The sequence below is a fragment of the Procambarus clarkii genome, chromosome 3, assembly GCF_040958095.1.
Source record: "Procambarus clarkii isolate CNS0578487 chromosome 3, FALCON_Pclarkii_2.0, whole genome shotgun sequence".
Taxonomy (NCBI): Eukaryota; Metazoa; Arthropoda; class Malacostraca; order Decapoda; family Cambaridae; genus Procambarus; species Procambarus clarkii.
Window position 1 is genome coordinate 6,149,294 of NC_091152.1, and position 72,089 is coordinate 6,221,382.

At 40.0% G+C, this 72,089-nt stretch overlaps 1 protein-coding gene across 1 annotated transcript; it reads right to left on the reverse strand.

The window, feature by feature from the left end:
* Positions 1-10,408: 10,408 nt before the first annotated feature.
* Positions 10,409-22,908, reverse strand: LOC123766957 (uncharacterized). The gene is made up of 6 exons (XM_069330669.1): positions 22,811-22,908; positions 22,060-22,262; positions 21,392-21,533; positions 20,436-20,603; positions 16,117-16,239; positions 10,409-10,699 (listed from the first exon to the last, which is right to left on the reverse strand). Exons 2-6 carry the CDS (start codon positions 22,120-22,122, stop codon positions 10,542-10,544), a joined length of 654 nt encoding a protein of 217 aa, XP_069186770.1. The 5' UTR covers positions 22,123-22,262; positions 22,811-22,908; the 3' UTR covers positions 10,409-10,541.
* Positions 22,909-72,089: the final 49,181 nt, after the last annotated feature.

Here is a 72,089-nt window from a genome sequence, read left to right on the forward strand (position 1 = left end):
ACAACTGACTAACACCCAGGTACCTATTTTACTGCTAGGTAACAGGGGCATAGGGTGAAAGAAACTCTGCCCAGTGTTTCTCGCCGGCGCCTGGGATCGAACCCAGGACCACAGGATCACAAGTCCAGTGTGCTGTCCGCTCGGCCGACCGGCTCTTCCAATACAGTTTCTGTGTGCTTTTCTCCTACCACCCCCCTTCCTTTCTTATTTTTTGTGCTTTATTATGTATATATAAAAACATTTATTATGTATATATATATATATATATATATATATATATATATATATATATTTATATATATATATATATATATATATATATATATATATATATATATATATATATATATATATATATAAAATAATGGAAGGGAGTACCACCTCTAGATGGAAGAAGGGGGACCCATAGCCTCGGAGGAAACCACGCATAACGCATTAGAGGGAATGTTTAGATCCCCTCCAATAAAGTTTCTGTGTGCTTTTCTCCTACCACCCACTTCCTTTCTTATTTTTTGTGCTTTATTATGTATATATAAATATATATATATATATATATATATATATATATATATATATATATATATATATGCAACAATGATCACAAAAACACTGATCCAAGTATGCAGAATAACCACATATGAAAAATAGAAAATGCTTAACGCGTTTTCGGCTAATTCGCCTTCATCAGAGCAAAGTAGAATCTACTTTGAATCTAGAATCTACTACTACAATTCAAAGTAGAATTGATTCTACTTTGCTCTGATGAAGGCGAATTAGCCGAAAACGCGTTAAGCATTTTCTATTTTTCATATGTGGTTATTCTGCATATATATATATATATATATATATATATATATATATATATATATATATATATATATATATATATATATATATATATATATATATACACATATGTTGTACCTAGTAGCCAGAACGTCGTACTCGGCCTACTATGCAAGGCCCGATTTGCCTAATAAGCCAAGTTTTCCTGAATTAATATATATTCTCTAATTTTTTTCTTAAGAAATGATAAAGCTACCCATTTCATTATGTATGAGGTCAATTTTTTTTTATTGGAGTAAAAATTAACGTAGATATTTGACCGAACCTAACCAACCCTACCTAACCTAACCTAACCTATCTTTATAGGTTAGGTTAGGTAGTCGAAAAACAATTCATGAAAACTTGGCTTATTAGGCAAATCAGGCCTTGCATAGTAGGCTGAGAAGTGTGTTCTGGCTACTAGGTACGACATATATATATATATATATATATATATATATATATATATATATATATATATATATATATATATATATATATATATATATATATTATTAAATATGACCGAAAAAGTAAGATTAATAATTCTAACACGAATTTTCTCAATCTTTCGTACATTTCTTTTCACTGTTGGAGGTAAATCAAAAATCAATTCTCCAAAATTCATTTTTATTTCTAGTCTGACGCGACACGAGCGCGTTTCGTAAAACTTATTACATTTTCAAAGACTTTAGTTCACAAATACACAACTGAATAGAACTTACGCATCTCCGATTTTATATCTACATTTGAGTGAGGTGGAAGGGGTGATGTGGCATTAACACAAGACAGAACAAGATGTGGCATTAATAGGGTATTAATTTCATCAACACAAGACAGAACAAGAGTATTAATAGGGTATTAATTTCATCAACACAAGACAGAACACGAAACAATGGATATTGAATAGAAGTGTTTGTAGAAAGCCTATTGGTCCATATTTCTTGATGCTTCTATATTGGAGCGGAGTCTTGAGGTGGGTAGAATATAGTTGTGCAATAATTGGCTGTTGATTGCTGGTGTTGACTTCTTGATGTGTAGTGCCTCGCAAACGTCAAGCCGCCTGCTATCGCTGTATCTATCGATGATTTCTGTGTTGTTTACTAGGATTTCTCAGGCGATGGTTTGGTTGTGGGAAGAGATTATATGTTCCTTAATGGAGCCCTGTTGCTTATGCATCGTTAAACGCCTAGAAAGAGATGTTGTTGTCTTGCCTATATACTGGGTTTTTTTGAGCTTACAGTCCCCAAGAGGGCATTTCAAGGCATAGACGACGTTAGTCTCTTTTAAAGCGTTTTGTTTTGTGTCTGAAGAGTTTCTCATGAGTAGGCTGGCCGTTTTTCTGGTTTTATAGTAAATCGTCAGTTGTATCCTCTGATTTTTGTCTGTAGGGATAACGTTTCTATTAACAATATCTTTCAGGACCCTTTCCTCCGTTTTATGAGCTGTGGAAAAGAAGTTCCTGTAAAATAGTCTAATAGGGGGTATAGGTGTTGTGTTAGTTGTCTCTTCAGAGGTTGCATGGCTTTTCACTTTCCTTCTTATGATGTCTTCGACGAAACCATTGGAGAAGCCGTTATTGACTAGGACCTGCCTTACCCTACAGAGTTCTTCGTCGACTTGCTTCCATTGTGAGCTGTGGCTGAGAGCACGGTCGACATATGCGTTAACAACACTCCTCTTGTACCTGTCTGGGAAGTCGCTGTTGGCATTTAGGCACATTCCTATGTTTGTTTCCTTAGTGTAGACTGCAGTGTAGAAACCTCCGCCCTTTTCCATGACTGTTACATCTAGAAAGGGCAGCTTCCCATCCTTTTCCATCTCGTAAGTGAAACGCAGCATGGAACTCTGCTCAAATGCCTCCTTCAGCTCCTGCAGATGTCTGACATCAGGTACCTGTGTAAAAATGTCGTCAACATACCTGCAGTATATGGCCGGTTTCAAGTTCATGTCGACTAAGACTTTTTGCTCGATGGCAAAAATCGAGGGTGTATAGATAGGCTGTCAAGGGTGTATAGATAGATGAATAAATATGATTGTAGATAAATGGATAAAGGGGTAATATTAAAAACACATTTGTAAAAATATTTTTATATTTAATAACACATTTGTTATTACACATTTTACAAACACATTTTACAAACACATTTGTAAAAATATTTTTATAAATTATAAATACTGTATATATATATATATATATATATATATATATATATATATATATATATATATATATATATATATATATATATATATATATATGAATATATATATATATATTCATATATATTCTTGAATATGCGGTCATATTCAATGAAACATGTTTGAAAGAAAACCTGCTGCCAGTATACACCAATATATATATATATATATATATATATATATATATATATATATATATATATATATATATATATATATATATATATATATTTTAATATATATATATATATATATATATATATATATATATATATATATATATTTATATATATATATATATATATATATATATATATATATATATATATATATATATATATATATATATATATATTTATATTTATATATATATATATATATATATATATATATATATATATATATATATTTATTTATACATATATATATATATATATATATATATATATATATATATATATATATATATATTTATATATATTATATATATATACATATATATATATATATATATATATATATTATATATATGTATATATATATTAGTATATTTTGGTAACAGTCTTTCCTGTAGACATATATTATTAAATATGACCGAAAAAGTAAGATTAATAATTCTAACACAAATTTTCTCAATCTTTCGTACATTTCTTTTCACTGTTGGAGGTAATTCAAAAATCAATTCTCCAAAATTCATTTTTATTTCTAGTCTGACGCGACACTTGAGCGCGTTTCGTAAAACTTATTACATTTTCAAAGACTTTACACATACACAACTGAATAGAACTTACATATCTCCGATTTGTTTATATCTACTTTTGAGTGAGGTGGATGGGGTGAGGTGGTATTTAATAGGGTATTAATTTCATCAACACAAGACAGAACACGAAACAATGTGTATTTAAAATGGAAGTGATTGTAGAAAGCCTATTGGTCCATATTTCTTGATGCTTCTATATTGGAGCGGAGTCTTGAGGTGGGTAGAATATAGTTGTGCATTAATTGGCTGTTGATTGCTGGTGTTGACTTCTTAATGTGCACGAAACATAGGAACATAGTGCCTAAATGCCAACAGTGACTGCCCAGACAGGTACAAGAGGAGTGTTGTTAACGCATATGTCGACCGTGCTCTAAGCCACAGCTCAGAATGGAAGCAAGTCGACGAAGAACTCTGTAGGGTAAGGCAGGTCCTAGTCAACAACGGCTTCTCCAATGGTATCGTCGAAGACATCATGAGAAGGAAAGTGAAACGCCATACAACCTCTGAAGAGACAACTAACACAACACCTATACCCCCTATTAGACTATTTTACAGGAACTTCTTTTCCACAGCTCATAAAACAGAGGAAAGGGTCCTGAAAGATATTGTTAATAGAAACGTTATCCCTACAGACAAAAATCAGAGGATACAACTGACGATTTACTATAAAACTAGAAAAACGGCCAGCCTACTCATGAGAAACTCTCCAGATACAAAGCAGAACGCTTTAAAAGAGACCAACGTCGTCTATGCCTTTAAATGCCCACTTGGGGACTGTAAGCTCCAAAAAACCCAGTATATAGGCAAGACAACAACATCTCTTTCTAGGCGTTTAACGATGCATAAACAACAGGGCTCCATTAAGGAACATATGATCTCATCCCACAACCAAACCATCGCCAGAGAAATCCTAGTAAACAACACAGAAATCATCGATAGATACAGCGATAGCAGGCGGCTTGACGTTTGCGAGGCACTACACATTAAGAAGTCAACACCAGCAATGAACAGCCAATTAATGCACAACTATATTCTACCCACCTCAAGACTCCGCTCCAATATAGAAGCATCAAGAAATATGGACCAATAGGCTTTCTACAATCACTTCCATTTCAATACCCATTGTTTTGTGTTCTGTCTTGTGTTGATGAAATTATTACCCTATTAATGCCACCTCTTGTTCTGTCTTGTGTTGATGAAATTAATACCCTATTAATGCCACCTCACCCCATCCACCTCACTCAAATGTAGATATAAACAAAAATCGGAGATGTGTAAGTTCTATTCAGTTGTGTATTTGCAATCTAAAGTCTTTGAAAATGTAATAAGTTTTACGAAACGCGCTCGTGTCGCGTCAGACTCGAAATAAAAATGAATTTTGGAGAATTGATTTTTGATTTACCTCCAACAGGTAAAAGAAATATACGAAAGATTGAGAAAATTCGTGTTAGAATTATTAATCTTACTTTTTCGGTCATATATAATAATATATATATATATATATATATATATATATATATATATATATATATATATATATATATATATATATAGGGGGGTACCACCACTGGTGCAATTATAGGGACCCACAGCCTCAGAGAAGGGAACACAGAGCACTCAGGGAAAAACTTGACATTTAACTCTGAATACGAAAGAGTGTTCACTTCTCCTACCACCCCCTTTTTTTTTTTATTATGATGTACACTTTATTATGCAAGGTTATACAGTTACATATCTGATTTTATACAAAAAATAAACATTAAGAGGACACAAGAAAAAGTTCGCTTCCTAGAGGCTGTAGATTTCCTCGAACTCCTCCGACGCCGGGCAGGAACCGAGGATGTAGCGAGCATTCCCCCTCTGGATCGCGACACTGAGGCGCTGAAAGAGAAAACTTGCTGCTCTAGGGTCTCTTGTGGTGTCAATGAGCTTGGAACCAAGATCCTTAAGAAACCTTCTTGCACTCTCACCCCATGGGCCTAGGGTCTCAGACCCTATTGGAACGAAATTGTACCTTTGATCTAATTGCCTGTACTTGACTGACTTTTGTTTTTCTCTGTGTGTCGCTGCGGCTCCTGCCGTGCCGGCAGAGAGGGTGATGTATGTCGTTGCCAGGGTGGATACGCAAGTATAGTCCCATGCTAACTGCCTGCCACCCTTCCACGGACGCAGTGTGATTCCGTCTGGTCGGCCGGCAAAGCTAACAGAGTCACGGTTCAGTAGGTTGCGGGGCTCTCTCTCCGCTGGACACTGAGCAGAGGCAAGGCTTCTTTTAATGATGTCGTTGACTTCGTCGTGTCTAGTGTGCCAACCACCCGATTTTCCACAGTGCAGGCCATGCAATCCATATTCGTCAGCATCTGCCTCGCCGCAAATACACCTGTGAACAGTGTGGATAGGGGCAGCAAGGCGGAGAGCGACTGCAATACGGAGCTCCTGCGGATCAAGACGTGTGCCTGTCGCAGACATAGGGACTGCCAGAAGGAAGTCCCCTGCATGGGGAGCCTGCACAGCTGTGAGGCGTGCACGATCACTGGGGGTTGTTGCTGCCTCCAGCAAAGCTGTGGCTTCTTTGTCTACAATGGGGCTGTCCCAACTGGATTGTTTCTTGGCTTTCGGCATGGCTGGTCTGAGTGCTGGGTTTGTCATGGCACCCCATTTCGTGTCGCATTCCGTGTAGTGGGGGTCCTGTATCCCCGCTACATCACTCAGGGTGTCAGGTAGAATTTCCTTAACCAGGTCATCTGATGCTGAGGAGGAAGAAAGGAAGGCTGGGACAGCAATTTGGGTGGCGGTGCGGACACCCAAGCCACCGAGCCTGACAGGAAGAGTGGCTTGTTTCCACTGGCATTCGTTGAGAGAGAGGTTAACAACTTTTTCCAGCATGGTCTTCAGTAGGAGGTCATACTCGTCAAGCTTATATATATATATATATATATATATATATATATATATATATATATATATATATATATATATATATATATATATCTATATATATATATATATATATATATATATATTAGTATATTTTGGTAGCAGTCTTTCCTGTAGACATATATTATTAAATATGACCGAAAAAGTAAGATTAATAATTCTAACACGAATTTTCTCAATCTTTCGTACATTACGCTTCACTGTTGGAGGTAAATCAAAAATTAATTCTCCAAAATTCATTTTTATTTCTAGTCTGACGCGACACGGGCGCGTTTCGTAAAACTTATTACATTTTTAAAGACTTTAGTTCACAAATACACAACTGAATAGAACTTACGTATCTCCGATTTTATATCTACATTTGAGTGAGGTGGGAGGGGTGATGTGGCATTAACACAAGACAGAACAAGAGGGGATATTAATAGGGTATTAAAAGTATCAACACAAGACAGAACAGAAACAATGGGTATTGAATAGAAGTGTTTGTAGAAAGCCTATTGGTCCATATTTCTTGATGCTTCTATATTGGAGCGGAGTCTTGAGGTGGGTAGAATATAGTTGTGCAATAATTGGCTGTTGATTGCTGGTGTTGACTTCTTGATGTGTAGTGCCTCGCAAACGTCAAGCCGCCTGCTATCGCTGTATCTATCGATGATTTCTGTGTTGTTTACTAGGATTTCTCTGGGGATGGTTTGGTTGTGGGAAGAGATTATATGTTCCTTAATGGAGCCCTGTTGCTTATGCATCGTTAAACGCCTAGAAAGAGATGTTGTTGTCTTGCCTATATACTGTTTTTTTTTGGAGCTTACAGTCCCCAAGTGGGCATTTGAAGGCATAGACGACGTTAGTCTCTTTTAAAGCGTTCTGTTTTGTGTCTGGAGAGTTTCTCATGAGTAGGCTGGCCGTTTTTCTGGTTTTATAGTAAATCGTCAGTTGTATCCTCTGATTTTTGTCTGTAGGGATAACGTTTCTATTAACAATATCTTTCAGGACCCTTTCCTCCGTTTTATGAGCTGTGGAAAAGAAGTTCCTGTAAAATAGTCTAATAGGGGGTATAGGTGTTGTGTTAGTTGTCTCTTCAGAGGTTGCATGGCTTTTCACTTTCCTTCTTATGATGTCTTCGACGAAACCATTGGAGAAGCCGTTATTGACTAGGACCTGCCTTACCCTACAGAGTTCTTCGTCGACTTGCTTCCATTCTGAGCTGTGGCTGAGAGCACGGTCGACATATGCGTTAACAACACTCCTCTTGTACCTGTCAGGGCAGTCGCTGTTGGCATTTAGGCACATTCCTATGTTTGTTTCCTTAGTGTAGACTGCAGTGTGGAAACCTCCACCCTTTTCCATGACTGTTATATCTAGAAAGGGCAGCTTCCCATCCTTTTCCATCTCGTAAGTGAAACGCAGCACGGAACTCTGCTCAAATGCCTCCTTCAGCTCCTGCAGATGTCTGACATCAGGTACCTGTGTAAAAATGTCGTCAACATACCTGCAGTATATGGCCGGTTTCAAGTTCATGTCGACTAAGACTTTTTGCTCGATGGTACCCATGTAGAAGTTTGCAAACAGGACACCTAGGGGAGAACCCATGGCGACCCCATCTACTTGCTTATACATGTGCCCATCCGGGCTCAAGAAGGGTGCCTCTTTAGTACAAGCTTGGAGTAGTTTCCTCAGAATATTTTCTGGTATGTCAAGAGGAGTACAGGCTGGATCACGATACACTCTGTCGGCTATCATTCCGATTGTCTCGTCCACAGGTACGTTGGTAAACAGCGATTCTACGTCCAACGAGGCTCTTATCCCTGTGGCCCGTGTGCCCCGCAGTAAGTCAACAAATTCCTTTGGAGACTTCAGGCTGAAGGCGCAAGGAACATAAGGAGTCAGCAGGCCGTTGAGTCGCTTCGCCAGTCTGTACGTGGGTGTGGGTATCTGGCTAATGATTGGCCGAAGTGGGTTTCCAGGCTTGTGTGTCTTGACATTTCCATACACATATCCAGGTTTATATTCCCCAATGATCTTTGGCAGGTGGAGTGCGGATTTCTTGGCGTTCACAGTTTCGATCAGTTTGTTGACTTTTGCTTTTAATTCGGCTGTAGTGTCCTTCGTTACCCTTTGGAACTTAGTTTGGTCAGAGAGTATGATGTTCATTTTCGCCAGATATTCGTCTTTTTTAAGAATGACATATATTGGCGACTTGTCACCTCTCCTGACAACTATCTCCTTGTTCTCACGAAGGCTTTTAGCTGCCGCTTTAAGCTCGGGGGACAGTATGGTGCTTCTGTAGTTGCCTCGATTCTTTCCTCCTTCTGCAATAAGTTCTGCTTGTAAGGTATCTTTGGTAGTGACCTTCTTTTGTGTCTCGAGGTCGAATATGTCGTCCAACAGAATTTCCAACTCTACTTTCCGGGCCATCTCACTCGGTCTGGACATAACATGACAGTTTATGCCCAGATTTAGGAGAGTGACTTGGTCCTCAGTGAGGTTAATTCCTGCAAGGTTCAGGAAGCCATCTCTTGGTCGTGGAATTGCCATAGGTCCTCCATATAATGTTGTAAGTTTTACGAAACGCGCCCGTGTCGCGTCAGACTAGAAATAAAAATTAATTTTGGAGAATTAATTTTTGATTTACCTCCAACAGTGAAGCGTAATGTACGAAAGATTGAGAAAATTCGTGTTAGAATTATTAATCTTACTTTTTCGGTCATATTTAATAAAATATATATATATATATATATATATATATATATATATATATATATATATATATATATATATATATATATATATATATATATATATATATATATATATATATATATATATATATTGGTGTATACTGGCAGCAGGTTTTCTTTCAAACATGTTTCATTGAATATGACCGCATATTCTGTATTTTTTATTTTCTGGAGAACTCCTATTTCAATTAAGCCCTGATGCTAAGAAAATAGTTAGAGGGATAGAAGCCCTAAACCAGAAAATAATAAATACAGAATATGCGGTCATATTCAATGAAACATATATATATATATATATATATATATATATATATATATATATATATATATATATATATATATATATATATATATATATATATATATATATATATATATTTATATATATATAACTGTGCTTGGAGACCCACCACCCTTAATTACCCCCTACTCCAAATTAATCAACAAAAATCTGAAATTACAACCATCACATAGAAATAACCTGCACACATAAATAACATCACATGAAACAAGAAGGTATGACAGGATGTGCAGAATACCCCCATTGAATAGCAGAGGTGCAACAGGAACTTCTGAGAGAAGTTCTGGATCAGCCAGGCTGTGGTACTGCACATACTGCACAAGGATGGATTGATAAATTAATATATGGACTACTGACTTTAAACACAAGTTTATTGATTTTATTAAAAAAATATATCATATATGTTACATAAATACTTAGGAATTTTTTCTTAGAAATTATATTGTTCTCTAAAGGAAGTAATATTGATGGGAGTCACCTCTGACTTAATTACATAAAGTTTATTGATTTTATTACAAAAATAAATCATATTTTACATATAATTTTTTTTAGTAATTATATTGTTCTGTAAAGGAAGTAAGATTGATGGGAATCACCTCTGACTTAATTACATTAATTACATAAAGTTTATTGATTTTATTACAAAAATAAATCATATTTTACATAAATAATTTTTTTAGTAATTATATTGTTCTGTAAAGGAAGTAAGATTGATGGGAATCACCTTTGACTTAATTACATAAAGTTTATTGATTTTATTACAAAAATAAATCATATTTTACACATACTTTTTTTTAGTAATTATATTTTTCTGTAAAGGAAGTAAGATTGATGAAGATGGCTTCAAAATAATGGACGTCTTCGACCCTTCTAAGATATGATCTTTGGGAACCCTGATGAAGGTACTTGCTTCAGCAGTAAGTAGACACTGATGTGCTGAAAATGTGGAAAACATAACATATATAATAAATATATATTTCTTGCAAAAAACAAAACACCAAAATCACAGAAATTTGGAACCATAGTAGTCTGTAGACAGAGGCCACCAGGCATTACAACAATCGGTAGACAGAGACCAAGAAGGGCAATTGTGGTGCCACAATGGTTTCCAAGAATCCTAGCATAGATTATTTGAGTTAAAATTGGTTTACTTTTACCAAGGGGCCATTTGGAGGTAGGCCCACCCCAGTACCCACTGTGTGTGTATTCTTCCAAATAGTGTAGAGGTGCCATAGGCACAATCAGAGCACTGTATAAACATCAGAGGTCCGCGGTTGTTCAACGTCCTCCCAGCGACTATCAGAAATATTGCCGGAACAACCGTGGACATCTTCAAGAGAAAACTGGACTGTTTCCTAAGAGAAGTTCCAGATCAGCCGAGCTGTGGTGGGTATGTGGCCCTGCGGGCCGCTCCAAGCAACAGCCTGGTGGACCAAACACTCACAAGTTGAGCCTGGCCACGGGCTGGGCTTGGGAAGTAGAAGAACTCCCAGAACCCCATCAAGCAGGTGTAATGTACTCAGGTAACTAGTGCCCAGACACAGAAACTAGACACCTCTACTGTAAGATAACTAGTGGGAAAATGCAAGTAATGCAATCTAACAAGTGAACAAAACAAATTAAGAGTGCAACACGTGGTAGCAACACTGCCACTATGAAAACACCCACTACTACATCGACCGGGATAATTTTTTAGCAAGAGGAGGAGGAGAAGAATGGCTAAAAATGACCAGATTCTACCACCAACTCGGTCAAATGCTAGAGAGGACGCAAACACAGTGGCCTCCTTACCAAAGCCTCAGATATTATCACGAAGTAAGGCATCCAGCACTTCCACTAACACGATACCATCATTTATATTTGCCAACATCCAGGGTATAAAAACACGCAAATCCAACAAAGTTCACTTTATAGATGGTCTCCTTCATGAGGCAAATGCAGTGTTTGCAGCCCTAACAGAAACCAACACAAAGGACTACCATGATGGTGAAATATGGATCTCAGAGTACAATCTTTTCATATGTGATAGGAAACACCGGCTTTAGGGTGGGGTCAGCCTCTACATCAAAGACACACTCATCTGTACTGAGCTGCTAAACACCTCAAATGATATGGTGGAAGTGCTGATAATCAAAATAGAGATCCTAAATGTACTTATTGTCCTTGTATATAAGTCACCGGAGGCAAACCCTCAGCAGTTTAAAGACCAACTAATGAAAATAGAACACTGCTTGGAAAACCTCACAAATCCAGCTCCGAACATCATCCTGCTTGGGGACTTCAACCTACGGCACCTGAAATGGAAGCACCTGGCTAATACAGTAATATCAGAAAGAATACCAGGAAGCAGCCTAAATGAACAGGCACATGCAAATGACCTGCTACGGATGTGCGACAGGTTTGCCTTAAACCAGCAAATAGTAGAATCAACTAGGAAGGAGAACACGCTGGACCTCATTCTTACTAATAATGATGAATTGATCAGGAACATAATGATTACAAATACCTGTTACTCAGATCACAACTTAATTGAAGTTATGACAACCATGGGGAATAGACCTTCAAAACCAGTCCAGATTCCCGGTGGAGGAGATTTCAGCAAATTCAACTTCAATAATAAACAGATAAACTGGGAGCAAATAAACAAGGACTTCACAGAAATAAACTGGGAAGAACAGCTAGAAAATGCAAATCTGAACCAGTGCCTGGAAAAAATAAGCTCAGTAGCACTAAAAATATGTTCACACAGCATACCCCTAAGAAAAAAGAGGAAGAGATGCAGATTGGAACGAGAACGTCGTTCCCTATATAGGCAAAAAAAAACAATCGCGGAACAACTTGAGAGTCGCACCCTATCTCAAGAACGGCGAAGAAGGTTAGGTAGAGAAATAGAAACAATTGAACTCAAGCTACAAGAATCATACAAAACCCAGGAGAGGCAAAGAGAGCAAAAGGCCATCAGTGAAATAGAGAGAAATCCGAAATATTTTTTCTCCTATGCAAAATCAAGATCAAAAACCACATCTAGTATCGGGCCCCTGCGAAAGGGAGATGGAACTTTCACCGATGACAACAAAGAAATGAGCGAGCTACTGAGGAAGCAATACGACTGTTTTCTGCGAGCCATTAAACTCACTAAAGATTTCTAACCAAAATGAGTTTTTCATGGATATGATACCAACATCAAATCATATATCAGACGTCACCCTATCCCCACTGCATTTTGAAGAAGCCATAAACAGTATGCCTATGCACTCTGCACCAGGCCCGGATTCTTGGAACTCCATATTCATCAAGAACTGTAAAAAACCACTATCGCAGGCCCTCCACATTATGTGGAGACAAAGCCTAGATACTGGCGTTATCCCTGATATACTAAAAACAGCAGAGATAGCACCACTTCATAAAGGAGGAAATAAGGCAGAGGCAAAAAATTAGACCGATAGCACTAATATCGCACATCATAAAAATTTTTGAGAGAGTGTTAAGAAGTAAGATCACAAAATACATGGAATCACAGCATCTGCATAACCCCGGACAACATGGTTTCAGAACAGGGCGCTCTTGCCTGTCGCAGTTGTTGGACCACTATGATATGGCATTAGATGCTATGGAAGACAAACAAAATGCTGATGTAATTTACAAAGATTTCGCAAAAGCTTTTGATAAATGACCATGGTGTTATTGCACATAAAATGTGTTCAAAAGGAATTACCGGAAAAATAGGCAGATGGATCTACAATTTCCTGACTAACAGAACACAATGTGTAATCGTCAACAAAATAAAATCCAGCCCATCAACCGTGAAGAGCTCAGTCCCCCAGGGTACTGTGTTTGCTCCAGTACTTTTTCTCATCCTGATATCGGACATAGACAAGAACACAACCTATAGCACTGTATCATCCTTTGCAGATGACACTAGGATCTTCATGAGAGTAGGCAACATAGAGGACACGGCAAACCTCCAGTCAGATGTAGATCAGGTCTTTCTATGGGCTACAGAAAATAATATGGTGTTTAACGAAGATTAGTTCCAGCTCATGCGCTATGGACAAAATGAAAATATAAAAACGGCAACCACGTAAAAAACTCAGGCAAATCATAACATAGAACGAAAACGCAATGTAAAGGATCTGGGTGTACTCATGTCTGAAGACTTTACCTTTAAAGAACACAATAAAGTAGCCGTCACAACTGCAAGAAAAATGACAGGTTGGATAACAAGAACTTTTCACACTAGAGATCCTATACCGATGGTGATACTTTTCAAAACGCTTGTGCTCTCTAGAGTGGAGTACTGCTGCACAATGACAGCCCCTTTCAAAGCTGGAGAAATTGCTGACCTGAAGAGCGTGCAGAGAACCTTTACTGCTAGAATCCACTCAGCAAAAATTATTACTCAGTAAAAAAAGTAAAACATCTAAACTATTGGGACCGACTAAAGAGCCTAAATCTGTACTCCCTTGAGCGCAGGCGGGAGAGATACATAATAATTTACACGTGGAAAACATTAGAGGGGCTGGTCCCAAACCTGCACACAGAAATGACATCACATGAGACCAGAAGACATGGCAGGATTTGCAGAATACCCCCATTGAAAAGCAGAAGTGCAACAGGTACTCTGAGAGAGAACTCTATCAACATCAGAGGCGCGAGACTGTTCAACACGCTTCCGCTACACATAAGGGGCATAACTGGCAAACCCCTCAGAGTGTTCAAGAGAACTGGATAAGCACCTCCAAAGGATACCTGATCAACCAGGCTGTGACTCATACATCAGACTGCGAGCAGCCGCATCCAACAGTTGATCAGTCCAGCAACCAGGAGGCCTGGTCGACGACCGAGCCGCGGGGACGCTAAGCCCCGGAAGCACCTCAAGGTACTTGCCCTACCATCTACATGATTTGATGCTCTGCAAATACAGCACACATCAATTCATTGCACACTTATATAATAATTATTTGAGAATATATAACAAGTACTTTATATTTAAAAATTATTTTTTTTATATTTGTAGCTATACAATATTTGTATCCCTGGTTTCCATACAGTATATTCTAAACAAAATATATATTAACAAAACACATCACAACAAATAGTTGACAGCTGTTAGACTGCCAAATAACAAAAAGAGCTTTGAATATATGATCAGATATTCTTGAGATGGGACAGGAACCAAAGACTCGCCAGGTCCAAAAAGCGCACTTGAAGCCTCCCCAAAACCTCCATTCATTCATTCACAAACTTCTCCCAAGACCATCGTGAATTAATGAATGAATGCATGATGGTCTTTCCCCCAAGACCAAATGATCCAAGGTATGATCCAAATATTGAAATATATTCCCCCAAAGATCAAAATATCCAAGATATGATCAAAATATTCAATCAAAACTAGTGACATCAAATCAGCTTATAGAATGGGTATCAAATCAACAGGAGGGTATAAATAACAGGAGAATTTGAGTTAAACTAGATAGCTGCTTCCGCAAGTCAGACCTTTTCAAATCTGCAGTCTCTAGTAAATCAAATGTTTATGTGAATAAATGTCTGACCAGGTTCAGACAAAATCTCTTATTTAAACTGTGGGGTTTCTGGAAAAATTCCCCTGTAATTAAACATTGTTTTGTGGGAGACAATACAATTATAGCTAGGGGGACTGACACTGGAAAAACCTATTTTATAACAACTGAAGCTCACCTCAATTCTCCTGAATGACTGTGGGATAGCTGCTGAATAACCAGAGTTCAAATTATAACCTCATTTAACTACCAATGTGTACTTTAGCTGTGCCTTTCCTTCCAAAAGGTTTTAAGTTAAAAAAAAAAAATGGGTCTTCTTTATTATTGTCTCTTTTTTTTCTTTTTTTACTTCCTTGTTCCATAGTACACTGGCTTTGCCTGTGTCCTCTAGTATAAATTTTATCATCCAGTGTACCTGAGTGTATCTCAATTTAATCTACCTCATTTTGTTTTAGTGTTTTAGTGTAACTTTAATATTAAAATATAGTGTTCTTATTATATTATAGTAAGTAAGCTATTTGTTTTATAGATTTCATAATTGCTTTTTGACTTTTATTGGTCATCCATTGTTATTAATTATTCTAGTTCATTTTTACTTTAAGTTCCAATAAGTTTTCATTACTTAAATTACTATTAAGTTTATATTACTTTACAATTTTTAAATCTTTAAAATTTATAACTAAAACTGGACAAACTGGAGGAATGGCCTAAGAATATATACACCAGTTGATTGACAGTTGAAACACGAGACCATAGAGCCAATCCTCAACCCCTGCAAACACAACTAGGTGAGTACAAGTTTTGCTTAGAAATCGAAGAATGAGTTTTGATTACTTGTCACAGTTGTATCTTGAGAAAGTCGGTGTTTCTTCATTTTTTTCGAGGACTTATCATCTTGCTCTACATTCTTGTCTTTTGCTTCCCTGATCTTTCTATTTTGATTTTCCTGAATGTGAACTGAAAATAAGGAAAACATGAATAAAATATATATCCTCATTAAACAAAAATTGTGTTTCTCTACAGCTGCAGCTACAGATAACACACAGCCACTCTACTTGAACTAATGCACATGCTACACACACAAACACAATACTTCAAATCTACAAAAGTGACAGCAGAGAAGACCCACTCAATTATAGACCTGTATCATTGACAAGTGTAATAGTCAAAATATTGGTAAAAATAACAAAAACTAAATGGGTAGAACACTGGGAGAGAAATTATATAATATCAGACAGACAGTATGGTTTTTGATCTAGAAGATCCGGTGTATCGAATTTACTCAGTTTCTATGATCGAGCAACAGAGATTTTACAGAAAAGAGATGGTTGGGTTGACTGCATCTATCTGTACCTAAAAAACACTTTTGATAGAGTTCCACATAAAGAGGTTGTTCCGGAAACTGGAAAATATTAGAGGGGTGACAGGTAAGCTTCTAACATGGATGAAAACTTTTCTGACTTATAGGAAAATGAGGGCAGTAATCAGAGGCAATGTATCAGACGGGAGAAATGTTACAAGTGGAGTACCACAGGGCTCAGATCTTGCACCAAGGATGTTCATTGTCTACATAAACAATCTACCAGATGAAATACAGAATTATATGAACATGTTTGCTGATGATGCTAAGATAATAGGAAGAACAAGAAACTTGGATGATTAGCATGCCCTTCAAGATGACCTGGACAAAATAAGTGTATGGAGCACCACTTGGCAAATGGAATTTAATGTGAATAAATGTCATGTTATGGAATGTGGAATAGGAGAACATAGACCCCACACAACCTATAAATTATGTGAGAAATCCTTAAAAAATTCTGATAAAAAAAAGAGATCTAGGGATGGTTCTAGATAGAAAAGTATCACCTGAGGACCACATAAAGAATGTTGTGCGAGGAGCCTATGCTACACTTTCTAACTTCAGAATTGCTTTTAAATACATGGATGGTAAAATACTAAAGAAATTGTTCTACATAAATGTACAAAAAAATATTTCTTAATGTTAAAGTGGATCTGAAATTCTTCCTGGCCATGTAATAGAACCCCAATAAATCAATATATGAAAATATATTTAAAAATTCTTTGATAAACGGATGAGACTTTGTTGGGTAAAGAAGGCATGAACTTCAAGTTGTTTTTTTTTATATATATTTTATATATATATATATATATATATATATATATATATATATATATATATATATATATATATATATATATATATATATATATATTTAAATATATATATATATATATATATATATATATATATATATATATATATATATATATAAATATATATATATATATATATATATATATATATATATATATATATATATATATATATATATATATATATATATATAAACGGACCCAGTCCATGGAACTCACTCCCTATTGAATTTAAAAGCTGTCCAACTTTTGCGTCATTCATAAACAATACAAAAATGTACCTAATTTCATCTTCATAGTTTTTTACCTTTTGCTTTAAAATTGCACTGTATCTATTGCTACCCAATCTCCAAATTTTTATGTACCCGATCCGAACATCTTTACCATTGTTATCATTGCTGTCTTCTTATATGTGCTGTCAATCTGCTGTATGGTGTCTATTAATCTTGTTTAAATTACCAATCAAGCTGTCAGTGTAATCAATCAGAGCTTTAATATACCAATGTGCTTTAATATACCTACTATTCTCTCTCATCTCATTTTTTTTCTTGCAATGTATTTGTTATTTTATTAATTCTGCTAGAATTTACCTAATTAAAATTATCTATTAGATAAAGGACCTGCCTGAAATGCTGTGCATACTAGTGGCTTTACAAAATTGTAAATACTATGCTATGTATTCTCACAAACCCAATGTACCTTCTTGTATATAAATAAATAAATAAATAAATGAAATACACTATATATATATATATATATATATATATATATATATATATATATATATATATATATATATATATATATATATATATATATATGCAACAATGATCACAAAAACACTGATCCAAGTATGCAGAAAAACCACATGTGAAAAATAGAGCATTTTAAGCATTTTCTATTTTTCACATGTGGTTATTCTGCATATATATATATATATATATATATATATATATATATATATATATATATATATATATATATATATATATATATATATATATATATATATATATATATATATATATATATATATTTATATATATATGTCATACCTAGTAGCCAGAACACACTTCTCAGCCTACTATGCAAGGCCCGATTTGCCTAATAAGCCAAGTTTTCCTGAATTAATATATTTTCTCTCTTTTTTTTCTTATGAAATGATAAAGCTACCCATTTCATTATGTGTGAGGTCAATTTTTTTTTATTGGAGTCAAAATTAACGTAGATATATGACTAAACCTAACCAACCCTACCTAACCTAACCTAACCTATCTTTATAGGTTAGGTTAGGTAAGGTAGCCAAAAAAGTTAGGTTGGGTAGGTTAGGTAGTCTAAAAACAATTCATTCATGAAAACTTGGCTTATTAGGCAAATCGGGCCTAGCATAGTAGGCTGAGAAGTGCGTTCTGGCTACTAGGTATGACATATATATATATATATATATATATATATATATATATATATATATATATATATATATATATGTCGTACCTAGTAGCCAGAACGCACTTCTCAGCCTATTATGCAAGGCCCGATTTGCCTAATAAGCCAAGTTTTCATGAAATAATTGTTTTTCGACAACCTAACCTACCTAACCTAACCTAACCTAACTTTTTCGGCTACCTAACCTAATCTAACTTATAAAGATAGGTTAGGTTAGGTTAGGTAGGGTTGGTTAGGTTCGGCCATATATCTACGTTAATTTTAAGTCCAATAAAAAAAATTGACCTCATACATAATGAAATGGGTAGCTTTATCATTTCATATGAAAAAAATTAGAGCAAATATATTAATTCAGGAAAACTTGGCTTATTAGGCAAATCGGGCCTTGCATAGTAAGCTGAGAAGTGCATTCTGGCTACTAGGTACGACATATATATATATATATATATATATATGTTGTACCTAGTAGCCAGAACGTCATACTCGGCCTACTATGCAAGGCCCGATTTGCCTAATAAGCCAAATTTGTCTGAATTTATGTATTTTTCTCATTTTTTTCTTATGAAATGATATATCATTCCATTTCATTATTTATAAGTTAATTTGTTGAAATATGAGTTAAAACTAACGTAGATATATGACCGAACCTAACCAACCTTACCTAACCTATCTAAACGTAACCTATACTCACACAACTAAGTCAATAATTTATGTTCCTAATATAATATAATAATAATAATTCAAATAAACTAATTGGAAACAATTTATTGAAAATAAAGTAAATCACTCGGCCTATTAGGCAAATCGGCGATTGTATAGTAGGGCAAGAAGTGAGTTCTGGTTACTAGGTACGACATATATATATATGTGTATGTATATATATATATATATATATATATATATATATATATATATATATATATATATATATATATATATATATATATATATATATATATATATATATATATAAAAGATTTCTTACATTCTTGAACAGACACTAGCATGCATAGCTTTTTGGGCAAGTCCTTAATCCTAATTTTAACACTCACATTCCCAGTAAGCAGCCCATATCAGCTGTAACTCCCAAGTACCTATTTACTGTTAGGTGAATAGGTACATCAGGGCAAAAGAAACTGTCCATTTGTTTCAGCATCTAATAGGGATAGAACCTTGACCCTTAGGATTACAAACCCAGAGCACTGTCCACTGAGCCGTCAGGCTCTGATGTTAATTTTAATATTACTGTGAACTGGAATACATGAAATAAACTATATCAGCAGTCAAGTATAATACAACTAACAATTGAATTAATAGTGGTCCAGAACGGACCGAAACGTCTTTGTATTTTCATCATTTTTTGTGTGGTTAGGACAACATTCTTCAGCAACATTATTGTGACTCATCAGCTGTATAAAATACAACTTCTTTATACAACAAATCAGTAATGTAATTGTGGAACCTAAAAACTTGTCTAAAATATATACAAGTTTTGCTTTGAATTTAAAAAACGAAGAATGAGTTTTAATTACCTTTAATAGTTGAATCTTCAGACAGTCTTCGTTTTTTCTTCATTTTCTTTAACTTAAGCTCTTGCTCCCCATTCTTTTCTTTTGCCTCACTGATGTTGATATCTTCTTGGGCATCTATATTATTTGTTGGTATCTTGTTGACACTTGATCCATTGTCCTGCATGTATGCTGAAAATAAAGAAACATGCGTAAAATTAATATGGTTTCATCATTACAAAATATGTGCTCCAAAAAACTTTAATTGAAAGAAACACTGTAATGTGAAATTTGGCAGCAATGAGGAACTATGTCATTATGGGAATTTTGGTACCCATATGTAAAGGAAGTCTCATTATCTGCTGATATAGACCTGATGCAAAGTAAAGTGTGTCAAAATTATTTGCACACCCTACTCCACTATGTGATGGAGTGAAAAAAGATATGTGAATTCAGATAATTCTATAACAAATGTTCAAGATATGAGTAAATATTTCATTCAAAATGATCTGCTGCCAGAAATCTTGGTAAATATCACCAGTTTGCTAACTGTATGTAGTAACTAAGTGATTGTAACCTATCCATCGCTGTCCACTGGATGGAGGCAGTGTGCAAGATAAACATATCAATTGTGACACTAGCTCTCCACACATGTCAGGTGCTTAATTTAAAATCTGTACTCATGGTCGGTCTCGAGCCCCTTGTCAATGTGGTGATGTGCATGGAATTATGTAATTAGGTCATCAAGATTGAAACTTGCTTAGCTAAAATGAATTGCTTGGTTCAGTCCCGGAGCCAATTAATTATGTGCCTCTGCAACCATTTCCACTACCGCTAACAACATGGATATGGGATGTATAATATATGAACTAAACTACTGTACTATGTAAATGCTTTTCATTATTGCCAACACAAAGGAACATGCAGGTGTTTATGATTTTTATTGTTAGCTTATGCAAAATAATAATAATAATAATTACCAAGATAAAACAATTCGGTGAGATTATTAACATTTTTGCTTGACAGACCACTTCCTGGTAGCATGCCCTTTGTGGTATTTCTATTGCCGACCTTAAAATAGATGACAGCAACTTGATAACCACCACCTTGTAGCTTAGAGACCTGCAATACAACATAATATTTACAAATATAACTAAAATATTTTTAGTGTTAATTTGAACACAGTTTTCAAGAGATATGGCTTCAATTATAAAAAAAGAGATTAACTTATGATTACAGAATATAAGATGGGATAACCATAAGCTTCTGAAACAGACAGCATCCCTCCCTCATACAGCATTGGGTACATCTGCAAAAGTGCAGAAGTACCGAAGTAGCTTAAGATGTACTTTTCTTACCTAGTTTAAGAGACCTACTGATAGTTATATCATTAAAGTATAATTACATAACTAATGGAAATAAAAAAAAATATAAAATAACACAAAAATACTTATATAATGCACATTACTTTATTATTAACATCAATAAGTACAGTATTCACCAAAATTGAAAATGTTAATACTAATTAATTATCAAATGGCTTAAAATCTGTTTATTTGTGGGACAATTTAAAACCTAACAGAATGGATATTAATACAATATGATACAATTCTAATTGAAGAAATAACAGAATGCATGAAATACTTACAGATTTTTTCATGGCTTTAAATGATCTGCAAAGGTTTTGATGCTTAGCAGCTCTTCGACCCATTTCCTTATATTTCTCCTCCCGCTCTACATCACCCTTACGCTTTTCATCTATAAAGCTGTGTCCACAGTTGCAGAAATGTCGACGAACACTAATGACATTACTTCAGATGGGACAACACCGCTGGAAAGGTTTCTTCTGGCCTGTAAATAAAGATAATCTGGGCAATCATAAAAAGAGTAAAATGTTTAAAATGTAATACAGTGGTACAAAAAACACAGTAGCAGCCTAATGAAAGAGCACAAAGAAGTACAGTGCTACAGAAGACTGAGCGGAGAATTGTGATTGTATTATTGAGAACCTGTACAGCACCAGATTTTATTAATTACACAAGTAAACCAAATTAAATATATTTAAATATGCGAAGAATATACTGGAATTTTCAATATAAATCAAAATTGCAATTTGTGAACTGCAAATAATTGAATTGTGACTCAAATACTTATTTGACTAAGTTTTTTGATCTTCCAATAATATTAAATTAATATTCAACTTAGCTAACATTTTGTGGTATTAATAAAGTTTGAAATAGATCTGCAATTTTAACAGACAAAATTGATAAAACAAAATTAAGATTTTATACTCTATATCTAATGATAATGTGAACTTACACCCAAATAAAATTAATAACCTACAAAAATAAAATTTAAAGTATATATTATATACAAATCACAATTATAATGTAACTTACTTGAATTAATGGAAGCCATTGCTGTAATGTTCTCTCAGAGAGAATTGTTGACAATGTTGTAATGTTGCAATTGATAATGTCTGATTTAAATTTTACCTAAAAAAAAAAAAATATTTTAATAACAGGTATACAATAGCATCTGTTTAGATTAATTATAAAAAAACAAAAATGCACATTTTTCATATATATTTTTTCATGCATATTTTTCTACCTTGCATATAAATGCAAGGTAGAATGCATATATGCACCACTAAGATGGTGGTGCATGTATTTTATAACACATTTGAACAATGAAACTCTACAGATGATACAGAAGACACAAGAAAATTGGCACTGTAGGAGACATTGAAAAAACAGAAATAACATGATATTTAACAGTGATAAGTTACAGGTGCTGAAGTATGGTAGAAATGAGGAAATTAAATGAAACAAGGAACACAGGACACAATCAGACCTACTCTAAGAAGGAAAAAACATGCAAGAGATCTGAGAATTACGATGTCTGACGACCTCACACTTTGTGAACATAACCGAGCAAATATAGTGGCGGACAGAAAAATAATGGGATGGTTTATGAGAATGTTAAAATTCAAAGACCCCACCCAAAGTAATGCTAATACTATTCAAATAACTGGTGCTGTCCCATCTTGAGTATTGCTCGGTACTGACTCCCCCTTTCTGAACAGGAGAAATCTCTGAATTAGAGGAAATAAAGAGACCATAAACAGCAAACATATAAATGATAAAACATCTAAATAATTGAGACCGTCTCAAAGCTCTCAAAATGTACTCTCTGGACAGGAGACAAGAATGGTATTAAATAATACATATATGTAAGATACTAGAGGGCCAGGTCCCAAATTTGCACAGCATAATATAACAACATACTGGAGCTAAAGATACAGAAGGAAATTAATAATAGGTGTCATAGGTACAATCAGAGAGCAGAGTCTTAACAGTAGGGGTTCAAGGGCTGTTTGCTAGGCTAGGCAAGGGTAGACTAGGCTTGGCTAGTGTTGGCTAGGTTATGCTAGGAAGAAGTAGGCTAGACTGATTTACTCCACCAGTAATTGGCGGTCTGTCTAAATACAAGCTACCACAAGCTACACAAGCTTCACATAGCTTCCTGGCAATACGTTAGTAATGAATAAATAAGATATATTTACTAATTATAATGTTGGTACTGAATGTGAGAGTTGTAACTTGTGAGAAGTTTTGGAATAAATTGTAATTGGTATATAGAATTGAGCTCGGAAAATTACTAAGAATTTTCTTTATTCTTTAACCTTTATTCCTGTCGTGATATTCAATTAGGTCGCCTGAGGAAGGACTTGCTTAGCTAACACACCAGTGTAGTAAACAGCTCCTTCCTCACTTTGGGACCATGTATGAACAATTGACTAGGCGCGAGCAAACGCCGAGACCCCAATGAAAATTGAAATCCCCTCCACTAGGCCGCCGACCTTCGCCATTCGCCGAAGCGAATCTAACGAGTAGGTCAAGGGCTCTCACAACAATAATTTATTGTTGTGTGGTGCCGTATATTTGATCCAAAGCTCAGAATCAGTCTCAATTTTATTAGTCGAGTGTGAAGAACATTTGCATAATAATAATAATGTGTGGGGGGTGTAACGAAAAGACAGTGTTAACCATAACAACTTAGTTTATTCAATAAAGTACTAACTACTACAACAAAACAAAACGAAATGTCAATGACGTTACTCGAAATCCTTCCTGTGACACTATCAATGACAGCTAGACACCAGCCCCTCGGACTGCATAATGAACTAACTCGAACATAAGCGTGACCACAGAGGAATCAACAAGAAACAAGAACTAACAGATCTATAATCACAATTACAACACATGACACAGTAGGTTCTGAAACACGTCTCCAGTAACCTCCTAGCTGTTCTACGCCTCAGTGCAGTCTACACCTGCAATGGCGGTTGCAATGCAATCAAATCAGTAGTCTTCCAATGACAACAATAACTAATGGGTTCACTGGCAACTCCAGCGCCCTTCCTCAAATTAATCCTTACGTTAACACTCCGTCCCACGGACGATCAACAATCAATAACAATTGATTTATGTTAATAACAAGGTAACATTTACGTTAAATTAATAACTCTTACAACTGTCACTAGTAAAGCGGAAATTACACAACACTCTACCCGTCGAGCATTCAGTGAGAAAATCCCCTTAATCCCTGTACTTCCAGACAGCTAATTAATCTCTTTACTAGTTACATCAATTTACGTTAATCGGTTACTAATCACTCAGCGATGGTAAACTCTGATTTACAATGTCCAAAGTGCAAAGAGAACGGTAATCACTCGTGATTACCTTTAGAGTAATTAATTACTATCTTCAAGATCAATAATTAACAATTAAAATACGCAACCTTTCACACTGGCTCAGCAATTTTCATTAAGGTATGAATTCCGTCTAAGCCTTCCATACTCAGACCAAATCAGGTGGCTAATAACAGTAATTAGCACCACGTTTACGTTATTCTAAAATGACGTTACTCGTCCCACGAGTCAATCAAGTGCCGGTACTTCCGGGCAGATAAATAACGACGTTACGTTAATGGAACAATGTAGCCTTCGTGTGAGTCGATCAAACAAGGATCGAGGTTAATTATTTTGACTTCCTGAAACACGTCAATTACCCGTCCCACTGACCGTTAATTACGACAGACAATACTCTAATTCTTATCTGGCTGATGGCTAGACTCCTCGAGACTACCGTAGCTGCTTGCAGGAAAGTAAATTAACCCAAACGTATTCTACGTTATTCAAATTGTCAAAGAACAAATTCTCTTAAAGCAATGGGCGTTTCCCTGGTTACGTTATATTAATTGCCTCGCAATCACCTCACTGAATACTGGACTTAGATGTCCTACCAGATAACCAGGAGAATATATTTGTACCCAAGTACTCGTCTACAGCCGAGTTCACCCACGACAATGACAAATCACACTAACAAATCACAGTGATTTACGTTACAATCCAGTTGCAATGACAATACTGCAGAACCTAGTAAAATAACCTACAGGACATGAACCCTCTAGAACTTACTGAACTGCAATCACATACGGTGATGCTCAACACTAGCAACAATCACCATCAAATAACAACCCCTTTGCAATAACACACACAGCAAGTACTCTAACTTCCAAATATTAGAATACTGCACACACTTACTTACTTACTGTTGCAAATGACCCCAGTGCACTCAATAACCCCTAGAACATAGGTCAATATATATCAATCACCACACAGTGAATAACACAATAACACTGGGCACCGTGACACTATGATTATATAATATATATATTATATATATTATAATATATATTATTATAATAACATATTATTATAATATTATATTATATATATATATTATAATATATATTATAATATATATATAATATATATTATATTATATATATATATATATATTTATATATATATATATATATATATATATATATATATATATATATATATATATATATATATATATAGCGGGTGTAGGCTACATGTGTCAGCAGTAATTATATATATATATATATATATATATATATATATATATATATATATATATATATATATATATATATATATATATATATATATATATATATATATATATATATATATATATATATATATATAATTACTCAAAATTCCCGAATTCAACTCAAACCTTAGAAATCTAATACTTGAAAACAGACTGAACAAAAACCACCTAATTATCGCAGGGGACTTTAATATTGACCTCTGCGAGCCAGAACACCCTACTGCTGTTAGCTTCCTCAACTGTATGAATTCCTGCTTCCTCATACCCTTAATCACTAGACCTACTAGAATCACTGATAGCACTGCCACGACTCTAGATCACATCTGGACTAACATAACCTCTCCGCTTACTTCAGGTATAATCACCGATAGCACTACAGACCATTACCCCACATTTCTCTTAACTAACATTAGCAAACCACCTCTTGAGTCAAGAGAGATACGTTTTAGACTACATAATGAAACTGCTATAGACAATTTTATAACTGCTACTGATAATGTTAACTGGGAGTCCGAGTTAGGTAACATAGAGGACATCAACCTAGCAGTTCAATCTTTTCTTCAAAAAACTCTTAGCCTTTATAATTCCCACTGTCCTATGCTTACAAAACAAGTCACAACCAAAAGGCTTAACAATCCCTGGCTTACAAAGGGAATACTTAAATCTATTAATAAAAAACATGACCTTGAGAAGAAGTATAGGTTAGGAATTGTCTCCAAAGAATTCTCAAAGAATTACTCATTATTGCTATCTAAGATAATTAGACGAGCCAAAACTAAATACTACGAAGATAAATTTACCCAAATAAAGAGCAACATTAAACAAACTTGGAGAACAATTTCACAAATATTGGGATCAAAGAAGTCTTTAAAAAACAAACCGACTCTCCTGTCTAATAACGATGGTCAGCTTTCAGCCTCTGATTCTGCTATTGAGTTCAATAAGTTCTTCTCTTCCATTGGTTCATCCCTTGCTAATGATATTCCATCTTCCAGTACTGACATTAAGGACTATCTTACAGGGAACTATCCCCAGTCTCTGTACCTAAAGCCTATTAATTCCATTGACGTCAATGAGATAATCCTTTCCCTTAAAACCAAGTCTGGTGCCCTTGAGGAGATACCAACTTTAATCTACAAAAAAGCCTCCAGATCTTTAGCCCCTGCTATTGCTTTGCTCTTCAACAAGTCACTTGAACTCCAAACCTTTCCAGATATTCTAAAAAAAAGCGAGAGTAACGCCTGTCCACAAATGTGGTGATCTCACAGATGTTAACAACTACAGACCTATATCAATCCTGCCAAACTTGTCAAAAATTTTTGAAAAACTAATCTATAAGCAGCTTTACTCATATCTAGCCAAACTCAATATACTTAGCCCTTGCCAATATGGCTTCAGGCCCAAAAAAAGCACTAACGATGCACTTATTAGTATGCTTAACTCGATTCATACAGCTCTTGATAAAAATGAGTTCCCTGTTGGGTTATTTGTGGACCTGCGTAAAGCTTTCGATACTGTCAACCACCAAAACCTTCTTCTTAAATTACATCACTATGGTGTCAGAGGACACTCCCTACAATACCTCAAATCCTACCTTACTGACAGGCTCCAATGTGTTTCTGTGAATAATACAATTTCTCCCACCCTACCCATCAACATTGGTGTTCCCCAGGGCAGCATACTTGGCCCTCTCCTCTTTCTCATCTACATTAATGACCTTCCAAATGCCTCCCAACACCTCAAACCAATTCTATTTGCTGACGACACAACCTTCATTTACTCCAGTCCTGATCCCCTTGCTCTAAATGCCACAGTAAATACTGAGCTAAATAAAGTCCATCTGTGGCTAACTGCCAACAAACTCACCCTTAACATTGACAAAACTTTCTATATTCTGTTTGGCAATAAATCCTCTAATCAAATAAATCTCAAAATAAACAATACCCAAATTTGTAACAAATTAGATGGCAAATTCCTTGGCATTCTCATTGACCATAAGCTGAATTTCCAGGGACACATTCTAAACATATCAAAAAAAGTTTCAAAAACTGTGGGCATTCTTTCTAAGATCAGATATTATGTACCACGCCCTGCCCTGGTGACTCTCTATTACTCCCTTATCTATCCATATCTCAACTATGGTATTTGTGCTTGGGGCTCTACTACCCAAAATCACTTACGTCCTCTAATTACTCAACACAAAGCTGCTATTAGGACAATATCCAATTCTGGCCCCAGACATCACTCGGTACCCCTACTCAAATCTCTGAATATGTTAGACATTAAGTCACTGCACATTCTCTCATGTGTATTATACATATATAAAACGCTAAACTATAATGCCAATCCTGATCTCAAAAGCTTCATAGAAGGTTGTAACAGAACCCATGAGCACCACACCAGAAATAAATACAGTTTTGATATTCCTAGAGTACAACTTAATCAAACCAGAAATGCTCTACAAATCAAGGGGCCCAGAATGTGGAATGACCTTCCCAACCATGTTAAAGACTGTACCTCTCTCAACCAGTTTAAGTTAAAAACGAAGCTATACCTAATAAATTCCCTGTAACCTACCTTACCCCTCTATTGTCAACCCATGTATGTTTTTTGTTTTTTTGTTTTTCAAATCAACGCTGTTTGAATGTAATTTTCTGTAATAATTTGTAATTGTATTTGTGCTGCTTTTTCGACAATGTTCCCCCCTCTTTTACCTCTATTTTTATTTGTACTCAACGCATTTTTTTCTTTTTACCCATTAGTTTTAAGCTTTAGTCATTAGTGTTTTTTCCTGCCCGAAACGCTTTGCGTAATAGTGGCTTTAGTCATTGTATGTACTAGCTCTATCTATTAAGCCAACAAACTTTGTAAAATCTCTTTATGTATGTACCTTTACCTAAATAAATTATTATTATTATTATTATTATTATTATATATATATATATATATATATATATATATATATATATATATAATTACTGCTGACACATGTAGCCTACAGCTATCAAACGTTATTGGGAACACTAAAGAGATCTCGCACTCCTTAAATCACATGGGTGAGTGATTTATCGATCACGCATGCTGATAAACACTCTCAAGAGTTACCTTACTCGACAGAGCGATGGCGGTCTCTCCAGACAGCCTCGTCACTCACCAAATTCTACCAAAATTACGTTAATACATATATATATATATATATATATATATATATATATATATATATATATATATATATATATATATATATATATATATATATATATATATATATATATATATACATATATATAAATCACACTTGTCACGGCCCTGGGAACAATACAAGAAATTAAGACCACACTGTGGTACACTCCACAATAATCATTTTCCAGGAATCACTGACGTTACACATACCTGAGCGCTCAGTGTTGGAATTCCACACCTGCAAGACCACACATGGAAATGATATCACTCCATCCCACGGACGATCAAAAATGACTACCACAATGAAATAATATAATTATTACATGGACATCCTCTCAGTCCTTGGCTAATCTATGTATACTCTGTTCCCGTGTGTACCCACACACACACACACACACTGTACGTATGTGTACATTAGACTTAAGTCCCTCTGGACTGACAAGATGAAACAGAGGTGATTATCTCCTCGCCTACACTCCACTCCACCTGAACAGGTGCTGCGTGACAATGTGACGGAACACTTGACCTCAAATTCAAGCTTTTAGAGACAAACTGATCACCAGAAATACACACATAGGTACTTACTCATTCACACAGCCGGCTACACACCATTTTCATACATCAGGCACCTGCTATAGGTGGCTGGCTGCTCAGGGTGGCGTAGGCGGCGGTAATATTTTATGTGGTATTTATTCAAAAAATTGGCGCACACTCGAACCCCTCCCACTCAACACACAGCTCGGCTCGCACCCTCGACCCACCGGTGAAGTGTAGCGTTCGTACCCAAGTGACGCGCACAACGATAGCGTCTCACACAAACATGGGAAATTTGCCTTAATACTGACACGAATTTCCCCGTTCCCATCGACTGCTACAGAGCACTAGCAAGTCTAATCATCACTGGTATGGGATCTACGAGTCTGTTACTGCTCCTATGCACATTCTCTCACGATCCCAGATCACTATACCTCTACCCCCTGTACACATTGTCTAAAACCCCTCCAAGCGACGACTTCGGCCGGATTCTGTGACGACCGCTGTTGTTGGTGAAGCAGGAAGCATCAGCAGTTGAGTAGTCCAGCACCACGACGCCCTATACTTCAATTTGGCCGAATTGAGTACAGAGAGCGTCTTGACAAGGTGGCAGCTGGGTTCAGAATGATGCTCACACCGACGACTCCCGCGTCCTTCTCGAAATAACCAATGAGAGGAAGGCATACAGCGGCCTAGCCCTCTCATCCAATCAGCGACGGTGTAGCATAGCCCCTAGGGCAACTCCAAGATGGCCAACCAACATGGCGGCTCAAGATGTTTACTAAGATGGTGGTTGTTTCCATGACAACGACTCAAGCGCGGGAGGCCCACAGCTCACCCACGCCTGGGCCTAGCTGTTCCCGCGCAAAGTCAAGTCTCGCCTCATGCCATACAAGGAGATGATGCTATCAGCTCTAGCACTGTCCACAGACATGCCACCCCGGCCAGGATAACATTTCTGGGCTGCTGATGACTGGGGCTCTCATATGAGCCCAAACACTAGATGTTTCGGTTGCTGGTTACCAAACTTAAGTCCGCCCACTTAACAAGTGTACTGGCTCCCACAGGCATAAGAGCACTATTATAAGTGAGCTGGTGAACCATCTCCTCACACTGAATGTACAAGACGAAAAAACATAATTTTAATCTGAAAAAGTATCTTTTTATAAAGAAATTAGACAAAAATAAAGAACTGGTGACACCAAATCAAGTCGACGATCCAAGCGTCGGTTAGGTTAGGTTAGGTTAGGTTAGGTTAGGTTTGGTTTGGTTAAGTTAGGTTAGGTTAGGTTAGATTTGGTTAGGTTAGATTTGGTTAGGTTTGATTAGGTTAGGTTAGGTCAGCCTAACATATCATATTTATTCATTACTAATGTATTGCCAGGAAGCTTTGTGAAGCTTGTGTAGCTTGTGGTAATTAGACAGACCCGTAATTGGGGGGAAAGAGGGGAGGGGGGAACCTCAATATAAGCCTAATTTGTAGCTTCCTGTTCTCCGACACAATGATTTATTTTATGTCAGGCTTTCAGCACAGCCGCATAAAAAACCCTGGTTATTTATTTATTTTTATACGAGAAGGTACACTGGGGGTTAAGAGAGAAAATAGGAACAATGATTTTACAATCTTGCCCGAAACGCTATGCGTACTAGTGGCTTTAGGTATTGTATGTACTACCTCTATCTATAAATCAAACAAAATGTTTGTACTGTAACTCTGCATCTATGTATATATTTTTCCTAAATAAATTATTATTATTATTGTAAAGCCACTAGCATGCATAGCGTTTCGGGCAAAGATCCCGTACCCAGAAGCTGGGTATCTTTTGTTGCCCTGTGACTACTCTTATGACATTCCCTAACTCTTATGACATTCCTTAACAGTATTGTTAAACTAATAACAATGAACAGTAGTTAAATATTACCGGAATAATCCAACTGATGTGGCCATGTTTTTGTTGTGAAGCCCGGTCGTTCAGTTCGTATACAGCATACGAAGGTTAATCTAACCTAAAACCAGAGTCTTAAAAATGACTAATCCTTGCTAAGAAATCCTAAGATATAAATATTTACAATAATACACTGGTTGTTTTTGTTGATTTAGGGGCGATGACATGAGTAAACTAGTTATGTTGTGTTGATTTAGGGGCAACGAACTGGTTATTAGACTATGTTTTGTACATAAGCAAAAAACAAGGTGTAATTCTTTTAATTATAACAATAATAACGACAAAAATTAATAATTAATGTACTTGTTAAGCAAAATTCGCAATATCATAGTTTTCTTTAGGAAAAAAAATTAAAAGACATCTGGAAAAAGATCTGTAGACTATGTCTTACATTTTATTCCGTTATTTACACTAAAAGAACAATTAAACCTACACTATCGCCCGTGCCTGGTGCACGAGCACCAGGCACGGGCACTGGGAGCATCCCAGACACTGCCTTAATCGACTGAGATTAAGGCAGTGTCATTTTCAATCCTTTAGAACAAGGAAATGCCATTATTAAACTTTATAATATGAGCTGCGCAATAATTTTTTGCTGATCTTCAATAAAGAAATTCTGGAGGGCTTGTGCAAGGATTAGGATGAGTTAGCCTAGGCATTTTTATACCTGTTCGGGTTACTCAAGGGTGACACTGGCGGGCAACACGAGAATAAATATTTGTATAAATTCCAATTTCGATCCGATCTACTTGGGGATAGTTTACAAATGTTCGCCATGAAATTTACGTTTTCGCTAATAGCCGAAGAGCTTATTTGAGAAAACAGTATGGCATTGAATCATCGTGGTAAAACAATTGTATTATTGACACGACGAGTATAATCGACGTAGTTTTTATATTTGTTGCCGGTCGAACACATCCTTATGAGACGTTTTATACTTATGTTCTTCTAGAACATTCTATTGCGAACACATTGGTACAAAAATGAAATACGTACATCGAAAAATAATGTCAGGACAGTGAGAAGAGTATACACTTATAAATATGGCTGCTCGATCGCCGATACACTAATTTCATTTGGGGAAATTTATTTTTTCATACGCCGTTTCGCGACAATTATTTATATCTGATATAAATGTTGCAAAAGAAGTTTAGGATTAAGTAACATATTACACATTAAAAAAAATGAATACATTAATACCTCAACAGTTTGTAAATGCAGTGATAAATTGTGCCAAGCATTACACAATATTATTTACTAAGAAGCGTATGACAACTCAAAACGGCATGATTTCAACAGGATTTTTTATAGTTGTCAAAAAACTCTGATTTTAATTATCAAGTATTTGTCACAATGTATTTTATATAATTATGAGGCAGTGGAACGACCAAATTGTTCTGTATTATAAATGCATATGCTAAATTTCTATATACATAACAGTAAAATAATGACCACCTACATTTAAGGATAACTAGGAAATAGTAACTGGAAACTTTATTTGAACGAAAATTCAATACCAAATTTCTTAGATGTTTTTCTTAATATAAAGATCAACAGTAACGAATCTTATTCATTATGGACAAATTAACAAAAGAAAAAATAATTTTCATTGAGGACCATATATTAGAGCATACTTAGTCACTTATATATTAAAAGTATTGTGTTTTTTGAACCATTAGGGTTGTAAACAAACAGAACGGCCTACCCGAAAAGTCGTAACATAAGAAGTTGTACATGTTTGCTAATTTATTATTTGATAAATGATTATTACTAATTTACGACGACTATAGAGGTTTCCCATTAGTTAAATTACTGTAGTGTGACTAAATGTTACTACAAAACATATATATATCCTGGGAAAGTCACAATGACCAGCGACATTAAAGCATAAAAGACTAAATAGTAACAGGAAACTGTCGGCGAACGAAAAATTCATTTCCAAATTTATTAGATGTTTTCCTAAATATAAAGATCGATAGGCTGGAATTTTCTGGCTTATGGCCTAATTAAGGCAAAAATATATGTATTTTTACTTGAAGAACATATATCAGAGCATAGTCAGTGAGTTATAGAATATTAAGAGTGTGGTATTTCATTGTATAACATGAGATAGTCCATGGAAGCGATAATAGACGTAGTTTAACACAAAATAACGTCCAAAAACAGCCGTAGAGTCAAACGGCAACTGTTGACGTTCTTTTTAAGAGGACAGGTTGATACCACAAACTGTACACCGCAACTACTACATAACAACTAGTACACCAATACTACCACACAACAACTAGTACACTACTACTACTACCACACCACAACTAGTACACCAATACTACCACACCACAACTAGTAAACCACAACTAGTACACCACTACTACCACACCACAACTAGCACACCACAACTAGTACTCCAAAACTACCACACCACAACTAGTACACCACTACTACCTCACAACAAGTAGTATCTAACTACTACCACACTATAACTAGTACACCACAACTAGTACACTACTACTACCACATCACAACTAGTAAACTACAACTAGTACACAACTACTACCACATCACAACTAGTACACCTCTACTACCACCACACCACAACTAGTTCCCTATTACTACCACACCACAACTAGTACACCAATAATACTACACAACAAGTAGTACACTACTACTACCACACCACAACTAGTACACCAATACTACCACACCACAACTAGTAAACCACAACTAGTACACCACTACTACCACACCACAACTAGCCACAACTATTACTCCAAAACTACCACACCACAACTAGTACACCACTACTACCTCACAACAACTAGTACATAACTACTACCACACTATAACTAGTACACCACATCTAGTACACCACTACTACCACATCACAACTAGTAAACTACAACTAGTACACAACTACTACCACACCACAACTAGTACACCTCTACTACCACCACACCACAACTAGTACCCCACTACTGCCACACCACAACTAGTACACCACATCTAGTACACCAGTACTACCACGCCACAACTAGTACACTACAACTAGTATACCACTACTACCACACCACAACTAGTACACCACTGATACCACACCACAACTAGTACACCACTACTACCGCACCACAACTAGTACACCATTACTACCACACCACAACTAGTACCCAACTACAACCACACCACAACTAGTATACCATAACTAGTACATCACTACTACCACACTACAACTAGTACGCTAACACTACCACACCACAACGAGTACACAACTAGTACACCACTATTACCGTACCACAATTAGTAACCCACTACTATCACACTACAACTAGTACACCATTACTACCACACAACAACTAGAACACCATAACTAGTACAATACTACTACCACACCACAACTAGTTCCCCATTACTTCCATACCACAGGAAGTACAACGGGTTGATTAGTTGTGGTGTTGTAGTAGTGGTGTACTGCCTGTGGTATGGAAGTAATGGGGAACTAGTTGTGGTGTGGTAGTAGTATTGTACTAGTTATGGTGTTCTAGTTGTTGTGTGGTAGTAATGGTGTACTAGTTGTAGTGTGATAGTAGTGGGTTACTAATTGTGGTACGGTAATAGTGGTGTACTAGTTGTGTACTCGTTGTGGTGTGGTAGTGTTAGCGTACTAGTTGTAGTGTGGTAGTAGTGATGTACTAGTTATGGTATACTAGTTGTGGTGTGGTTGTAGTTGGGTACTAGTTGTGGTGTGGTAGTAATGGTGTACTAGTTGTGGTGCGGTAGTAGTGGTGTACTAGTTGTGGTGTGGTATCAGTGGTGTACTAGTTGTGGTGTGGTAGTAGTGGTATACTAGTTGTAGTGTACTAGTTGTGGCGTGGTAGTACTGGTGTACTAGATGTGGTGTACTAGTTGTGGTGTGGTAGTAGTGGGGTACTAGTTGCAACCCGTTCTCGCAAATTTAATAAGTCAATATTGACTTATTAAATATGTGCATAGGTGACATACTTAACATAATAGATACCCTTAAAAAGATTCATAGAAAACACCGACCTTACCTAACCTTGTTAGTATCTTAAGATAAGCATCTTATTGCTTCGTAATTACAATTATTACCTAACCTATAATAGGTATAGGTTAAGTAATAATTGTAATTACGAAGCAATAAGATGCTTATCTTAAGATACTAACAAGGTTAGGTAAGGTCGGTGTTTTCTGTGAATCTTTTTAGGGGTATCTATTATGTTTAGTATATCACCTATGCACGTAGTTAATAAGTCAATATTGACTTTACGAATTTGCGAGAACGGGTTGAACTAATACACCACTACCACCACATCACACTAAGCACACAACTAGTACCACACCACAACTTGTACACTACTACTACCACACCACAACTGGTACATCAGCAATATTACACCATTACTACCACACCACAACTAGTACACCAGCACCAGTACACCACCACTACCACATCACAACTAGTACACCAGCACTAGTACACCACTACTACCACACCACAACTAGTAGACCACTACTACTTCCACACCACAACTAGTACACCACTATTATTACCATACCACAACTAGTACATTACAACTAGTCTACCACTACTACCACACCACAACTAATATATTACAACTAGTATACCACTACTATCACACCACAACCAGTACACCACCAGTTCTACCACACCACAACTAGCATGCTACTACTACACCACAACTAGTACACGACTACTGTTATACCACAACTAATAGGCCTCTACCCACACCTCATCTAGAACCCCCACTTTTACCACACCACAACTAGTACACTACTACAACCACTCCTCAAGTTTTTAACTACTACTACCACAGTACAACTAGAACACCACTACTACCACACCACATCTAGTATCCCACTACTTCCACACCACAACCAGTTCACGAATACTACCTATCCACAACTTGTATCCCACTACTGCCTCACCACAGCTTGTACACTGTCACGTGGAGGTGGTCCGGTCGGGGCTCTGCTAACACTCGGCTGCTAGGGGCTCAAAAGGCCCAAATACTCAGCCCCTCCGACTCCCTGGATTCACCGGAGTCTCCTTGGTCACACAAGAGAGGACCAACAATGCCCACCTCTGCAGGTCTTTGCTTCCACCACAAAGGGGTGCCACTGATTCACCCTGGAAGCCCTTCAGTCAAACACGGGGAAACTGCTGTTAACAGTTCCGGCCTAGACCCGTGGGGGAGTGAAGGAAGACTCAGGCTTACCTTATAACCATAACCTCCCTGAGTCTTGCCTTCCAGACAAAAAAAGGTTGCAGGAACTCCTTTCCTGCCTGTCTTCTCTATCTTCTTCTTAGCAAGGTCGCCAGCTGGGTTATTATATCTGCACCCCAGCAATGCAGTTCAGTGGGTGTATTATATATTGTTTGTAGCCAGAAGGTTGCTACTCCCATGGATCTGCTACTAGACTGTCGGCCCAGGGTACTCTCCCTAGGAAGGTCTGTGTGGCTTTACCTCTCTGTAGCCACTACGTTAATAGTTGCCACCATTCAGGCACTGATACTGATCGGATGGCTGATGGTACACTTTTATGTAAGTCTGTGCTGTCTTTACCACCCTCCAGGCAATAAGAACTGCTATAGAGAACGTAGTGTTCCCTAGGTGGTACTATGATAACCTTCGTGTATGCTCATAGAGAAATATCATAAATGGAGGCACACTTAAACATAGTGATAAAACGTGTGAATTTACTGATGCAAATTACATGAACACACACAAACACAAGTAATACATGAATATGGAAATATAGATAATAAGTCTGGAGATCGTCAGCCTCTTCTTCCACGACCTCCAACACTCCTTCAACTGGGCAGAAAGACAGGAGTCTCACACTCTCACAGGAGGGCCTCTTCACCATGTCGGCGCCTCTTCTTCACTGTCCTACCATCCATACACACTGTCCTCTCTGACAGTCCTGGACACAAGCTGCCTTGCAGCCTATTCTACTATTAAAGTATTAAAGTCCTGCTGCCACATACATAAGTAACTATTGTGGCCTAACTAGCCTACTCACACAAGGGGTAATGGGAGGGAAAATGATCTACCTTACATTCCTGGCTCACGACGCCTGTCCCTCGATGGTGTGAGGTTCCCACGCTTCCTTGGGTCGATCCTTGACGATCCAGGACGTTCCACAGGTCCTCAGGTGTCGTGGAGCCTTCGCGTCGTCGCCGTTCATATCCCTGAGATTCAGCTGCCCCAATCCTGGTTCATCGATGGGCGCTGAGCTAATCACTATTTTTCCCACACTCGCCCCTTCCACAAGGCGTTGTTCCTTGTCCTAGGCACGGTGTCGTCCTTCCAAGATTCTCAGTGGATGTGACCCGGTCACAGCTAGGCCTGCCCGCCGCACCTTCCAGACCTCACGTCCAGCGGCGCCGCCCCAGCATCGTCGCCGACTATTTTCCAAGTTTGGCACTTCTCTGCTCAATGAACTTGGTTCCTTATTTGCTTCCCAGAAGCGCAGGGTCTCCAATAACTGATGGTGGGCTGCGATGGCTAGTCAATCCACTGAATAAGGCTTGTAGAGCCTCTAATCCTTGAGAGCAGACCGAGGCGCATCCTGTCGCTTCCAAGGTCAGATCAATTCTGACGTTGGCGCCGCCCGGGGCACTCGGTGACGTCATGGCGGGCCCTGATTAGTCGCCTGCGACCCACGTCGGCCAATCCGCGATCGGCTAATGTCCCTTCCAAAAGGTCATATCTGCTGTAGGGGATACTGTTTCATTTTATAACAGGGCGCCAATTTTCCTTTATTTACAACTTATAATATAACTTCCTTCCCTTAACTGGCAGCCGGTCTGGTCGCCACATATATCATTAGACTCCCTGAACCTCAGAGAATCAGTAGGGAGAGCTGATATGACTCTTTAAGCCGGCAAACGAAAGAAATAGGAGAGGGCACCGTAACAACACCACTATTAATACACCATAACTAGTACACTAGAATTTCTACACGACAACTAGTACTCCACTTCTACAACACCACAACTAGTACCCAACTACTACCACACCACAACTAGAACGCCACTCCTACCGCACCACAATTAGAACACCACTACTACCACACCAAAACTAGTATCTTACTACTACCACACTACAGCTAGTACAACACTACTAACCAAAACTAGTTCCCAACAACTACCACAACACATCTATTACAACACTACTAACCACAACTAGCACATCACACCTAGTACACTACAACTACCACACCAGAACTTGTACAACACTATTACTACATCACAATTAGTACACCACACATAGTATACCACTACTCCCACACCGCAACTTTGATCAAGGTAGTGCTCAAAAACGAGTGCATCAAAGAGGACATACTAGCAAAAAAGAGCAACCTGAAATATGTAACGATTTACAGACAGGTATTCCTTCAGAGGGACATGATCAGGACATAGATAATACAGGCAACAGATGCATGGAAAAGGCGCAGGCAGAGGGAAGGGAGCCCGGGAACCTCAACCCCCAACCCAGCAATCCCAGAGGGGATTGTGGAACCCCAACCCAGCACCTCAGGAACCCCAGAGGGGACTGCAACATCCCAACTCACCACCCTATAGGTGGGGAGTTCCACCTCCAGGATCTTCCTGGGCAGGGTCTTCCTCCTGCCCTAAGCCGGCCCAGACACGAACTAAGTCTGCCATCCCCCACCCAGTTCTAAGCCATCCTCCCCCTGCATCTCCTTCCCCCCCACCCCCACTTCCCTCAGAAACCCTGATACCTTCCCGACAGGAGGATGAACCTACCCAAGCAGCAATGCCCATGGAGCAGCTTCCTGCACTATTGGGGAGGGTGGGTGAAAATGGACATAGGAAAGTGAGCTTCAAGGTAATGTACTCAAACATCGATGGGATTACCAACAAAGCAAGTGAACCGACAGAAAGGGCGCAGGAAGAAACCCCAGATGTAATAGGACTCACAGAAACAAAATTGTCAGGAGTCATAACAAATGCTGTTTCCAAAGGACTTTTATATAGTAAGGAAAGAGAGAGATGGGAGAGGAGGAGGAGGAGTGGCTCTGCTGATAAGGAAGGACTGGAGCTTTGAAGAGATGGAAAGTCCGGGTTGCGACGGATTCGGAGATTACATAACAGGAACTATGACAATGGGTGGACCTAAAATAATAGTGGCAGTCATTTACAACCCTCCATTAAATGACAGAAGACCCAGACAAGAGTTCGACAGAAACAACATGGCTGCCATTAACATAATAGAGAGAGCAGCTTTAGTTGCTTGCAGGAATGGATCCAGAAATCATGGGCGATTTCAACCATGGAAAGATAGACTGAAAGAATGGGAACCCACATGGAGGCGAAGACACCTGGAGATCTAAACTTTTGGAAGCGAGTACAAGGAACTTTCTGAGCCAATATGTCAAGGGGGCCCACAAAAATGAGAGGAAACGACGAACCAGCTAGACTCGACCTAATTTTCATCTTAAATGACTCAGAAATAAGGGAAGTCAAATATGAAGCCCCCCATAGGAATGAGTGACCACAGTGTATTGATATTTGAGTATCTGGTAGAGGTAGGGATAACCTATCCAAGGATGGGATTGTAATAAAAAGGACTAAATTACCGAAGAGGAAAATATGATGAGATGAGGAACTTCCTAATGGGAATACCATGGGAAACAACTCAGAGAAAAGATTGTACTGGATATGATGGATTATGTCACCCAGAAGTGTCAGGAGGCTGCAGACAGGTTTATCCCAGTCCAAAAAGTGAAAAATGAAATGCAGCAGAAGAATCCGTGGTTCAACCAGGAATATGCGGCAGCAAAGTAATTGAGTAAAAGAACATGGCGAAACTACAGGAACAACAAAACACCAGAGAGCAGGGAGAGATATCAGAGGGCCAGAAATGAGTTCATCAGAGTGAGGAGAGAAGCAGAGAGGCAGTATGAAATTGACATTGCGAGTAAAGCTAAGACCCAACCAAAACTGCTCCACAGCCACATCAGGAGGAAAACAGCAGTGAAGGAACAAGTGATGAAACTGAGAAAAGGGGAGAACAGATACACAGAGAACGACAAAGAGGTGTGTGAAGAACTGAACAAGAGATTCCAGGAGGTCTTCACAATAGAACAAGGAGAGGTCCCTGCACTAAATGAGGAGGCAAACCGAACAACCTTGAAAGAAATTTACCTCACCAGTGATGAGGTCAAAAGGAATCTGTTGGAGCTGAATGTGTCAAAAGCTGTTGGGCCTGATAGAATCTCACCGTGGATTCTAAAAGAAGGTGCAGAAGCATTAAGTGTGAAACTCTCTATGGTGTATAACAGGTGACTGGAAACGGGGGACCTTCCGGAAAGCTGGAAGACAGCTAATGTAGTCCCAATTTACAAAAAGGGTGACAGGCAAGAGGCACTGAACTACAGGCCAGACTCCCTAACTTGTATAGGGAAGTATTGCATGCAAAGTGATGGAGAAGATTGTGAGGAAAAGGCTCGTAGAGCATCTGGAGGGAAACAGGTTGTAACACACCACCAGCATGGGTTCAGAGATGGTAAATCGTGCCTCACAGGCCTAATAGAATTCTATGATCAAGCAACACAAATTAGGCTGGAAAGAGAAGGGTGGGCAGACTGCATTTTCTTGGACTGTCAGAAAGCCTTTGACACAGTATCTCACAAAAGGCTGTTACAAAAGTTGGAGCAGCAGGCAGGAGTCAAAGGTAAGGTGCTCCAGTGGATAAGGGAGTATCTAAGCAATAGGAAACAGCGAGTAACGGTGAGGGGAAGGCAACAGAGTGGCGAGATGTTACCAGTGGGGTTCCACGGGGCTCTGTTCTCGGACCCATCCTGTTTCTAGTTTATGTAAACGACCTTCCAGAGGGTATAGACTCCTTCCTCTCAATGTTTGCTGATGACGCAAAAATTATGAGAAGAATCAAAACAGATGAAGATAGACAGAGACTACAGGACGACCTGGACAAATTGGAGGAATGGTCTAGAAAATGGCTGCTAAAGTTTAACTTAGGAAAGTGTAAAATAATGAAATTAGGCAAAGGGAGCAGAAGGCTGAACACAAGGTACCATCTGGGAGGGGATATCCTACAAGAGTCAAATATAGAGAAAGATCTGGGGGTCGATATCACACCGAACCTGTCCCCAGAGGCCCACATCATCAGCGGCATATGCCAGACTGGCCAATATAAGAACTGCCTTTAGAAACTTGTGTAAGGAATCGTTCAGGACCCTGTATACCACTTATGTAAGACCAATCCTGGAGTATGCAGCTCCAGCCTGGAGTCCATACCTAGTTAAACACAAGACGAAGTTTGAGAAGATTCAGAGGTATGCCACCAGACTGGTCCCGGAATGAGTTACGAGGAAAGGCTAAGGGAGCTAAACCTCACAACCCTGGAAAACAGAAGAGTAAGGGGACACATGATAACCACCTACAAAATTCTCAGGGGAATTGACAGGGTGGACAAAGACAAACTCTTTAGCGCGGGTGGAACACGAACAAGGGGACACAGTTGGAAACATAGTACCCAGATGAGCTACAGAGACGTTAGAAAGATTTTTTTCAGTTTCAGGGTAGTTAACCAATGGAATGCATTACGTAGTGTTGTGGTGGAGGCAGACTCCATACACAGTCTCAAATGTAGATATGATAGAGCCCAATAGGCTTAGGAATCTGTATACCAGTTGATTGACAGTTGAGAGTCAGGACCAAAGAGCCAGAGCTCAACCCCAGCAAACACAACTAGGTGAGTACAACTAGATGAGTACAACACAACTTGTACATCGCACCAAGTATAGAATTATATAGAAGTATATAATAAGTATAAGAAGTATAGAAGTATAGAATTATAGAAAGTATAATATAGAAGTGTATAGTATAGTATACTATATATATATACTATACTATATATAGTATAAGTATAGTATAGTATACTATATAGTATACTATATATATAGTATATATATAGTATATAGTATACTATAGTATAGTATACTATATAGTATAGTATATAGTATATAGTATATATATATATAGTATACTATATAGTATAGTATACTCCAAGTATAGAAGTATAGAAACTACTACCACACCAGAACTAGTAGACCACTACTACCACACCACGACTAGTCAACCCGCTCTCGCACAACACAGCACACATATATGAATTATTGCTTATGGTCAATATTTTGCTTATGAATTAGTACATATGTGGTATATTCCCAGTTATATCTTTTTCAAGGCTGAAACTCTTCCACACGTACCAATTTACGTCTCACAGTACCCGTCCATCGCCGTAGACATCAGAATAGTCGTGATTGGTTCAATTATAATGAAAATTGTAGTTTTAAGGTCCCACATGGGTTGTGAAATTTACCTACTATTGCCCATGCTCTTAGAATATTACAAATCAGCTACATCCTTTTAAAGGCTCGTAGTTTTGCTTTGAGAAATATTAGTTGTTTCTAGTAAATTATAATAAGCACTATAATTTATTACACAAAATAAAAGTGTTTCACCAAGCAACATTATATACACTAGTTTGTGCTTTAATTTTTTTTAAGGAAAGTATGGTAGGAATGTCAACAGAAAACGATGTTACGTTGGAATATTTATGGGGTACACTACTACAAACTGGATGGTATAGTGTCTACTACTTTCTGGAGGATGGTTATATTGTCCACTACCACCTGTTAGGTGGGTATGGGGTCCACTACTGCCCGCTGGATGGGTATATGTTCCACTTCCGCCCATGGGATGTGTGTGTGTGGCGTCCACTATACCGCCCACAGGATGGGTATGGGGTTCACAATCACCCACAGAATGAAAATTGTGTCTACTACCACCCACAGGATGATAATGGCCTCCATTGCCGCCTACAGCATGATAATAGGATCCAGTACCGTCCACGGAATTGGTATATAGACAACTACCGCTGACAGGATGAGTATATCGTCTACTACCGCCCACAGGATGGGTATGGGGTTAACTACCACCATACGACACGTATGGGGGTCTACTGCTGCCCTCATGGTGCGTAGTGGGTCCATTACCACCTACAGGATGTGTATGGCGCCCACTGCCGCCCACATAATAAGTATGGTGTCCATTACCGCCCAAAGGATGGGTGTGGCCGCATACAGCATGAGGTATAGGGTCCAGTACCGCCCACGGAATGGGCATGGGTCCAGTACCGCCCACGGGATGGGCATGGGTCCATTACCGCCCACAAAATGCGTATGGGATCAAGTATCGCTCACTGGATAGGTATGGGATCCACTACCGCCGACAGGATTGGTTTCAGGACCACTATCATCTAAAGAAAGGTCCACTTCCGTCGACAGAATGGCTTTGGGGACCATTATCATCCACAGGATAGGTATGGGGGTCCACTACCGCTCACAAGGTGGGTATTGGTGTCCACTACCACCCATAGGTTGGGTATGGGGGTCATGTCCATCCACAGGATGGGTATGTGTGCCACTACCGCCTTCAAAATGAGTATGTGTGCCACTACCGCCTTCAAAATGAGTATGGGGTCCACTACACTTACAGGAAAGGAATGAGGTTCACTACCGCCTACAGGATGTGTATGGGATCACTACCACCCACAGGATGAGTATTGGGTCCCATACCACTTACAGGATGAGTATGGGGTCCAATGCCACCCACAGGAGGGGTATGGGGTTCACTACCATACACAGGATGGGGTACAGGGTCCACTACCACCCACAAGATGGGTATGGGATCCATTACCACCCACAAGATGGGTATGGGGTCCCCCTACTGTCTACAGGATGGGTATGAGATCACTACCACCCACAGGATTGGTATGGGGTCCATTAGCTACCACACATTCAGCTCCAACAGATTCCTTTTGACCTCATCACTGGTGAGGTAAATTTCCTTCAAGGTTGTTCGGTTTGCCTCCTCATTTAGTGCAGGGACCTCTCCTTGTTCTATTGTGAAGACCTCCTGGAATCTCTTGTTCAGTTCATCACACACCTCTTTGTCGTTCACTGTGTATCTGTTCTCCCCTTTTCTCAGTTTCGTCACTTGTTCCTTCACTGCTGTTTTCCTCCTGATGTGGCTGTGGAGAAGTTTTAGTTGGGTCTTAGCTTTACTCGCGATGTCAATTTCATACTGCCTCTCTGCTTCTCTTCTCACTCTGATGTACTCATTTCTGGCCCTCTGGTATCTCTCCCTGCTCTCTGGTGTTTTGTTGTTCCTGTAGTTTCGCCATGTTCTTTTACTCAATTGCTTTGCTGCCGCATATTCCTGGTTGAACCACGGATTCTTCTGTTGCATTTCATTTTTCACTTGTTGGACTGGGATAAACCTGTCTGCAGCCTCCTGACACTTCTGGGCGACATAATCCATCATATCCTGTACAATCTTTTCTCTGAGTTCTGTTTCCCATGGTATTCCCATTAGGAAGTTCCTCATCTCGTCATATTTTCCACTTCGGTAATTTAGTCCTTTTTATTCCAATCCCATCCTTGGATAGGTTATCCCTACTTCTACCAGATACTCAAATATCAATACACTGTGGTCACTCATTCCTATGGGGGGCTTCATATTTGACTTCCCTTATTTCTGAGTCATTTAAGATGAAAATTAGGTCGAGTCTAGCTGGTTCGTCGTTTCCTCTCATTTTTGTGGGCTCCTTGACATATTGGCTCAGAAAGTTCCTTGTACTCGCTTCCAAAAGTTTAGATCTCCATGTGTCTTCGCCTCCATGTCGGTTCCCATTCTTTCAGTCTATCTTTCCATGGTTGAAATCGCCCATGATTTCTGGATCCATTCCTGCAAGCAACTAAAGCTGCTCTCTCTATTATGTTAATGGTAGCCATGTTGTTTCTGTCGAACTCTTGTCTGGGTCTTCTGTCATTTAATGGAGGGTTGTAAATGACTACCACTATTATCTTAGGTCCACCCATTGTCATAGTTCCTGTTATGTAATCTCCGAATCCGTCGCAACCCGGACTTTCCATCTCTTCAAAGCTCCAGTCCTTCCTTATCAGCAGAGCCACTCCTCCTCCTCCTCTCCCATCTCTCTCTTTCCTTACTATATAAAAGTCCTTTGGAAACAGCATTTGTTATGACTCCTGACAATTTTGTTTCTGTGAGTCCTATTACATCTGGGGTTTCTTCCTGCGCCCTTTCTGTCGGTTCACTTGCTTTGTTGGTAATCCCATATCGATGTTTGAGTACATTACCTTGAAGCTCACTTTCCTATGTCCATTTTCACCCACCCTCCCCACTAGTGCAGGAAGCTGCTCCATGGGCATTGCTGCTTGGGTATGCTCATCCTCCTGTCGGGAAGGTACCAGGGTTTCTGAGGGAAGTGGGGGTGGGGGGGGGGGGAAAGGAGATGCACGGGGAGGATGGCTTAGAACTGGGGTGGGGGATGGAGGACTTAGTTCGTGTCTGGGCGGGCTTAGGGCAGGAGGAAGACCAGGGGGTGGGAGGGAAGAGGGTACTCGGGGTAGGGAGGGAGGGTGGGATTGGGGGGAATGGTGGAACTCCCCACCTATAGGGTGGTGAGTTGGGATGTTGCAGTCCCCTCTGGGGTTCCTGAGGTGCTGGGTTGGGGTTCCACAATCCCCTCTGGGATTGCTGGGTTGGGGGTTGAGGTTCCCTGGCTCCCTTCCCTCTGCCTGCGCCTTTTCCTGCTTCTGTTGCCTGTATTATCTCTGTCCTGATCATGTCCCTCTGAAGGAATACCTGTCTGTAAATCGTTACATATTTCAGTTTGCTCTTTTTTGCTAGTATGTCCTCTTTGATGCACTCGTTTTAGAGCACTATCTTGATCAAAGTTGCGGTGTGGTAGTAGTGGTATACTATGTGTGGTGTACTAATTGTGATGTAGTAATAGTGTTGTTCAAGTTCTGGTGTGGTAGTAGTAGTGTACTAGGTGTGATGTGCTAGTTGTGGTAGTAGTGGTGTACTAGGTGTGATGTGCTTGTTGTGGTTAGTAGTGTTGTACTAGATGTGTTGTGGTAGTTATGGGGAACTAGTTTTGGTTAGTAGTGTTGTACTAGCTGTAGTGAGGTAGTAGTGAGATACTAGTTTTGGTGTGGTTGTAGTGGTGTTCTAATTGTGGTGCGGTAGGAGTGGCGTTCTAGTTGTGGTGTGGTAGTAGTTGGGTACTAGTTGTGGTGTTGTAGAAGTGGAGTACTAGTTGTCGTGTAGAAATTCTAGTGTACTAGTTATGGTGTATTAATAGTGGTGTACAAGCTGTGGTGAGGCAGTAGTGGGATACAAGTTGTGGATAGGTAGTTTTCGTGTACTGGATGTGGTGTGAAAGTAGTGGGATACTAGATGTTGTGTGGTAGTAGTGGTGTTCTAGTTGTACTGTGGTAGTGGTAGTTAAAAAGTTGAGGAGTGGTTGTAGTAGTGTACTAGTTGTGGTGTGGTAAAAGTGGGGGTACTAGATGAGGTGTGGTAGTAGAGGCCTATTAGTTGTGGTATAACAGTAGTCGTGTACTAGTTGTGGTGTTGTAGTAGTAGCATGCTAGTTGTGGTGTGGTAGAACTGGTGGTGTACTGGTTGTGGTGTGATAGTAGTGGTATACTAGTTGTAATGTATTAGTTGTGGTGTGGTAGTAGTGGTATACTAGATGTAATGTACTAGTTGTGGTATGGTAATAATAGTGGTGTACTAGTTGTGGTGAGGAAGTAGTAGTGGTCTACTAGTTGTGGTGTGGTAGTAGTGGTGTACTAGTGCTGGTGTACTAGTTGTGATGAGGTAGTGGTGGTGTAATGGTGCTGGTGTACTAGTTGTGGTGTGGTAGTAATGGTGTAATAGTGCTGATGTACTAGTTGTGGTGTGGTAGTAGTAGTGTACAAGTTGTGGTGTGGTACTAGTGGTGTGCTTGGTGTGATGTGGTGGTAGTGGTGTATTACTTGTGGTTTTGTAGTAGTGGTGTACAGCCTGTGGTATGGAAGTAATGGGGAACTAGTTGTGGTGTGGTAGTAGTGGTGTACTAGTTATATTGTTCTAGTTGTTGTGTGGTAGTAATGGTGCACTAGTTGTGGTGTGATAGTAGTGGGTTACTAATTGTGGTACGGTAATAGTGGTGTACTAGTTGTGTACTCGCTGTGGTGTGGTAGTGTTAGTGTACTAGTTGTGTACTCGCTGTGGTGTGGTAGTGTTAGTGTACTAGTTGTGGTATGGTAGAAGTGGTGTACTAGTAGTGGTGTAATAGTTGTGGTGTGGTAGTAGTGGTGTACTAGTTCTGGTGTGGTAGTAGTGGTGTACTAGTTGTGGTGTTCTAGTTGTTGTGTGGAAGTAGTGGTGTACTAGATGTGATGTGATATTAGTGGGTTACTAATTGTGGTACGGTAATAGTGGTGCACTACTTGTGTACTCGTTGTGGTGTGGTAGTGTTAGTGTACTAGTTGTAGTGTGGTAGTAGTGGTGTACTAGTTCTGGTATACTAGTTGTGGTGTGGTAGTAGTTGGGTACTAGTTGTGGTGTGGTAGTAGTGGTGTACTAGTTGTGGTGCGGTAGTAGTGGTGTACTAGTTGTGGTGTGGTATTAGTGATGTACTAGTTGTGGTGTGGAAGTAGTGGTATACAAGTTGTAGTGTACTAGTTGTGGTGTCGTAGTTGTGGTCTACTAGATGTGGTGAACTAGTTGTGGTGTGGTAGTAGTAGGGTACTAGTTGTGGTGTTGTGGTAGTAGAGGTGTACTAGTTGTGGTGTGGTAGTAGTTGTGTACTAGTTGTAGTTTATTAGTTGTGATGTGGTAGTAGTGGTGTAGTAGATGTGGTGTACTAGTTATAGTGTGGTAGTAGTTAGGTACTAGTTGTTGTGAGGTAGTAGTGGTGTACTAGTTGTGGTGTGGTTGTTTAGGAGTACTAGTTGTGGCTAGTTGTGGTGTGGTAGTAGTGGTGTACTAGTTGTGGTTTACTAGTTGTGGTGTGGTAGTATTGGTGTACTAGTTGTGGTGTGGTAGTAGTAGTGTACTAGTTGTTGTGTGGTAGTATTAGTGTACTAGTTGTGGTGTGGTAGTAGTGGGGTACTAGTTGTGGTGTGGTGGTAGTAGAGGTGTACTAGTTGTGGTGTGGTAGCAGTGGTGTACTAGTTGTAGTTTACTAGTTGCGATGTGGTAGTAGTGGTGTACTAGTTGTGGTGTACTAGTTATAGTGTGGTAGTAGTTAGGTACTAGTTGTTGTGAGGTAGTAGTGGTGTACTAGTTGTGGTGTGGTAGTTTTCGGGTACTAGTTGTGGTGTGCTAGTTGTAGTGTGGTAGTAGTGGTAGTTGTGGTTTACTAGTTGTGGTGTGGTAGTATTGGTGTACTAGTTATGGTGTGGTAGTAGTAGTTTACTATTTGTTGTGTGGTAGTATTGGTGTACTAGTTGTTATGTAGCAGTTGCGGTGTACAAGTTGTGGTATTCTAGTGATAGTGTGGTAGTAGTGGGGGTACTAGTTGTTGTGAGGTAGTAGTGGTGTACTTGTTGTGGTGTGGTTGTTTAGGATTACTAGTTGTGGCTAGTTGTGGTGTGGTAGTAGTGGTGTACTAGTTGTGGTGTGGTAGTATTGGTGTACTAGTTGTGGTGTGGTAGTAGTAGTGTACTAGTTGTGGTGTAGTAGAAGTGGGGTACTAGTTGTGGTGTACTAGTCATAGTGTGGTAGTAGTTAGGTACTAGTTGTTGTGAGGTAGTAGTGGTGTACTAGTTGTGGTGTGGTAGTTTTGGAGTACTAGTTGTGGTGTGCTAGTTATGGTGTGGTAGTAGTGGTAGTTGTGGTTTACTAGTTGTGGTGTGGTAGTATTGGTGTACTAGTTATGGTGTGGTTGTAGTAGTGTACTAGTTGTTGTGTGGTAGTATTGGTGTACTAGTGGTTATGTAGTAGTTGCGGTTTACAAGTTGTGGTATTCTAGTGATAGTGTAGTAGTAGTGGGGGTACTAGTTGTTGTGAGGTAGTAGCAGTGTACTAGTTGTGTTGTGGTAGTTGTGGTGTACTAGTTGTGGTGTGCTAGTTGTGGGGTGGTAGCAGTAGGGTACTAGTTATGGTGTGGTAGTAGTGGAGTGCTAGTTGTTGTTAGTAGTGGTGTACTAGTTGTGGTGAGGTAGTAGTGGTGAACTAGTTGTTGTGTACTAGTTGTGGTGTTGTAGTAGTGGTGTACTAAGTGTGATGTCCAATTTGTGGTTAGTAGTGGTGTACTAGATGTGTTGTGGTAGTAGTGGGGTACTAGTTGTGGTTAGTAGTGGTGTACTAGTTGTGGTGTGGTAATAATGAGATACTAGTTTTTGTGTGGTAGCAATGATGTTCTAATTGTGGTGTGGTAATAGTGTTGTACAAGTTCTGGTGTGGTAGTAGTGGTGTACTAGGTGTGATGTGCTAGTTGTGGTTAGTAGTGTTGTACTAGATGTGTTGTGGTAGTTTTGGGGAACTAGTTTTGGTTAGTAGTGGTGTACTAGATGTAGTGTGGTAGTAGTGAGATACTAGTTTTGGTGTGGTAGTAGTGGTGTTCTAATTGTGGTGCGGTAGGAGTGGTGTTCTAGTTATGGTGTGGTAGTAGTGGTGTGGTAGTAGTAGGGTACTAGTAGTGGTGTTGTAGAAGTGGAGTACTAGTTGTCGTGTGGAAGTTGTAGTGTACTAGTTATGGTGTATTAATTGTGAAATAGTGGTGTACAAGCTGTGGTGAGGCAGAAGTGGGGTACAAGTTGTGGATAGGTAGTATTCGTGTACTGGTTGTGGTGTGGTAGTAGTGGGATACTAGTTGTGGTGTGGTAGTAGTATTGTTCTAGTTGTACAGTGGTAGTAGTAGTGAACAAGTTGTGGAGTGGTTGTAGTAGTGTACTAGTTGTGGTGTGGTAAAAGTGGGGGTACTAGATGAGGTGTGGTAGTAAAGGCATATTAGTTGTGGTATAACAGTAGTCGTGTACTAGTTGCGGTGTTGTAGTAGTAGCATGCTAGTTGTGGTGTGGTTGAACTGATGTTATACTGCTTGTGGTGTGGTAGTAGTGGTATACTAGTTGTAATGTATTAGTTGTGGTGTGGTAGTTGTAATGTACTAGTTGTGGTATGATAATAGTAGTGGTGTACTATTTGCGGTGTGGACGTAGTAGTGGTCTATTAGTTGTGGTGTGGTAGTAGTGGTGTACTAGTGCTGGTGTACTAGTTGTGATGTGGTAGTGGTGGTGTACTATTGCTGGTGTACTAGTTGTGATGTGGTAGTAATGGTGTAGTAGTGCTGATGTACTAATTGTGGTGTGGTAGTAGTGTTGTACAAGTTGTGGTGTGGTACTAGTGGTGTGCTTGGTGTGATGTGGTGATAGTGGTGTATTAGTTGTGGTGTGGTAGTAATGGTGTACAGCCTGTGGTATGGAAGTAATGGGGAACTAGTTGTGGTGTGGTAGTAGTGGTGTACTAGTTATGGTGTGATAGTAGTGGGTTACTAATTGTGGTACGGAAATAGTGGAGTACTAGTTGTGTACTCGTTGTGGTGTGGTAGTGTTAGTGTACTAGTTGCAGTGTGGTAGTAGTGATGTTCTAGTTGTGGTGTCCTAGTTGTGGTGTGGTAGTAGTTGGGTACTAGTTGTGGATGGTAGTAGTGGTGTACTAGTTATGGTGCGGTAGTAGTGGTGTACTAACTGAGGGAGCTGGTCGGCCGAGCGGACAGCACACTGGACTTGTGATCCTGTGGTCCCGGGTTCGATCCCGGTCGCTAGCGAGAAACGATGGGCAGAGTTTCTTTCACCCTATTCCCCTGTTACCTAGCAGTAAATAGGTACCTGGGAGTTAGTCAGCTGTCACGGGTTGCTTCCTGGGGGTGGAGGCCTGGTCAAGAACCGGGCCGCGGGGACTCTAAAAACAAAGCCCCGAAATCAACTCAAGATAACCTCAAGATACTAGTTGTGGTGTGGTATTAGTAATGTACTAGTTGTGGTGTGGTAGTAGTGGTTTACTAGATGTGGTGTACTAGTTGTGGTGTGGCAGTAGTGGGGTACTAGTTGTGGTGTGGTGGTAGTAGTGGTGTACTAGTTGTGATGTGGTAGTAGTGGTGTACTAGTTGTGGTGTATTAGTTATAGTGTGGTAGTAGTTAGGTACTAGTTGTTGTGAGGTAGTTGTGGTGTACTAGTTGTGGTGTGGTAGTTTTGGAGTACTAGTTGTGGTGTGCTAGTTGTGGTGTGGTAGTAGTGGTAAACTAGTTATGGTTTAATAGTTGTGGTGTAGTAGTATTATTATACTAGTTGTGGTGTAGTAGTGGTAGTGAACTAGTTGTTGTGTGGTAGTATTGGTGTACTAGTTGTGGTGTAGTAGTTGCGGTGTACAAGTTGTGGTATTCTAGGGATAGTGTGGAAGTAGTGGGATACTAGTTGTTGTGAGGTAGTAGTATTGTACTAGTTGTGGTGTGGCAGTTGTGGTGTACTAGTTGTGGTGTGCTAGTTGTGGGGTGGTAGTAGTAGGTTACTAGTTATGGTGTGGTAGTAGTGGAGTACTAGCTGTTGTTAGTAGTGGTGTACTAGTTGTGGTGAGGTAATAGTTGTGAATTAGTTGTGGTGTACTTATTGTTGTGTTGTAGTAGTGGTGTACTAAGTGTGATGTCTAATTCGTGGTTAATAGTGGTGTACTAGACGTGTTGTTGTAGTAGTGGGGTACTAGTTGTGGTTAGTAGTGGTGTACTAGTTGTGGTGTGGTAGTAATGAGAAACTAGTTTTGGTGTAGTAGTAGTCGTGTTCAAGTTGTGGTGTGGTAGTAGTGGTGTACTAGTTGTGGTGTGGAAGTAATGGTGAACTACTTCTTGTGTGGTAATAGTGGTATACTAGTTGTGGTGTGGTAGTAGTGTTATGCTAGTTGTGGTGTACAAGTTTTGGTGTGCTAGTGGTGGTGTATTAGTTGTTATGTGCTAGAAGTGGTGTACTAGTTGTGGTGTGGTAGTAGTGGTGTACTAGTTGTGATGTGGTAGTAGTTGTCTACTATTTGTGGTGTGGTAGTAGTTGTGAACTAGTTCTGGTGTGCTAATTGTTGTGTACTAGGCATGATATACTAGTTGTGGTTTGGTAGTAGAGGGGTACTTGTTGTAGTTAGTAGTGATGTAGTGCTTGTGGTGTAGTAGTAGTGGGGTACTATTTGTGGTGTGGTAGTAGTGGTGTACTAATCGTTTAGTAATAGTAGTGGTGAACTAGTGGTGGGGAGGTAGTAATAGATGTGTACTAGTTGTGGTGAACTAGTTGAGTTGTGGTAGTAGAGGTGTACTAGTTGTTGTGTGGTAGTAGTGGTGTACTAGTTGTGGTGTGCTAGTTGTGGTGCAGTAGTAGTGGTGTACTAGATGTTGTGAGGTAGTAGTGTTATACTAGTTGTGGTTTGGTAATAGTTCTGTACTTGGTGTGGTGTAGTAGTAGTGGTGTACTTGTTGTGGTGTTATAATAGTGGTGAACTAGTTGTTGTGTGTCAATAGTGGTATAATATTTGTGGTGTGGTAGTAGTGTTATAATAGTTGTGGTGTACTAGCTGTGGTGTGGTAGTAGTAGTGTACTAGTTGTCATGTGGTAGTAGTGGTGTACTAGTTTTGGTGTGGTAGATGTGGTGAACTAGTTCTGATGTGGTAGTAGTAGTGGACTAGGTGTGATGTATTAGTTGTGGTGTGGTAGAAGTGGGGTACTAGTTGTGGTGTTATAGTTTTCGTGTGGTAAGAGTGAGGTACTAGTTGTGGTGTTGTAGCAGTGGTGTACTAGTTGTGGTTTACTAGTTGTAATGTGGTAGTTGTGGTGTACTAGTTGTGTATTAGTTGTGGTGTTGTAGTACTGAAGAACTAGTTGTGGAGCGGTAGTAGTGGTGTACTATTTGATGTGTGGTAGTAGTAGTGTACTAATTGTTGAGTGGAAGTATTGGTGTACTAGTTGTGGTGTAGTAGTTGCGGTGTACTAGTTGTGATGTACTAGTTATAGAGTGGTAGTAGTGGGGTACTACTTGTTGTGAGGTAGTAGTGGTGTACTAGTTGTGGTGTGGTAGTAGTGGTGTACTAGTTGTGGTTTACTAGTTGTGGTGTGCTAGTAGTGGTGTACTAGTTGTGCACTAGTTGTTTTGTGGTAGTATTGGTGTATTAGTTGTGGTGTGGTAGTAGTGGTGTACTAGTTGTGGTGTGGTAGTAGTAGTGTACTAGTTGTTGTGTGGTTAGTAGTGGTGTACTAGATGTGTTGTGTTAGTAGTAGGGTACTAGTTGTGGTTAGTAGTGGTGTACTGGTGTACGAGTTGTGGTGCGGTAGTAATGAGATACTAGTTTTGGTGTGGTAGTAGTCGTGTTCTATTTGTTGTGGTGTGATTATGTACTAGTTGTGGTGTGGCAGTAGTGGTGAACTACTTGTTGTGGTGTGGCAGTAGTGGTGAAGTACTTGTTGTATGGTAGTAGTGGTGTACTATTTGTGGTGTGGTAGTAGTTGTGAACAAGTTCTGGTAATTGTTGTGTACTAGATGTGATGTACTTGTTGTAGTGTGGTAGTAGAGGGGTACTTGTTGTGGTTAGTAGTGATGTACTAGTTGTGGTGTAGTAGAAGTGGGTGTACTATTTGTGGTGTGGTAGTAGTGGTGTACTAATTGTTGAGTGGAAGTAGTGGTGAACTAGTGGTTGTGTGGTAGCAATAGTTGTGTACTAGATGTGGTGAACTAGTTGCTGTGTGGTAGTAGTGGTGTACTAGTTGTGGTGTTATAGCTGTCGTGTGGTATGAGTGGGGTACTAGTTGTGGTGTTGAAGTAGTGGTGCACTAATTGTGGTGTTGTAGTAGTGGTGTACTAGTAGTGATTTACTAGTTGTGATGTGGTAGTAGTGGTGTACTAGTTGTGGTGTAGTAGTTGCATTGTACTAGTTGTGGTGTACTAGTGATTATGTGGTAGTAGTGGGGTACTAGTTGTTGTGAGGAAGTAGTGGTGTACTAGTTGTTGTGTGGTAGTTGTGGTGTACTAGCATTTGTGTGGTAGTTTTTGTGTGGTAGTAGTGGTGTACTAGTTGTCAAGTGGTGGTAGCAGTATATTAGGTGAGGTGTACTAATTGTGGTGTGTTAGTAGTGATGTACTAGTTGTGTTGTGTTACTAGTGACGTACTAGGTGTGGTGGGTAGTAGTAGTGTACTAGTCGTGGTGTACTAGTTATGGTGTGGTGTACTAGTTATGGAACAATAGTAGTGGGAAACTTGTTCTGGTGTTGTAGTAGTGGTGTACTAGGTGTAGTTTACTAGTTGTGGTGTGGTAGTAGTGGTGTACTAGTTGTTGTGTGCTAGTAGTAGTATACTAGTTGATGTGCAGTAGTATAGGGGTACTAGTTGTGGTGTAGTAGTTGTGGTGTACTAGTTGTGGTGTACTAGTTATAGTGTGGTAGTAGTGGGGTACTAGTTGTTGTGAAGTAGTAGTGGTGTACTAGTTGTGGTGTGGTAGTTGTAATGTACCAATTGTGGTGTGCTAGTTGTGGTGTGGTAGTAGTGGTGTACTAGTTTTGATTTACTAGTTGTGGTGTAGTAGTAGTGGTGTACTGGTTGTGTACTAGTGTTGGTGTGGTAGTATTGGTGTACTTTTTGCAGTATAGTAGTTGCGGTGTACTAGTTGTGGTGTACAAATTATAGTTTGGTAGTAGTGGGGTACTAGTTGTGGTGTACTAGTTATGGTGTGCTAGTTGTGGTGTGGTAGAAGTGGGGTATTAGTTGTTGTTAGTAGTGGTGTACTAGTTGTGGTGTACTAGTTGTGGTGTTGTAGTAGTGGTGTACTAGGTGTGATGTCCTATATGAGATTAGCAGTGGTGTACTAGATGTGTTGTGGTAGGAGTGGGGTACTAGTTGTGGTGAGTAGTAGTGTACTAGTTGTGATGTACTAGTAGCCGTGTTCTAGTTGAGGTGTGGTAGAAGTTATCTGGTAGTAGTGGGGTACTAGTTGAGATGTGATAGAAGTAGGGTACTAGTTGTGGTGTAGTAGAAGTGGAATACTAGTTGTGGTGTGGTAGTAGAGGTATACTAATGGTTGTGTACTAGTTGTGGTGTGGTAGTAGTTGTGTACTAGTTGTGGTGTGTTAGTAGTGGTGTACTAGTTATGGTGTGGAAGTAGTTTGGTTCTAGTTGTTGTGAGGTAATAGTAGTAGTGTACTAGTTGTGGTGTGGTAGTTGTGGTGTACTAGTTGTAGTGTGCTAGTTGTGGTGTGGTAGTAATAGTGTACAAGTTTTGATTTACTAGTTGTGGTGTGGTAGTTGTGGTGTACTAGCTGGTCGGCTCCGGCCGAGCGGCCGGGAGCCGGTAGGCCGAGCAGACAGCACGCTGGACTTGTGATCCTGGGTCCGATCCCAGGCGCCGGCGAGAAACAATGGGCAGAGTTTCTTTCACCGTATGCCCCTGTTACCTAGCTGTAAAATAGGTACCTGGGAGTTAGTCAGCTGTCACGGGCTGCTTCCTGGGGGTGGAGGCCTGGTCAAGAACCGAGCCGCGGGGACACTAAAAAGCCCCGAAATCATCTCAAGATAATCTCAAGAAGATACTAGTTGTGTACTAGTTGTGGTGTGGTAGTATTGGTGTACTAGTTGTGTACTAGTTGTGGTGTGGTAGTATTGGTGTACTAGTTGTGGTGTGATAGTAGTTGTGTTCTAGTTGTGGTGTGGAAGTATTAGTGTACTAGTTGTTGTGTGGTAGTATTGGTTTACTAGTTGTGGTGTAGTAGTTGCGGTGTACTAGTTGTGGTGTACTAGTTATAGTGTGGCAGTAGTGGGGTACTAGTTGTTGTGCGGAAGTAATGGTGTACTATTAGTGGTTTGGTTTTTGTGGTGTACTAGTTGTGTGCTAGTAGTGGTGTACTGTTCGTTATGTGCTAGAAGCGGTGTACTAGTTGTGGTGTGGTAATAGTGGTGTAATAGTTGTTGTGTGGTAGTAGTGGTGTACTAGTTGTAAAGTGGTAGTAGTGGTATATTAGTTGAGGTGTACTAGTTGTGGTGAGGTGGTAGGTGTGAACTAGATGTGTTGTGGTAGTAATGGTGTACTAGTTGTGGTGAGCTAGTAGTGGTGTACTAGGTGTGGTGTGGTAGTCGTGGTGTACTAGTTTTTGTGAGGTAGTAGTAGTGTACTAGGTGTGGTGTGGTAGTAGTGGTGTATTGTTGTGGTGTGGTAGTAGTAGTAGTGTACTAGTTGTGGTGTGGTAGTAGTGGTGTACTAGTTATGTACTAGCTGTGGCGTGGTAGTAGTGGTGTACTAGTTGTGGTGTAGAAGTAGTAGTGTTCTAGTTGTTGTGTGGTAATATTGGTGTACTAGTTGTGGAGAACTAGTTGTGGTGCAGTAGAAGTGGGGTACTAGTTGTGGTGTAGAAGTAGTAGTGTTCTAGTTGTTGTGTGGTAGTATTGGTGTACTAGTTGTGGAGAGGTAGTTGTTGAATATTAGTTGAGGTGTATTAGTTGTGGTGTGCTAGTAATTGTGAACTGGATGTGGTGTGGTAGTAATGGAGTACTAGTTGGGGTGTACTAGTTGTTGTGAGGTAGTAGTGGTGAACTAGTTGTGGTGTGGTAGTAATAGTTGTGTACTAGTTGTGGTGTGCTAGTTGAGGTGTGGTAGTAGAGGTGTACTAGTTGTTGTGTGGTAATATTGGTGTACTAGTTGTGGAGAACTAGTTGTAGTGCAGTAGAAGTGGGGTACTAGTTGTGGTGTAGAAGTAGTAGTGTTCTAGTTGTTGTGTGGTAGTATTGGTGTACTAGTTGTGGAGAGGTAGTTGTTGAATATTAGTTGAGGTGTATTAGTTGTGGTGTGCTAGTAATTGTGAACTGGATGTGGTGTGGTAGTAATGGAGTACTAGTTGGGGTGAACTAGTTGTTGTGAGGTAGTAGTGGTGAACTAGTTGTGGTGTGGTAGTAATAGTTGTGTACTAGTTGTGGTGTGCTAGTTGAGGTGTGGTAGTAGAGGTGTACTAGTTGTTGTGTGGTAGTAGTGGTGTACTAGTTGTGGTGTGCTAGTTATGGTGCAGTAGTAGTGGTGTACTAGTTGTTGTGAGGTAGTAATGGTATACTAGTTGTGGTTTGGTAGTAGTTGTGTACTAGTTGCGGTGTGGTAGTAGTGGTGTACTAGTTGTCATGTGGTAATTGTGGTATAATATTTGTGGTATGGTATTAGTGTTATATTAGTTGTGGTGTACTAGTTGTCCTGTGCTAGTAGTGGTTTACTAGTTGTGGTGTGATAGTAGTGTACTAGTTGTCATGTGGTAGTAGTGGTGTATTGGTTGTGGTGTGGTAGATATGGTGAACTTGTTCTGGTGTGTTAGTAGTAGTGAACTAGGTGTGATGTACTAGTTGTGGTGTGTTAGAAGTGGAGTAATAGTTGTGGTGTTATAGTTGTCGTGTGGTATGTGTGGGGTACTAGTTGTGGTGTTGAAGTAGTGGTGTACTAGTAGTGGTGTTGTAGTAGTGGTGTACTAGTAGTGGTTTACTAGTTGTGATGTGGTAGTAGTGGTGTATTAGTTGTGTACTAGTTGTGGTGTGGTAGTACTGGTGTACTAGTTGTGGTGTGGTAGTAGTGGTTGTTACGGTGCCCTCTCCTATTTCTTTCGTTTGCCTGCTTTAAGAGTCATGTCAGCTCTCCCTACTGATTCTCTGAGGTACAGGGAGTCTGTTCATATATATGTGGCAACCAGACCGGCTGCCAGATAAGGGAGAAATTTACATTTTAAGTTGTAAGTAAGGGGAAAGTGGCGCCCTGATATAAATGAAAGAGTATCCCCTACTGCAGATATGACGTTTTGTAAGGGACACTAGCTGATCGCGGATTGGCCGACGTAGGTCGCGGGCGACCAATCAGAGCCCGCCGTGACGTCACCGAGTGCCCCGGGTGGCGCCAACGTCAGAGTTGAGCTGACTGTGGAGGTGAGAGGATGCGCCTCGGTCAGCTCTCTAGGATTTGAGGCTCTACAAGCCTTATTCAGTGGATTAAACTAGCCATCGCAGCCCACCATAAGTCATTGGAGACCCTGCGCTTCTGGGAAGCAAAAAGGAACCAAGTTCATTGAGCAGAGGAGTGCCAAACTTGGAAAATAGTCGGCGACGAGGCTGGGCGGCGCCGCTGGACGTTGAGGTCTGGAAGGTGCGGCGGGCAGGCCTAGCTGTGACTGGGTCACATCCACTGAGGATTTTGGAGGGACGACACCATTCCTAGGACGAGGATCAACGCCTTGTGGAAGGGACGAGTTTGTGAATATAGTGATTAGCTCAGTGCCCATTGGTGAACCAGGATTGGGATAGCTGAATCTCTGGGATTGAAACGGCGACGACGAGAAGGCTTCACGTCACCTGAGGACCTGTGAACGTTCGAAGGATCGACTCAGGAAGCGTGGGAACCGCACACCATCGTGGGACAGGTGTCGTGAGCCAGGAATGTAAGGTAGATCAATTTTCCCTCCCATTACCCCTTGTGTGAGTAGGCTAGATAGGCCACGATATTTACTTATGTATGTGGCAGTATGGCATTAATACTTTAGTAGTAGAATAGGCTGCAGGGCAGCTTGTGTCCAGGACTGTTGGAGAGGACAGTGTGTGTGGACGGCAGGATAGTTGAAGAGGTGCCGACGTGGTGAAGAGGCCCTTCTGTGAGTGTATGTGACTCCTGTCAAATCTTCCCAGTTGAAGGAGTGGTTGGAGGTCGTGAAAGAAGAGTTGCTGATGATCTCCAGATTTATTATCCTTATTTTCATTTTCATGTATTGCTTGTGATTGTATGTGTGAGCATGTAATTTGTGTCAGTAAATTCACACATTTTACCATTGTGTTTAAGTGTGCCTCTATTAAATATTTCTCTATGAGCATACACGAGGGTTATCATAATACCACCTAGGGAACGTCGCGTTCTCTATAGAAGTTCTTATCGCCTGGAGAGTGGTAAAGCAGCAAAGACTTATACAAGAGTGTACCCTTAGCCATCCGGCTAGAATCAGAGCCTGACTAGTGGCAACAGGTAACGCAGTGGCTGGAGAGAGGTAAAGCCACACAGACTTTTATGGGAGAGTACCCTGGGCCGACAGTCCAATAACAGATCTATGGGAGTAGCAACACTCTGGCAACAAACAGTATAGAATACACCCACTGAACTGCATCGCTGGGGTGCAGATATACTAACCCAGCTGGCGACCTTGTTAAGAAGATAGAGAAGGCAGGTGGGAAAGGAGTTCCTGCAACCTTTTCATCTGGCAGGCAAGACTCAGGGGAATTTATTGTTATAAGGTAAGCCTGAGTCTTCCTTCACTCTTCCACAGGTCTAGGCCGGAACTGCTGATAACAGTTCCCCCGTGATTGATTGAAGGGCTTCCAGGGTGAATCAGTGGCACCCCCTTCAGTGGTCGAAGCAAAGACCTGCGGTGGTGGGCATTGCTGGTCCTCTCCTGTGGGACCAAGGAGACTCCAGTGAATCCCGGGAGTCGGAGGGGCTGTGTATTCTGCCCTCTGAGCCCCTAGCAGCCGAGTGCTAGCGGAGCCCCGGCCCACCCCACGTGACATGGTGTACTAGTTGTGGTGTGGTAGTAGTAGTGCACTACTTGTTGTGTGGTAGTATTGGTGTACTAGTTGTGGTGTACTAGTTATGGTGTGGTAGAAGTGGGAAACTAGTTCTGGTGAGGTAGTAGTGGGAAACTAGTTCTGGTGTGGTAGTAGTGATATACTAGTTGTGGGGTACTAGTTGTGGTATGGTAGTAGTGGTGTAATAGTTGTAGTGTGGAAATATTGGTGTACTTCTTGTGGTGTACTAGTTATGGGATACTAGTTGTGGTGTGGTAGTAGTGGTGTACTAGTTGTGTACTAGTTGTGGTGTGGAAATATTGGTGTACTTGTTGTGGTGTGGTAGTAGTGGTGAAATAGTTGTTGTGTGGTAATAGTGGTATACTAGTTGTGGTGTTGTAGAAGTGTTATACTAGTTGTGGTGTACTAGTTGTGGTGTGCTAGTAGTCCTGTACTAGTTGTTATGTGCTAGATGTGGTGAACTAGTTGTGGTGTGTTAGTAGTGGTGACCTAGTTGTGATGTGGTAGAAGTAGTGTATTATTGTGGTGTGGAAGTAGTTGTGAAAAAGTTCTGGTGTGGTAGTTGTTGTGTACTAGGCGTGATGTACTAGTTGTGGTGTGGTAGCAGAGGGGTACTTGTTGTGGTTAGTAGTGGTACTACTCACCTAATTGTGCTTGCGGGGTGGAGCTTTGGATCTTTGGTCCCGCCTCTCAACTGGTGTACTAGTTGTGGTGTAGTAGAAGTGGGGTGCTAGTTGTGGTGTACTAGTTGTGGTGCAGTAGAAGTGGGGTATTAGTTGTGGTGTGGTAGAAGTGGTGTAATAGTTGTTGTGTGGTAGTAGTGGTGTACTAGTTGTGGAGGAGTAATAGTGGTATATTAGTTGAGGTGTACTAGATGCGGTGTTGTCGTAATTGAGAACTAGATGTGGTGTGGTAGTAATAGTGAACTAGTTGTGGTGCAGTAGTAGTGGTGTACTAGTTGTTGTGAGGTAGTAGTGGTATACTAGTTGTGGTTTGTTGGTAGTTGTGTACTAGTTGTGGTGTGGTAGTAGTGGTGTACTAGTTGTTGTGAGGTAGAAGTGGTGTACTAGGTGAGGTGTGGAAGTAGTAGTGTATTGTTGTGGTGTGGTAGTAGCTGTGTACTAGTTGTGGTTTACTAGTTGTGGTGTAGTAGTAGTGGTGTACTAGTTGTGTAGTAGCTGTTGTGTGGTGGTAGTAGTGTTATAATATTTGTGGTGTGGTATTAGTGTTATATCAGTTGTGGTGTACTAGTTGTCGTGTGCTAGTGGTGGTTTACTAGTTGTGGTGTGATAGTAGTAGTGTACTAGTTGTCATGAGGTAGTAGTGGTGTGCAAGTTGTGGTGTGGTAGATATGGTGAACTAGTTCTGGTGTGTTAGTAGTAGTGCACTAGGTGTGATGTACTAGTTGTGGTGTGGTAGAAGTGGGGTACTAGTTGTGGTGCTATAGCTGTCGTGTGGTATAAGTGGGATACTAGTTGTGGTCTTGAAGTAGTGGTGTTCTAGTTGTGGTGTCGTAGTAGTTGTGTGCTAGTAGTGGTTTACTAGTTGTGATGTTGTAGTAGTGGAGTACTAGTTGTGGTGTAGTAGTAATGGTGTACTAGTTGTGGTGTGGTAGTAGTGGTTGACTAGTTGTGGTGTGGTAGTAGTAGTGTACTACTTGTTGTGTGGTAGCATTGGCGTTCTAGTTGTGGTGTAGTAGTTGCGGTGTACTAGTTGTGGTGTAGTAGTTGCACTGTACTAGTTGTGGTGTACAAGTGATAATGTGGTAGTAGTGGGTTACTAGTTGTTGTGTGGTAGTAGTGATGTACTAGTTGTGAAATGGTAGTAGTAGTATATTAGTTGAGGTGTTCTAGTTGTGGTGTGTTAGAAGTGATGTACTAGTTGTGGTGTGTTAGTAGAGATGTACTAGGTGTGGTGGGTAATAGTAGTGTACTAGTTGTGGTGTACTAATTATGGTGTGGTGTACTAGTTATGGAGTGGTAGTAGTGGGAAAGTAGTTCTGGTGTCGTAGCAGTGGTGTACTAGTTGTGGTGTGGTAGTTGTGGTGTACTATTTGTGGTGTGCTAGTTGTGGTGTGGTAGTAGTGGTGTACTGGTTGTGATTTACTAGTTGTGGTGTGGTAGTAGTGGTACACTAGTTGTGTACTAGTGTTGGTGTGGTAGAATTGGTGTACTAGTTGTGGTGTGATAGTAGTGGTGTATTTGTTGTGGTGTGGTAGTAGTGGGATACTAGTTGTTGTGCGGTAGTAGTGGTGTACTAGTTGTGGTGTGGTATTTGTAGTCTACTAGTTATGGTGTGCAAGTTGTGGTGTGGTAGAAGTGGGGTACTCGTTGTTGTTAGTAGTTGTGTACTAGTTGTGGTGTTGTAGTAGTGGTGTTGTAGTAGTGGTGTACTAGGTGTGATGTCCTATATGAGATTAGCAGTGGTGTACTAGATTTTTTGTGGTAGGAGTGGGGTACTATTTGTGGTGAGTAGTAGTGTACCAGTTGTGGTGTGATAGTAGTGAGATACTAGTTTTGGTGTGGTAGTAGTCGTGTTCTACCTGAGGTGTGGTAGAAATGGTCTGGAAGTAGTGGGGTACTAGTTGAGGTGGGATAGAAGTAGGGGTACTAGTTTTGGTGTAGTAGAAGTGGGGTACTTGTTGTGGTGTAGTAGTAGTTGTGTACTAATGGTTGTGTACTAGTTGTGGTGTGGTAGTAGTTGTGGTGTGTTAGTAGTGGTCTACTAGGTGTGGTGTGGTAGTAGTGGTGTACTAGTTGTGGTGTTCTAGTTATAGTGTGGAAGTTGTAAGGTTCTAGTTGTTGTGAGGTAGTTGTGGTGTACTAGTTTTGGTGTGGTAGTTGTGGTGTACTAGCTGTGGTGTGCTAGTTGTGGTGTGGAAGTAGTGGTGTAGTAGTTGTGATTTACTAGTTGTGGTGTGGTAGTTGAGGTGTACTAGTAGTGTACTAGTTGTGGTGTGGTAGTATTGGTGTACTAGTTGTGGTGTGATAGTAGTGGTGTACTAGTTGTGTACTAGTAAACCAAAACTAGTGCTGGTGTGGTAGTAGTGATGTACTAGTTGTGGTTTACTAGTGGTGGTGTTTTAGTAATTGTGTACTAGTTGTGTACTAGTTGTGGTGTGGAAATATTGGTGTATTAGTTGTGGTGTGGTAATAGTGGTGAACTAGTTGTTGTGTGCTTGTAGTAGTGTTCTAGTTGTTGTGTGGTAATATTAGTGTACTAGTTGTGGTGTAGTAGTTGCGGTGTACTAGTTGTGGTGTACTAGTTATAGTGTGGTAGTAGTGGAGTTCTAGTTGTTGTGAGATAGTAGTTGTGTACTAGTTCTGGTGTGGTAATTGTGGTGTACTAGTTGTGGTGTGGTACTAGTGGTGTACTAGTTGTGATTTACTAGTTTTGGTGTGATAGTTGTTGTGTACTAGTTGTGGTGTGGTAGTTTTGGTGTACTAGTTGTGGTGTGATAGTAGTGGTGTCGTATTTGTGGTGTGGGAGTAGTAGTATACTAGTTGTTGTGTCGTAGTATTGGTGTACTATTTGTGGAGTAGTAGTTGCGGTGTACTAGTTGTGGTGTACTAATTATAGTGTGGTAGAACTAGTTGTTCTGTGGTAGTAGTGGTGTACTAGTTTTGGTGTGGTATTTGTGGTGTACTAGTTGTGGTGAGCTAGTTGTTGTGTGGTAGTAGTGGGGTCATAGTTGACGTGTGATAAAAGTAGGATACTAGTTGTGGTGTGGTAGAAGTGGGGTACTAGTTGTGGTGCGGTAGTAGTATTATACTAATTGTAGTGTACTAGTTGTGATTTACTTGTTGCGGTGTGGTAGTAGTGGTGTACAAGTTGTGTACTAGTGTTGGTGTGGTAGAATTGTTGTACTAGTGTTGGTGTGGTAGAATTGGTGTACTAGTTGTGGTGTAGTAGATGCGGTGTACTAGTTGTGGTGTACTAGTTATAGTGTGGTAGTAGTGGGGTTCTAGTTGTTGAGAGATAGCAGTGGTGTAATAGTTTTGGTGTGGTAGTTGTGGTGTACCAGTTGTGGTGTGCTAGTTGTGGTGTGGTACTAGTGGTGTACTAGTTGACATTTACTAGTGGTGGTGTGGTAGTTGTTGTGTACTAGTTGTGGTGTGGTAGTATTTGTGTAGTAGTTGTGGTGTGATAGTAGTGGTGTCCTAGTTGTTGTGTGGGAGTAGTAGTGTACTAGTTGTTATGTGGTAGTATTGGTGTATTAGTTGTGGTGTAGTAGTTGCGGTGTACTAGTTGAGGTGTACTAGTTGTAGTGTGGTAGTACTAGTTGTTCTGCGGTAGTAGTGGAGTACTAGTTGTGGTGTTGTATTTGTAGTGCACTAGTTGTGGCGAGCTAGTTGTGGTGTGGTAGTAGTGGGGTACTAGTTGAGGTGTGATAAAAGTAGGGTACTAGTATTGGTGTAGTAGAAGTGGGGTACTAGTTGTGATGTGGTAGTAATGGTGTTCTAATAGTTGTGTACTAGTTGTGTACTAGTTGTGTTAGTAGTGGTATACTAGTTGTGTTAGTAGTGATATACTAGTTGTGGTGTGGTAGTAGTGTTATACTACTTTTATTGTACTAGTTGTGGTGTGTTAGTCTTGGCGTACTAGGTGTGGTGTGGTAGTAGTGGTCTACTAGATGTGGTGTGGTAGGTGTAGTGTACTAATTGTGGTGAGGTAGTAGTGGTGAACTAGGTGTGGTGTGGTAGTAGTTGTATACTAGTTGAGATGTGGTAGTAGTGGTGAACTAGTTGTTGTGTGGTAATAGGGGTATACTAGTTGTTGTGTGGTGGTAGTGTTATACTAGTTGGGGTGTACTAGTTGTTATGTGCAAGTAGTTGTGTACTAGTTGTTATGTGCTAGAAGTGGTGTACTAGTTTTTGTGAGGTAGTAGTGGTGTACTAGGTGCGGTGTGGTAGTAGTGGTGTAATAGTTCTGGTGTGGTAGTAGTTGTGTACTAGTTGTGGTGTGGTAGTATTGGTGTACAAGTTGTGGTGTAGTAGTAGTGGTTTACTAGTTGTGATGTGGTAGTAGTGGTGTACTAGTTGTCATGTGGTAGTAGTGGTGTACTAGTTGTGGTGTGGCAGATGTTGTGAACTAGATCTGGTGTGGTAGTAGTGGTGTACTAGTTCTGGTATAGTAGTAGTTGTGTACTAGTTGTTATGTGCTAGAAGTGGTGTACTAGTTGTTGTGAGGTAATAGTGGTGTACTAGGTGTGGTGTGGTAGTAGTGGTGTACAAGTTCTGGTATGGTTGTATTGGTGTACTAGTTGTGGTGTGGCAGTATTGATGTACTATTTGTTGTGTAATAGTAGTGGGGTACTAGTTGCTGTGAGGTAGTTGTGGTGTGGTAGTTGTCGTGTACTAGTTGTGGTGTGCTAGTTGTGGTGAGGTAGTATTGGTGTACTAGTTGTGGGCTGGTAGTAGTGGTGTACTAGTTGTGGTATGGTAGTAGAGGTTTACTAGTTGTGGTGTGGTAGTAGTGCTTTACTAGTTGTGGTGTAGTAGTAGAGGTTTACTAGTTGTGGTGTGGTAGTAGTGGTTTACTAGTTGTGGTATGGTAGTAGTACTTACCTATTTGTACGCACCTATTTGTGCTTGCGGGGGTTGAGCTTTGGCTCGTTGGTCCCGCCTCTCAACTGGTGAACAGATTCCTGAGCCTACTGTGCTCTATCATATCTCCATTTAAAACTGTGTATGGAGTCAGCCTCCACCACATCACTGCCTAATGCATTCCATCCGTTAACTACTCTGACACTGAAAAAGTTCCTTCTAACGTCTCTGTGGCTCATGTGGGTACTCAGTTTCCACCTGTGTCCCCTTGTTCGCTGTATGTAGTTGTATATTAGTTGTGGTGTTGTAGTAGTTGTGAACTAGATGTGGTGTGGCCGTAATAGTGTACTAGTTGTGGTGTGTTAGTAGTGGTGTACTAGATGTGGTGTGGTAGTAGTGGTATACTAGTTGTGGTTTGGTAGTAGTTGTGTACCAGTTGAGGTGTGCAACTAGTGGTATACTAGTTTTCGTGTTGTAGTAGTGTTATACTAGTTGTGGTGTACTAGTAATGTGCTAGTAGTGGTGTACTAGTCGTTATGTGCAAGAAAGGGTGTACTAGTTGTGGTGTGGTATTAGTGGTGTAATAGTTGTTGTGCGGTAGTAGTGGTGTACTATTTGTAAAGTGGTAGTAGTGGTATATTAGTTGAGGTGTACTAGTTGAGGTTAGGTGGTAGTTGTGAACTAGAAGTGGTGTGGTAGTAATGGTGTACTAGTTGTGTTGAGCTAGTAGTGGTGTACTAGGTGTGGTGTGGTGGTAGTGGTGTACTAGTTGTTGTGAGGTAGTAGTGGTGTACTAGGTGTGGTGTGATAGTAGTGGTGTATTGTTGTGGTGTGGTAGTAGTTGTGTACTAGTTGTGGTGTGGTAGTAGTGTTGTACTCGTTGTGGCGTGGTAGTAGTGGTGTACAAGTTGTGGTGTAGAAGTAGTAGTGTTCTAATTGTTGTGTGGTAGTATTGGTACACTAGTTGTGGAGAAGTACTTGCGGTGTACTAGTTGTGGTATACTAGTTGTTGTGTAGTAGAAGTGGGGTACTAGTTGTGGTTGGTAGTAGTGGTGTACTACTTGTGGAGAGGTTGTTGTGGTATATTAGTTGAGGTGTACTAGTTGTGGTGTGGTAGTAATTGTGAACTAGATGTGGTTTGGTAGTAGTGGTGTACTAGTTGTCGTGTAGTAGTTGTGGTGTACTAGTTATAGTGTGGTAGTAGTGGTGAACTAGTATTTGTGTGGTAATAGAGGTATACTAGTTGTGGTGTGGTAATAGAAGTATACTAGTTGTGGTGTGGTAGTAGTGTTATACTAGTTGTGGTGTGCTAGTAGTGGTGTATTAGTTGTGTTGTGGTAGTAGTGGTGTACTAGTTGTCTTGTGGTAGTAGTGGTGTACTAGTTGTGGTGTGGTAGTAGTGCTGTACTAGTTGTGGTGTGGTAGATGCGGTGAACTAGATCTGGTGTGGTAGTAGTGGTGAACTAGGTGTGATGTACTAGTTGTGGTGTGGTGGTAGACGGGTAATAGCTGTGGTTAGTTATGATGTACTAGTTGTGGTGTTCTAGTAGTGGTGTACTAGGTGTGGTGTGGTAGTAGTGGTATACTAGTTGTGGTTTGGTAGTAGTTGTGTACCAGTTGAGGTGTGTAAGTAGTGGTATACTAGTTTTCGTATGGTAGTAGTGTTATACTAGTTGTGGTGTACTAGTTATGTGCTAGTAGTGGTGTACTAGTTGTTATGTGCTAGAAGGGTTATACTAGTTGTGGTGTGGCAATAGTAGTGTAATAGTTGTTGTGTGGTATTAGTGGTGTACTAGTTATAAAGTGGTAGTAGTGGTATATTAGTTGAGGTGTACTTGTTGTGGAGAGGTGGTTGTTGTGAACTAGATGTGGTGTGGTAGTAATGGTGTACTAGTTGTGGTGTAGTAGTTGTGGTGTACTAGTTATAGTGTGGTAGTGGTATACTAGTTGTGGTTTAGTAGTAGTTGTGTACTACTTGTGGTGTGGTAGTAGGGATTTACTAGTTGTGGTGTGGTAGTAGTGGTTTACTAGTTATGTTGTGGTAGTAGTGGTGAACTAGTATTTGTGTGGTAATAGAGGTATACTAGTTGTGGTGTGGTTGTAGTGTTATACTAGTTGTGGTGTACTAGTTGTGGTATGCTAGTAGTGGTGTATTAGTTGTGTTGTGGTAGTAGTGGTGTACTAGTTGTGTTGTGGTAGTAGTGGTGTACTAGTTGTGGTGTGGTAGTAGTGCTGTACTATTTGTGGTGTGGTAGATGCGGTGAACTAGATCTGGTGTGGTAGTAGTGGTGGACTAGGTGTGATGTACTAGGTGTGGTGTGGTGGTAGACGGGTAATAGTTGTGGTTAGTTATGGTGTACTAGTTGTGGTGTTCTAGTAGTGGTGTACTAGGTGTGGTGTGGTAGTAGTGGTATACTAGTTGTGGTTTGGTAGTAGTTGTGTACCAGTTGAGGTGTGTAAGTAGTGGTATACTAGTTTTCGTGTGGTAGTAGTGTTATACTAGTTGTGGTGTACTAGTTATGTGCTAGTAGTGGTGTACTAGTTGTTATGTGCTAGAAGGGTTATACTAGTTGTGGTGTGGTAATAGTACTGTAATAGTTCTTGTGTGGTATTAGTGGTGTTCAAGTTATAAAGTGGTAGTAGTGGTATATTAGTTGAGGTGTACTAGTTGTGGAGAGGTGGTAGTTGTGAACTAGATGTGGTGTGGTAGTAATGGTGTACTAGTTGTGGTGAGCTAGTAGTAGTGGTGTACTAGGTGTGGTGAGGTGGTAGTGGTGTACTAGTTGTTGTGAGGTAGTTGTGGTGTTCTAGGTGTGGTGTGGTAGTAGTGGTGTATTGTTGTGGTGTGATAGTAGTTGTACTCACCTAATTGTACTCACCTAAATGTGCTTGCGGGGGTTGTGCTTTAGCTCTTTGGTCCGGCCTGTCAACTGTCAATCAACTGGTGTACAGATTCCTGAGCCTACTGGGCTCTATCATATTTACATTTGAAACTGTGTATGGAGTCAGTCTCCACCACATCACTTCCTAGTGCATTCCATTTACTAACTACTCTGACACTTAAAAAATTCTTTCTAACGTCTCTTTGGCTCATCTGGGTACTAAGTTTCCACCTGTGTCCCCTTGATCGTGTCCCACCCGTGCTGAAGAGTTTGTCTTTGTCCACCCTGTCAATTCCCCTGAGAATTTTGTAGGTGGTTATCATGTCTCTCCTTACTCCTCTGTTTTCCAGGGATGTGAGGTTCAGCTCATTTAGCCTTTCCTCGTAGCTCAATCCTCTCAGTTCCGGGACGAGCCTGGTGGCATACCGCTGAATCTTCTCTAACTTTGTGTTGTGTTTAACTAGGTATGGACTCCAGGCTGGAGCTGCATACTCCAGGATTGGTCTTACATAAGTGGTATACAGGGTTCTGAAAGATTCCTTACACAAGTTTCTGAAGGCAGTTCTTATGTTGGCCAGTCTAGCATATGCCGCTGATGATATACTTTTGATGTGGGCCTCTGGGGACAGGTTCGGTGTGATATCAACCCCCAGGTCTTTCTCTGTATTTGACTCTTGCAGGATTTCACCTCCCAGATGATACCTTGTGTTCAGCCTCCTGCTCCCTTCGCCTAATTTCATCACCTTACACTTTCCCGAGTTGAACTTTAGCAGCCATTTTCTAGACCATTCCTCCAGTTTATCCAGGTCATCCTGTAGTCTCCGTCTATCTTCATCCGTCTTGATTCGTCTCATAATTTTTGCATCATCAGCAAACATTGAGAGGAATGAGTCTATACCCTCCGGAAGATCGTTCACATATATTAGAAACATGATGGGTCCAAGTACTGAGCCCTGTGGGACTCCGCTGGTGACATCTCGCCACTCTGATGTCTCCCCCTTCACCGTTACTTGCTGTTTCCTTTTGCTTAAGTACTCCCTTATCCACTGGAGCACCTTACATTTGACTCCTGCCTGTTGCTCCAACTTTTTTAACAGCCTTTTATCGGGTACTGTGTCAAAGGCTTTTTGGCAATCCAGGAAAATGCAGTCTGCCCACCCTTCTCTTTCCTGCCTAATTTTTGTTGCCTGGTCATAAAATTCTATTAAACCTGTGAGGCACGATTTACCATCCCTGAACCCATGTTGGTGGTGCGTTACAAAAGTTATTTCCCTCCAGATGCTCTACGAGCCTTTTCCTCACGATCTTCTCCATCACCTTGCATGGTATACAAGTTAAGGAAACTGGCCTGTAATTCAGTGCCTCTTGCCTGTCACCCTTTTTGTATATTGGGACCACGTTAGCTGTCTTCCAACTTTCTGGTAAGTCTCCCGATTCCAGTGACCTGTTATACACCATAGAGAGTGGCACACTTAGTGCTTCTGCCCCTTCCTTTAGTATCCATGGTGAGATTCTGTCAGGCCCAACAGCCTTTGTCCCATCCAGCTCCAGATGACACCTTTTGACCTCATCACTGGTGAGGTCAAATTCCTCCAAGGTTGCTTGGTTTGCCGCCTCCTCATTCAGTGCAGGGGCTTCTCCTTGTTCTATTGTGAAGACCTCCTGGAATCTCTTGTTGAGTTCTTCACACACCTCCTTGTCATTCTCTGTGTATCTGTTCTCCTCTTTTCGCAGCTTCATCACTTGTTCCTTCACTGCTGTTTTCCTCCTGATGTGGCTGTGGAGCAGCTTTGGTTGGGTCTTGGCTTTACTCGCGATGTCATTTTCAAACTGTCTCTCTGCTTCCCTCCTCACTCTGAGGTACTTACTCATTTCTGGCCCTCTGGTATCTCTCCCTGCTCTCTGGTGTTCTGTTATTTCTGTAGTTTCTCCATGTTCTTTTACTCAGCTGCTTCGCTACCTTGCATCCCTGGTTGAACCATGGTTTTTTCTGTTGTTTTTTCGTTTTTCTCCTTTTGGACGGGGATAAACCTGTCTGCAGCTTCCTGGCACTTCTGGGTGACAAAATCCATCATGACCTGCACATTCTTGTCTCTAAGTTCTGTTTCCCATGGTATTCCCCTAAGGAAGTTCCTCATCTCGTCATATTTTTCCTCTTCGGTAATTCAGTCTTCTCCCCTCTACTCCCATCCTTTATAGGTTATCCCTACCTACACCAAGTACTCAAAGGTCAGTACACTGTGGTCACTCATTCCTATGGGGGCTTCAACTTTGACTTCCCTTATTTCTGACTCATTCACGGTGAATATCAAGTCGAGTCCTGCTGGTTCATCATTGCCTCTCACTCTTGTGGGTTCCTTGACATGCTGGCTCAGAAACTTCCTTGTTGCCACTTCCAAGAGTTTAGCTCTCCGCGTATCTGCACCACCATGTGGGTCCCCATTCTCCTAGTCTATCTTTCCATGGTTGAAATCGCCCATGATTAAGAGTCTGGAGCCATTCCTGCAGGCAACTGAAGCTGCTCTCTCTATTATATAGAGAGAGCTTCATTAATAGTTGTGTACTAGTTGTGGTGTGGTAGTAGTGGTGTACTAGTTGTGTACTAGTTGCGGTGTGGTAGTATTGGTGTACTAGTTGTGGCGTGGTAGTAGTGGTGTACTAGTTGTGGTGTAGAAGTAGTAGTGTTTTAGTTGTTGTGTGGTAGTATTGGTGTACTAGTTGTAGAGAAGTAGTTGCGGTGTACTAGTTGTGGTGTACTAGTTGTGGTGTAGTAGTAGTGGTGTACTAGTTGTGGAGTTTTAGTTGTCGTGTTGTAAAAGTAGGGTACTAGTTGTTTTGTTTTAGTTATGGTGTAAAAGTTGTTGTGTAGTAGTAGCGCTGTACTAGTTGTGGAATGGTAGTAGTGGTATATTAGTTGAGGTGTACTAGTTGTGGTGTTGTAGTAGTTGTGAACTAGATGTGGTGTGGTAGTAATAGTGTACTAGCTGTTGTGTGTTACTAGTGGTGTACTACGTGTGATCTGAAGTAGAAGAGTACTAGTTGTGGTGTACTAGTTATAGTGTGGTGTACTAGTTATATAGTGGTAGTAGTGGGAAACTAA

Bases quoted from the DNA above. Each gene is read 5' to 3' on its own strand.
- LOC123766957 (XM_069330669.1), bottom strand. From the start codon at position 22,122: ATGGGTCGAAGAGCTGCTAAGCATCAAAACCTTTGCAGATCATTTAAA. The intron at 20,604-21,391 runs GTAATTATTATT...CTTTATTTTCAG, and splicing joins CACCGAATTGTTTTATCTTG to CATACATGCAGGACAATGGA. The intron at 10,700-16,116 runs GTAATCAAAACT...CCACATTTTCAG, and splicing joins TCAAGATACAACTGTGACAA to CACATCAGTGTCTACTTACT.